This window comes from Notolepis coatsorum (assembly GCF_963971535.1).
Source record: "Notolepis coatsorum genome assembly, chromosome: 11".
Taxonomy (NCBI): Eukaryota; Metazoa; Chordata; class Actinopteri; order Aulopiformes; family Paralepididae; genus Notolepis; species Notolepis coatsorum.
In genome coordinates this window covers 111736794-111808882 of record NC_140175.1, presented here as the reverse complement: position 1 = coordinate 111808882, position 72089 = coordinate 111736794, and the positions used below count along the sequence as shown (strand labels likewise).

The window sequence follows — 72089 nt, the reverse complement described above, 5'->3', positions numbered from 1 at the left end:
GTCCTTGTTGGACTGATAAGTGGTTGCCTAGTGGAGATTTAGGATTCACTATGTACCCTTGCCTATTATTGATTGATTGAAAACTTTATTAACAGATTGTAGGATGGGTACAATACAGTACGGCTCAATACACACAATTGTTAAGGGGATGCAGACCCAGAGAAAGACTTTCGACTTGTTTACATCAGGGTCCCCCATTTTCAATTTATGACAGATACAAGATATATATCATGATATACAGTACTGTTACATTTGTGACATACATGATATGCAAATATACAGTACTGTTAAACAGAGATCCTAACAGAAAATATATACATACGAGGGGGAGGAGACTACATTGGGAGGGAGGGCGGGGGGCGTGGGGGGAGGCGGGGTGGGGGGGCGAAATAAAAAGACATTCAAATCGCAATGTTGACAGCTATGCCATAAGAAGACACTGCTTTTCAATATGTGGAGTGAAACTGTGGAACAGTCTGAATGTGGTGCTAAAGCAATGTCCAAATATGAGACAATTCAAACTGAATTATAAGGAAATTATGTTCACGAGGTACGAGGAAGGGATTTGACATTCACGGGTGTTTACATTTTATTTGATTTCTTTCATGTTTTACATATATAGTTTTTGTTTTTTGTTTTGCATATATATATATTTGTTTTGTAAGGTTTTAAATTAGTACAATCATTTGAGTAGTGGAAAAGTTGTAGGATTAAATAAGTGTATACTTCTTCCTACTCCTTTTCGAACATGTAAATTGAGTTATGTTTTGCTTATTTTTTTTCATTTAATTTCTTGAGATCAATGATTTGTTTTGATTTTATATTGTTTGTATTTATTTACATGTTCGAAATAAAGATTTCAAATCAGATCAAATCAAACAACATTCATATCTGTAGATAATATACTGTATCTATATTTGTACATATTCCTTACCTACTCTTACTAGTTACTATACTGCTGGCCAGTATTACCTACTACCATAGTGTCTTTATACTTGTATCACTGTACACAATAATGCTATAATGTGTACATACATCTGATTAGCACTATTACTCAGTCAGTAGTACTAATTTATATATTTTATATCCAGTAGTTTAATCACCTGTAGTACATTGTTTACTTTACTGTTACATTTGCACTCTGGTTAGATGCCAAATGTATTTTCGTTGTGTGTTGTGCCGTATAATGACAAATACAGTTGAATCTAATCTAATCTAATTAGTGCGGTGGCTTAGCAAAAAAAATTGGACGCGCCGGACAAAAGCACCAAATTTTTCCCACGTGTTCCTCATCATCATAGCAAGGTTCTGCCCATATAAATATCTTGGTCCATAGCGCGCTCAATATTTGAGCGAACACAAAGGTATTGGTATCCCTGTAAACTAGAGAAGCTAAGCTTTCCATTGGTATCATTTTCATTAAGCCCAACTGTTGGGAAGGGGTTTTTAATAGGCAATGTGTGAGGATTGGTCCATTACCACACGCTTCCAGGTACCAATTACCTCCACACACCTGAAGGGAGTTTCGAATCAGCTCGAAGGGAGCCCTTATAGACTCGGGGTTTCTGAAGGTTCATTGTCGGGTCGTTTTGCTTACCTCCGCCTGCAGCTTGTTCCTCCCGTGTTGTTCTCCATCTGTTTCTCCAGTACGCCTTGGAATTCGCCGCTGTCGCCCCTCTCTGCTCCCGTGGACCCGCGCCCCGTATCTCACCTTGCCCCTTGGTGAGTTTTTGGAAGTGTATTTTTTGATGCTCTGTTTTTCCTCGTTTTTCCTGGACTCAAGATCTATCTGTTTTTTGTGTGTTTCGTTAACACTGAAGAGGTATCGCCTTTGTTATTTCTGGACTCAGCTTTATTACTGGACTGCCTCGTAATCCCTGCGTTCGGTTGTTGACATTCCTCTTTTTCTCTGTTCCTCTCCGAGTGGATAGACGGTAAGCTGCAGAGCCAGAGGCCGCAGCGCCACAGAGCCAACTCTGCTCTGGGCTAAGCTGCAGAGCCGCAGAGCCAGAGGCCGCAGCGCCACAGAGCCAACTCTGCTCTGGGCCGAGCTGCAGAGCCGCAGAGCCTACTCTGCTCCAGGACATTCCCCCTGAATGCTTCATGTTTTTTTTTTGCTCTTTCTGTTTGAAAATAAATACGCCCTACCTGTCTGTGTCGTGCTGTTGGGGTTGTTTACAAACCATAACATTACGACCCGACCATGTCGACCCCAGCCGACACAGACAGTGTTAGAGCAGCTTTGGCGGTCCAGATCCAGCTGACCAACGACCACACCCAACCGTTAGGTGCGGCTGCGGCTGCTGTGCAGGACCTCCGGGCCCAGGTCCAGCCTATTTAACCACCCAGCAGTCTACCCAGGGTAATCAGCAGGCTGATATTCTGCACCAGATATGCTTTTAACCCCACCTGTGGCAGGAGTTCCAGCCAGATCACCACCCGCCGCCGCGACAGACCCTGCAACTCCCGACCTCGCACCTCGGGAGCCCCATCTCTCCAACCCACGATTGTTCGACGGTAACTTTGAGGACTGTGCCACGTTCATCATGCAATGTGAGTTGGTTTTCATTCATCAACCCAGCCGATTTACAACAGAGGGAGCCCGAGTAGCTTACATGACTAACCTGCTCACAGGCCGAGCAGCACTGTGGGTTACTGCTTCCTGGTCAATGAGGGCTGATTTTTGTTTTTCATACCCAGACTTCGTGGCAGAGCTCCGAAGGGTTTTCCACCACCCAGCTCGTGGCCAGGACCCGGGAGCTCGGTTGGGCACCTTCCGGCAGGGCTGTGTCACCGACTACGCGCTGGAGTTCAGACTGGCCGCAACCGAGAGTGGTTGGAATGATCGGGCGCTTCATCTCACCTTTCTGAAGGGGCTCAACGACGCTGTAAGGGACCAGCTCGCGACCCGGGAGGAGCCCGATTCACTCGAGGCCCTAATCAGCCTCGCCATTCGCATCGACGGAAGCCTCCGGGAGAGAAGGCGTGAGAGAGCCCGACTGGGACCCCCAGGACGTCGTCTCGGACCGGGGTCCCCAGTTCATTTCCCAGGTATGGCGGGCCTTCTGCAAGGGATTGGGGGCTACTGTTAGTCTTTCGTCTGGTTACCATCCACAGACTAACGGACAAACGGAGAGAATGAACCAGAGCGTGGAGTCTGCTCTCTGTTGTGTTGCCGCCAAGAGACCTGCTTCCTGGAGCCGGTTCCTCCCCTGGGTCGAGTACGCCATCAACTCCCTGGTCAGTTCCGCCACCGGCCTCTCGCCGTTCGAGGTATCCCTGGGCTACTAACCCCCTCTTTTCTCTGCACAGGAGTCGGAAGTGGCAGTTCCCTCCGTGCAGGATCATCTCGACCGGTGTCGTCAAGTCTGGGAGATCACCAGGACTGCGCTGCTCCGGGCATCGGAGCGCGCCAGTCGGGGAGCTAACCGACGCCGGATCCCTGCGCCGACGTACCAACCTGGGCAGAGGGTATGGTTGTCCTCCAAGGATCTCCCGCTTCGATCCTCCGCCAAGAAGCTTAACCCCCGGTTCGTCGGCCCTTTTGAGATCCAGAAGGTGCTAAGTCCCACGGCGGTGAGTCTTAAGCTTCCTGCGTCCATGCGCAGTCATCCTGTTTTTCATGTGTCCCGAGTGAAGCCTGTCTCTCTCAGTCCCCTGATGCCTCCTGCTCCAGATCCGCCTCCTCCCGAGATGGTGGACGGACACCCCCAGTGGAAGGTCCGCCAGCTCATGGACGTCCGACGGCGAGGACGGGGGTTCCAGTATCTGGTGGACTGGGAGGGATACGGTCCGGAGGAACGGAGCTGGGTCTCCTGCCAGCTCATCATGGATCCCGCCCTGATCACCGACTTCCATCGGTCCCATCCGGGGAAGCCGAGGCCGGGCAGGTTGCCGGGTGGCTCCCGTGGAGGGGGGGGGTACTGTGAGGATTGGTCCATTACCACACGCTTCCAGGTACCAATTACCTCCACACACCTGAAGGGAGTTTCGAATCAGCTCGAAGGGAGCCCTTATAGACTCTGGGTTTCTGAAGGTTCATTGTCGGGTCGTTTTGCGTACCGCCGCCTGCAGCTTGTTCCTCCCGTGTTGTTCTCCATCTGTTTCTCCAGTACGCCTTGGAATTCGCCGCTGTCGCCCCTCTCTGCTCCCGTGGACCCGCGCCCCGTATCTCACCTTGCCCCCTGGTGAGTTTTTGGAAGTGTATTTTTTGATGCTCTGTTTTTCCTCGTTTTTCCTGGACTCAAGATCTATCTGTTTTTTGTGTGTTTCGTTAACACTGAAGAGGTATCGCCTTTGTTATTTCTGGACTCAGCTTTATTACTGGACTGCCTCGTAATCCCTGCGTTCGGTTGTTGACATTCCTCTTTTTCTTTGTTCCTCTCCGAGTGGATAGACAGTAAGCTGCAGAGCCAGAGGCCGCAGCGCCACAGAGCCAACTCTGCTCTGGGCTAAGCTGCAGAGCCGCAGAGCCAGAGGCCGCAGCGCCACAGAGCCAACTCTGCTCTGGGCCGAGCTGCAGAGCCGCAGAGCCTACTCTGCTCCAGGACATTCCCCCTGAATGCTTCATGTTGTTTTTTTGCTCTTTCTGTTTGAAAATAAATACGCCCTTAGTTTTTGGCTAACTCTGAACTACCTGTCGTGCTGTTGGGGTTGTTTACAAACCATAACACAATGATTAAAAATTATGTAATATTTTCGCCTAGAAAAAACTGCCATGCTCATCTTCCAAAAGGTCCCTTGGCCGTTCACATGAATATATCAGAGTGAACATTGGTTTTATAGGTACCCAAAAGCCTCTTCTTTCCAGACATACCCACTTTGTCCAACTTGCATGCTATTTGGTGAGATAATCAAGCAGGTTTGTGCATGTGTTACAAATGTGTCAAACATTCTAACAACTGCCAAAAATGTGAATGTTGGGTTTGTTGTTAGAATGTTGAACATAGAAGATCAATTTTGGTGTCAAACTACACATTTTCTGGGTCAATAAATGTGTTAATGCTATGAATGACACCAGATGTATATTTGTACCATTCTAACAACATATTTACATCATTTATTACTTGTTTAACAGTCAGACATGCACGAATCGAATAGACATTTTATTAGGATCACTCGTTACTATAAGAACAAATTATCTCGTAAAGTTATGGCGGAGGGAGGTGGCACAGAGACATAGGAACTTCAATAAATTACATGTATTATTATTATCATAACTCTTTAGCCCGTATAGGCGTATTTAACTGTTATGGAGTGTGGAACTAAGTATATGGTGCAAAGACTATGTGGGAATGATATTGCGTATGACCAATATGCATAGGTGTGCAAGAGTCACACACACAAGAGTGTGTGCAAGAGTCCAGCATGTGTGCATGTGTGTGAGCAAGAGTCCAGAGGTAGGAAGGCTGGGGTCTGTGAAGCACAAGGGAGTGGTCCAGGGAAAGTTGGTTGGAGGCGTCACTGGGGAGCGAGAGGAAACATGAGTAAGTACGAGCTTGTAGCGAATGCGAGGCACCACAAAATACAAAAAAGCGTAATAGAATCAAGACTGTACCGTATATATGTGTCTAGGTTCTGGCACTAGACCCATGGCATGCTGGCCTTGATCCTGGTCAGCATCCTCATCAGCGGGCAGGCGGTAGGAAGGCTGGAGTCCAGGAAGCATGAGGGAGAGGTCCAGGGAACGTCTGGGGGAACGTGAGGCTTGAGAGGGGTCACAAGGTGTCTTGACAGGTCCAGGGGAATCACTGAGGAGCAAAAGCAAACACTGGTAAGCGCGGGTTGTAGGTTGTAAGGCAGCACAAAATACAAAACAATAAAAGAAGCTTAATAGAATAGACTAGAGAACTAGACTGTAGCCTACCATATGTGGCCACGGTCTGGCACTGGGAACCATGGCACGCTGGCTTTGATCCTGGTCGGAATCTTCCTCAGCAGGCAGGCGGTAGGAAGGCTGGAGTCCAGGAAGCGTGAATACTTTCGGCAACCAACATGCCCTTCCGCCTGGCTCTGATTGGCCAGCGATAATGCGTATGCGCGCGTTACCGGCGTAGGGGGAAAACGAGCGTAGAGGGCTGGCCGATCGCTGGCCAATCAGAGCAACGCGAAAGGCATGTTGTGGTACCAGAAAAGTCACGTGAAACACTGCAAACCACTGATTGGTCAGAAGAGAGACGCGTCACTCGTTGGAGGCTCTCCACAAAAACAGAAAGCCGCCATCTTTAATGTCTCGCATAGGATTTCATTTGCAGCAGGAACAAGTGCAATAAACAAAAAAGGATACAGTCACTGTGTATTCTGCCTCATTTATTGATGAAACAAAACCGACATCAACACAATTTGTCACCGAGCGGAGAGTTTTGTCTCACAAAAAGATCGCTGACTTGTTAAGCTTGTTGTTAGGTTAGGTGCTAATATTTTAGCATGGCTATCGTACATAGCGTGATCAATATAACTCGCTATTGATTGTTTGTACTAATAACTAATGGTTAATGCTAGTAGAATAGACACAACGTGAGGTAATCACCATCCATTTTAAACCGGTTATTACCTAATGCTAACGTTAGCAGATAGACACGAGAGCCTAGGTAACGTTAAAGCAATGAGAGGTAGCGTTAGCAGAATAGACACAACGAGAGTCTCGATAATGTTATTATTGATTGATTGATTGAAAACTGTGTTTTACTCTGGCTTGCGCCTAGCTCGCGGACATAGCTATGCTGGAGCTCTCAGCTGTACACCAGCGGCCCCCGCCTCCCCACAGGCAGACAAGTACGAAATGCGCATGCGCGCGTTACCGGCGTATGGGGAAAACGAGCGTAGAAGGCTGGCCGATCGCTGGCCAATCAGAGCAACGCAGAAGGGCATGTTGGTTGCCGAAAGTATTCACGCGTCCAGGAAGCACGAGAGAGAGGTCCAGGGAAGCTGTGACATATCTGTCACAATGGCAGCTGCAAAGATCTGTGCATTTCCAATGTGCCTTCTTGCATGAGCACCTTGCACCACAACCACTTCAATTGCACTTCACAAGTTCATTGCAGGCTTTTGATGCCATGGGTAGATTGCTCCACACAGGAAGCCAGACCTCTCCATCCAAGGTCCATCCCCATCCTTCAGGACTGGGTGCTGGCTGTTGGGCCAGGTCAGACATCGCCCAGATCCCAGACTGGTAAGCAATTCACTTTACATGTTGCAGAAGTGCATCTTGGGTAGGTGGAATGTGTTCCATGGATCTCTTTCTTTGACAGAACAACACTCGCCGTGCTTCATCGACAGGTTTCAATTCACTAGTCTTGTCATAGAGGATGATGGTAAAGCGCTCCAGGAGGTGAAAGTGCTGGGCTTCTATGGTCACAGGAGTAAATGGATTTTCTGCCATGAAGTTGAAGGCTTCTGTGACTTGAGGGTAGGCATTCCAAGCCACCCATGCAGACTTCTTCCCCTTCCCACAAAATGTTGAAGTTGTGTCACAGCCCGTGTGTGTGTATGAATGGAAGATGGGAAGTGCTGTGGACTTGTCTTTCCCAAGAGCATGGCAGATGGTGGAGGAGCCAAAGCTATATTTAGGTTATTGTATTATATGAATGTTTATATGTTTATTTTTATAACCTTACATTGAAACGGCATTAGGAATATTGATTGGATTTAGATAAAGTCATTGAACCGTCTTATTTGTCATAATAGAACATTCTAGAACATTTGTGATGTCACAGTATGATGTCATGCCTGAACGTTCTAGAACATTTGTGTATCTATATATAGTCCACAATTTTCTACAGGGTGCCGTGTTTGGGTCTGCTTCGGAGCCTGAGGGCGTGATTTTTTTTTTTTTGGTGGGTGTTGACAATATTGTATGACAAGAGCAGAGAAGAAGGAGACAGACAAGAGGAGCAGAGAAGAAGGAGACAGAGACGATAGTAATGTGTTTTGAAGATGAGAAGAAGAAGAAGAGTGTAAACAATCAAAAGTTGATTTACCAGAGACCATACAATGGAAACCATACTACTAGCGTAGTATAAGAACTGAGGAGGGCAGTAATACGCCATGTTGCATCTACACTGCGGGAAATTCAAAAGAAGAAAGAAGAAGAAGAAGAGCTCAATCAAAAGAACTGCGGAGGGCAGTAATACGTGTACAAGATTGGTAGAATTCAACAATCTATTTGGAGAGTTCGGTGAGCTTAATACTTCAGTCCAGGTGGTACTAAGCAAGACATCAGAAGAGGAGAAGAAGAAAGATCAGGATGAATGGTTCACGCCGAAGGCTGACACATTTTACAACTTCACAGTAAAGGCTGACACATGGATGGAAGAGGTGCATCAGCGTATAGCGGAGTCTAGGAAGCACCAAGATGAGGTCAGGCCTGAAGACAGGGCATCCGGCGTCGTAAAAAGGAAAGGGTCTAGAGCACCATCCACTACATTTTCCAGAACATCATCTGCAAGCGTGCGTCTGAAAGCTGAATTAGAGAGGGCTGAGTTGCTAGCCCAGGCTTCCGCTCTAAAGCAAAAACGACAACTCGATGAACAGGAGGCTCTGCTCTTAGCTTAGCAGAGAGAGAGAGGATTTACAGGTCCATGCTGCTTTAGCTGCCGCAGCGGCTAAGTTCAAAGTACTGGAAGAGTACGAGGGCCAGCGAGCCTCATCCAGAGTGTTCCGTAGGGATGGAATGAACTCTTGTATAGAGAAAAAGAAGCCCTTTGAATCACAAGCTCACGAGCAGGCTACACCTACTCCTCAGGCTGTAGCGATAAAAGGAGAACCTGCTTACAGTAGCAGCTCCAGAGCACCTGGCGGTGCTACACAGAAGGAACAAGAGTCTCCGCAACAAGAGTCCATACGAGCCATGGTGGATTTCCTAGTGAAGCAACAAAACCATGCTACTCTGCCCCCTCAACAGATTTCTATATTCAAGGGAGACCCTATGGGGTACAGGCTATTCATCAGGGCCTTTGAACACGGAGTGGAGGACAAGACAGATAGTAACAGAGACCGGCTGTACTTCATGGAGCAGTACACGGATGGACAGCCAAGAGAGCTGATAAGAAGTTGTCTTCACATGGAAACAGAGCAAGGTTATCGCGAGGCAAGGAGGCTCTTGAAAGAACATTTTGGAAATGGATACAAGATCTCAATGGCGTATATACAATGCACTGAACTGGCCTACTATCAAGTCCGATGACGGAGAGGCGCTCCACTCCTTTGGCCTCTATCTCACTGGATGCCTCAACACTATGGCTGACGTGGAGTACATGCAGGAGCTTGACAGCATATCAAATGCATTCATGCATGTCTGACTGTTAAACAAGTAAAAAATGATGTAAATATGTTGTTAGAACTTAGAATGGTACAAATATTCATCTGGTGACATTCTTCATAGCATTAGCACATTTATTGACCCAGAAAATGTGTAGTTTGACACCAAAATTGATCTTCTATGTTCAACATTCTAACAACAAACCCTAACCCAACATTCACATTTTTGGCAGTTGTTAGAATGTTCGACACATTTGTACCACATGCACAAACCTGCTTGATTATTGCCCCAAATAGCATGCAAGTTGGACAAAGTGGGTATGTCTGGAAAGAAGAGGCTTGTGGGTACCTATAAAACCAATGTTCACTCTGATATATTCATGTGAACGGCCAAGGGATCTTTTGGAAGATGAGCATGGCAGTTTTTTCTAGGCGAAAATTGAACATAATTTTGAATCATTGCCTATTAAAACCTCCTTCCCAACAGTTGGGCTTAATGAAAATGATACCAATGGAAAGCTTAGCTTCTCTAGTTTACAGGGATACCAATACCTTTGTGTTCGCAAATATTGAGCACGCTATGGACCAAGATATTTATTAATGGGCAGAACCTTGATTTTACATGGCGGCCATCTTGAAATCAATCATGATGACGTGGCCCCTACGCGTGTTGCTTTTTAACAGCGGAGCAGTGCAAGAATGTGACAATTTGACCATGTGACCGCGGCAACGCGGGAGAGCGGCAGTGCGGAAATAGGCTGTCTCTAAGACAAACTCTAACCTTAACCAGCTCCTTAACAGCGCCTAAACTTAACCGTTCTAACCTTAACCAACTCCGAAACAATGCCTAACCTTAACCTTAACCTTAACCATGCCTAACCTTAACCTTAACCATAGAAAGAATATTGCCATTCTCTAAGACAAACTCTAACCTTAACCAGCTCCTTAACAGCGCCTAAACTTAACCGTTCTAACCTTAACCAACTCCGAAACTATGCCTAACCTTAACCTTAAGTCCATACGAGCCATGGTGGATTTCCTAGTGAAGCAACAAAACCATGCTACTCTGCCCCCTCAACAGATTTCTATATTCAAGGGAGACCCTATGGGGTACAGGCTATTCATCAGGGCCTTTGAACACGGAGTGGAGGACAAGACAGATAGTAACAGAGACCGGCTGTACTTCATGGAGCAGTACACGGATGGACAGCCAAGAGAGCTGATAAGAAGTTGTCTTCACATGGAAACAGAGCAAGGTTATCGCGAGGCAAGGAGGCTCTTGAAAGAACATTTTGGAAATGGATACAAGATCTCAATGGCGTATATACAATGCACTGAACTGGCCTACTATCAAGTCCGATGACGGAGAGGCGCTCCACTCCTTTGGCCTCTATCTCACTGGATGCCTCAACGCTATGGCTGACGTGGAGTACATGCAGGAGCTTGACAGCATATCAAATGCATTCATGCATGTCTGACTGTTAAACAAGTAAAAAATGATGTAAATATGTTGTTAGAACTTAGAATGGTACAAATATTCATCTGGTGACATTCTTCATAGCATTAGCACATTTATTGACCCAGAAAATGTGTAGTTTGACACCAAAATTGATCTTCTATGTTCAACATTCTAACAACAAACCCTAACCCAACATTCACATTTTTGGCAGTTGTTAGAATGTTCGACACATTTGTACCACATGCACAAACTTGCTTGATTATTGCCCCAAATAGCATGCAAGTTGGACAAAGTGGGTATGTCTGGAAAGAAGAGGCTTGTGGGTACCTATAAAACCAATGTTCACTCTGATATATTCATGTGAACGGCCAAGGGATCTTTTGGAAGATGAGCATGACAGTTTTTTCTAGGCGAAAATTGAACATAATTTTGAATCATTGCCTATTAAAACCTCCTTCCCAACAGTTGGGCTTAATGAAAATGATACCAATGGAAAGCTTAGCTTCTCTAGTTTACAGGGATACCAATACCTTTGTGTTCGCAAATATTGAGCACGCTATGGACCAAGATATTTATTAATGGGCAGAACCTTGATTTTACATGGCGGCCATCTTGAAATCAATCATGATGACGTGGCCCCTACGCGTGTTGCTTTTTAACAGCGGAGCAGTGCAAGAATGTGACAATTTGACCATGTGACCGCGGCAACGCGGGAGAGCGGCAGTGCGGAAATAGGCTGTCTCTAAGACAAACTCTAACCTTAACCAGCTCCTTAACAGCGCCTAAACTTAACCGTTCTAACCTTAACCAACTCCGAAACAATGCCTAACCTTAACCTTAACCTTAACCATGCCTAACCTTAACCTTAACCATAGAAAGAATATTGCCATTCTCTAAGACAAACTCTAACCTTAACCAGCTCCTTAACAGCGCCTAAACTTAACCGTTCTAACCTTAACCAACTCCGAAACTATGCCTAACCTTAACCTTAACCTTAACCATGCCTAACCTTAACCGGCGAAAGAATACATGTTAAAAAAAAAATCATGTTAAAAAAAAAAAATTCATGGTATTCGAACTCGTCAACAACGGACCGCAGGACCGCAGGACCGCTGCGCTGCCAGGTGAGCTGAGCGCCGAATGAAAATCATGGCGGATTAGGGCGGTTACATAATTCCGCAAGCTCTGCCGCTCCGCGGTTGCCGCGCCTGCCGCGGGGCGTGTCGCAGCCAATCAGGGAAAACGCGGAAGCAACGGCAGCACTGCTCCGCTGTTATTAAGCAATAGGCGGCCCCTACCCCAAAATGAAAGCTATGATGATGAGGAACACGGAGTGGACAGTCATTCATAGACAGTGAAGTGGATCTGAAGCGTGATTTTTTTCCGTAGCCTATGTGTGCGAAGACGCTCTCTGATTGGTTTAGCGCCGAAGGGTCTCTTCCGCCTAACCCTAACCCAGTGGCGGCTGGTCAATAGGGGCGCTAGAGCGCCGCCCTCCCTGGTTAAAAGAGAGAAGAAGAAGATTTTTTTTGTTAAGAGCCCTATAAATAAAATAAATATGTTTAAAATTAATAATATTTACTCATTTTAAGTATGTTTGTGTTTCCAATGCACAATATAACGTTAATATATCAAATATAAATAATTGTTTTCATTAACAGGAAGTGACTGTCTGATAGAGAATACTTTCCGTAGCCGCATTTCTCTCGGGCTAGCCGTAGCCGCATTTCTCTCGGGCTAGACGCAATAGCGCTTACAGTGGGCGTGCACTGGTTTCATCGCTGTATCCATCGCAGCCAATCAGTGCGTAACGCGCTGTGCGTTGAAATATGATGTATTATGATGGAAGCCGGGCGCGTTTTAAAGCGATCTATTATCATCTAAGCAAGCAGCGTCTATACTTTCCTAGCCGCATTTCTCGGAGACGCTCTCTGATTGGCCGACGCCAGTATTTTCCGTAGCCGCATTTCTCGGAGACGCTCTCTGATTGGCCGACGCGGCGACGCCAGTACTTTTCCGTAGCCGCATTTCTCGGTTTGGCTTAGAGCAGGGCGATAGAACGCCAGGTAGTTTGCACTTTGCAGCTGTATAGTTACTCTTCGAAGTTGGTTAAGGTTAGAGTTTGTTGGCAAGTTCTTTTGACGGTTAAGCTTAGGCACTCTTTCAAAGTTGGTTAAGGTTAGAGTTTGTCTTAGAGCAGGGCGATAGAACGACAGGTAGTTTGCAGGCTGTTCGACACGGAAATGGGCAAAGACACAGCTCATCATCACAGTACTGTTGTACTGTCTGGGACTGTGGGACAGTGGACAAGCCCGCCTGGACGCGTGTATCACTTCCGCAACGGATTTAGTCGGATTTTGGTTTACGGGTTCGCCTGATTGGCCGCGACGGCCACGTGACACGCTGTGGCACGCCCCCGCGGCAGCGGCAGACTCGGCAGGCTTGCCGCTGCGCCCTGCTGTGGCGAGACGCTGGAGTTCACTTCCCCTTTCACATCGCGCCACGCTTATGCTGTCTAGCACAGTCTCTAACAGTAACAGTAAGAAGCATTTTGGATAAAAGTATTCTGTACTTCTGTATGACAACAATGTATGCCTTTCAAATGTTAAATGATTAAATGATACACACTGAAATCTACGCTCTCTCATCCTGCTTTCCACAACGCGACAATATTATTAAACAGCAGCTCTGTGCTGTTCAGTATAGACATATGTACAATGTTCGATGCAGAATAGAAGTAACTGAGTTACCATACAATATACTATGCAATGTACTAATATACAATGAATGAATGAATGAATGAAAACTTTATTTAACAGATTGCAGAATGGGTACAATACAGTACGGCTCAATACATACAATTGTTAAGGGGATGCAGACCTGAGAAAGATGTTTGTCTTGTTTCCATCAGGGTCTCCCATTTTCAATTCATATAGACATTTATGACATACACAACATACATGACATTTATGGCATAGGGACATATAGGTATTTAGTACTGATACATTTGTGACATAAGCGGTATTCAAATATACAGTACTGTTACCCCTAGATCCTGACAGAGTATATACATATGATGGGGAGGGGGGACTGTACATTAGGAGGGGGTGGGTGGGTGGGTGGGAGGGAAATATACATACGGCGCGGAGGGAATATATACATGCGGTGGGGAGGAGACTGTCTATTAGGAGGTGGTGGGGGTTTTGGGCATTTACGGTGGCCAGTTTCGAATTGCAGCCTCCCGTAGGTGCTCTTTAAGAGCGGTTTTGAATGTGGGCAGGGATTCACATTCCTTTACAGCTTTGGGTAGGGCGTTCCACATTGTTGTGGCATAATTGCGAAACGTGTTTAGTCCCTTGTTTGAGCCGAATCTGGGTTTAACATGATTTGTTGAGCTTCCTCTGGTGTAGTGGTTGTGGTATTCACTGACCTTTGGGAAGTATTTTGACATGTACATGGGCACCCCGGTCGACGGTCGTATAGTGTATCTTGTAGACCAGGCCCATTGCAAGTTGCTGTACTCTGTCGTCTACTCTAAGCCATCCTAGGTTGTCAAAGTGGGCAGGGGTGAGGTGGGTTCTGGGGTTCAGGTCAAGCAGTAGTCTGACCAGTTTGTTTTGTGATGTTTGTAATTTTGTTTTAAGCGCCTTTGAGGTGCTTTGGTACCATGAGGTGCACGCATAGTCATAGTACCCTTGAATGAGTGCTCCTGCTAGAGTCTTCAGGGTATTCTTGTTTACCAGAGAGGAGATCCGGTACAAGAATCTAGTTCGTTGGTTGACTTTTTTTATTACATTGGATGCCATTTTGTCACAGGAAAGATTTGCCTCTAGGATGGAACCCAGGTAGGTAATTTCGTCTTTCCTTGTGACAATATTGTCACCCACTGTAACTGAGAATCCGTCGGTCTTGCTGAGTTTGTTATTTGAACCGAAGAGAATGGACTCTGTTTTGCCCATGTGTAATGATAGTTTGTTATCAGCGAGCCATATGCAGATTTTGCCTAGTTCCGTGCTGAGGGTTTTTTCAACCTGCAACTTGTTCTTGTCAGAGACCAGCAGGGCTGAGTCGTCCGCAAACAGGAACAAGTTGCAGTCACAGGCTGACGACATGTCATTTGCATAAATTAGGAAGAGTAGCGGTCCTAGTATGCTTCCTTGTGGAACACCACAGCTCACTGCGAGGGGGGGGGGATAGAGTACCGTTTACCTCTACCATCTGTTCTCTCCCCTCCAGGTAAGATTGCATCCAGCTCACTGATAAGCTATCAAAACCAATTGCTTTTAGCTTGTCCATTAGAATGGAGTGATTGACAGTGTCGAAGGCCTTTTGTAGGTCCAGCATGACCATGCCGCAGTATTTGCCCGCATCCACCTCTTGTTGTCAGTGGAGTGGGACGTTCTGAAGCCAGATTGGAATTCGTAGATTAGATTTTTTTCCGCCAGGTACTTTTCGACCTATTCGTAGACTATTTTCTCCATGACTTTCGAGGTGGAGGTAAGAATAGAAACAGGGCGGTAGTTGCCTGGGTCTAATTTGCTGCCCTTTTTGTGCAGAGGGGTCACTCTCGCAATTTTGAAGTCCTTGTGGACGTGCCCCTGTTTTATAGAGAGGTTTATTATGTGTGTGATGACTGGGGTGATGGCGGCTGCTGCGTCTCTGAGGAATTTGGAGGGGATGTTGTCATGGCCAGTGGCCTTGTTAGTCAATACGGCTCACTTTTCCCACTTCAATGACAGAGCTGCTGTTTAATAATATTGTCGCGTTGTGGAAAGCAGGATGAAAGAGCGTAGAATTCAGTGTGTATCATTTAATCATTTATCATTTAACATTTTAAAGGCATACATTGTTGTCATACAGAAGTACAGAATACTTTTATCCAAAATGCTTCTTACTGTTACTGTTAGAGACTGTGCTAGACAGCATAAGCGTGGCGCCATGTGAGAGGGGAAGTGAACTCCAGCGTCTCGCCACAGCAGGGCGCAGTGGCAAGCCTGCCGAGTCTGCCGCTGCCGTGGGGGCGTGCCACAGCGTGTCACGTGGCCGTCGCGGCCAATCAGGCGAACCCGGAAACCGAAATCCGACTAAATCCGTTGCGGAAGTGATACACGCCTCCTGGACCACGTTTCAACTAAACAGTAGTTAATAAATGCGGTCTCTCTCTCTCTCTCTCGCTCTCTCTCTCTCGCTCTCTCTCGCTCTCTCTCTGTCGTTGTTAATTTGACGCATAATGGATGAATGAATGAATGGTAACTTGTTTAAAATGACAAGATATATATATATATGTGTTCATTATTGCATTGATCATACGTGTACTAACTAGTGTAGTAACTCGACTTAACGTTGGTAACGTTATGTCGTCAGCTGTCCACTTGGTCAGCTGTGAGCTGTCCGCTTGCCCCCCTTCACCCCCTCCCACCCACGCCCACCCAAATGTAGTTCACACCGGCCGCTACTGCCCTAACCCTAACCTTAACCCTAACCCTAACTCTAAGCATAACCCTGAGTCTAAGCATAACCCACTTCGAAAGAGGGCCAAAGCATAACCACTTTGAAGCAGAGAATATATATGTACAAGGCGGAAGAGACCCTTCGGCGCTAAACCAATCAGAGCGGGTCTTTGCTGTACGCGGCTAGCCAATCAGAGAGCGTCTTCGCACACATAGGCTACGGGAAAAAATCACGCGGATCTTAGAACTGTCCTTGTCGACGCCACGCCCACTCGCTGTGACAGACGGCGGGCGTCATCGCGGTGGGCGGGACCATATATATATCTATACGCGGGAGGGCGGGACCCTCCGGGTAGCAGAAAAGAGCGTCACGAGTTGTGCCAGTAAAACAGAACCGCGCTCGCGCTCCCGAGGAACCCCAGCTCGCGCTCCGTCCACCCGGCACTTCCACGCATGCGGTCGCTCCACGGGCTCGTGACTCCTCGTTCAAACTAGATCTTTCTGGATTTCCTCCGTCGTGTTCCAGGCAGACTTCGAGAGGAGCAGGCTGACCTCCGTTCAATTTACTTATCGATCATCCCAAGCAGATTGAAATTGCTTTATTATCTTTAATAGTATTTCCTGTATTGATCCCGCGCGCGCTACTATCGTACTGTTGTTGTGTTAAACGCGGGCTAAACTAGCTCGGTGGCTAACTAACCAACTAACTAACTGACTGACGTCAGAGCGGCTTCTCGTCACAGTGTGGTAAGTTTATTTTATTAATATTTCTGTAACGTAGCTTCATAGTTAGTTATTATCACTAACGTTCTGTTGGTTCTAGCTACACGTTGAATAACAAGACTATCAATGTTGCTAAGTTAGCTAATGTTGACATAGCCACCATGGTGAAATATATATTCATTAAATAACAGTTATGGTTTAATATGAACTGTGATGGTTTAATATGAACTAATGGTTTAATATGAACTGTGATGGTTTAATATTAGCTGTGAATGGTTTAATGTGAACTGTGATGGTTTAATATGAACTGTGAATGGTTTAATATGAACTGTGAATGGTTTAATATTGGCTGTGAATGGTTTAATTAATATGAACTGTGAATGATTTAATTAATATGAACTGAATGGTTTAATATGAGCTGTGAATGGTTTAATTAATATGAACTGAATGGTTTAATATGAGCTGTGAATGGTTTAATTAATATGAACTGAATGGTTTAATATTGGCTGTGAATGGTTTAATATGAGCTGTGAATGGTTTAATATTGGCTGTGAATGGTTTAATATTGGCTGTGAATGGTTTAAATATTGGCTGTGAATGGTTTAATATGAACTGTAAATGGTTCAATTAATATGAACTGTGAATGGTTTAATTAATATGAACTGAATGGTTTAATATTAGCTGTGGATGGTTTAATATGAGCTGGTGTGAATATATTGTCTCTTCAGTTCAAACCAACCTAAACTAACTATAGTAACATTATTAGTTCCAGCTGGTGTTGTGGTGAATATCAGTGAGTTTTAGTTAGGATGTCGTCCAGGCCAGGAGCTAAGTTATTAAGGTTAATGTTAAGTTAACCTATTTAAAAACCATCTGTCTGATCTTCGCCTGACAGCCTGACTGTCTTAACATGACGTAACACCTCTTAACATAGTGGCCCACTCACTGTTATTTGTTCACATTTAGAGACGTTTAGTAGACCGGAAATGAAGTTGGGTTACGTTATCTATTGACCCTGTCGGTACTCTGTCTTCTAGATTAAAGCCAGTTGCACCCGCTTCCCGGAATATGACACGTTATTCTACCCTTTTCATACACCGCAATACCGTATTATCGCCATGACGCCGGTATTCGATATGAAGCGTCACGGCGCTGATCAAAGACTAATGCTGGCTAGTTTTCCTGTTGACCCTTTCACTGCCACACGACAGCTGGTTAACCCTTTCACTGTCACTGACGGAAGGTTAACCCTTTACTATCACACAACCGACATTGGTCGCCGGCGGTTGTGTGATTAGTAAAGGGTTAACCGGCTGTCGTGTGGCAGTGAAAGGGTTAACCGGCTGTCGTGTGGCAGTGAAAGGGTTAATGGTTTTGTGTAGCCGCTCACGGCTCTGGCCAGGAATCTATGAATGAGTGACGCTGCGACACGTGTTTGAGTTGTTACTGCTCCTGTGATAATAATGGTCATCGTCTCAGCCTGGTGGGGACACTTGTTTGTCAACGACTAGCAGCGGCCGGCGCTGAAATATAGAGAAGTAAACCAGTGTTTTGACTTACAGTAAACTAGTAAAGCATTGCGTCTGCCGACTTCGTCCTGCAACATTTCCCTAAAATGGCTTCCCGTCAATGTTCGAGGCAGCGCAGCTAGGGGTCTCCATTCTGAGACTAGATCATTTGTTAGTGTAGTAATGTTCTTACTTAATGTCTTTATTAGCCTAAAGAACCCTGCCTTATATCCCATGGGCTGAGTGTTATCTCTACTGCTGTCTTGTTTGTTGATTGAACACGCTGCCTGCTGCTGGTGTCTCTGTTGATCTAACGGCGGAGAGAGAGAAGGTTGACTGGTCTGAATGTGTAACATAGTTTATTTTCTTGTTTTTTTTCCCTTCTCTCGTTTTCTAGGATGTACCCACCTGCCTTTCGTGTTGCACAATGGGTGTCCAGTCAGTCTGTCTGATCGCTCAGAGCCTGAGAATCTGCGACAGAAGCAGTAGAGTTCTAGGATAGCGATACGCCTGGACAACCTCTTCCTTGCCTTAACTCATCACAGCGCTGTTCCTATAGACACACTAGCTTCATAAACAGTTACTCAGTTCAGTTACTGATAACTCCGCTGCTTTTGTTAATCTAGAACAGTGAAGTATTAAGTGACCATATATATATATATATAATATCACATAATCGCACACAATGGTTTCTACGACGACTCTGGCCACGCTGACCGTGGCGGTCACGGTGGGGCTGATCACCAAGCAGGGGCCGCTGACCGACTACATGTGGCTCCTCATCGTTGGCTTCATCGTCGCCTTCATACTGGCCTTCTCCGTGGGCGCCAACGACGTGGCCAACTCCTTCGGCACGGCGGTGGGCTCCGGCGTGGTCACCCTGCGCCAGGCCTGCATCCTGGCCACCGTGTTCGAGACGGTGGGCTCCGTGCTGCTGGGCGCCAAGGTGAGCGAGACCATCCGGACGGGCATCATAGACGTGGGCATGTACAATGGATCTGAGCACATCCTGATGGCCGGGTCCGTCAGCGCCATGGTCGGTCAGTACCCACGCCTCACTTCTATCATCGTGTGTGTGTGTATGTGTATATATATATATAAAGAAATTGTACAGTGACATGGGACTGTGTGCCACAGTAAAGCATTCATAACACGTTTATAGTGTCATAGAGCATTCATAACAAGTTTATAGTGTCATAGAGCATTCATAACATGTTTATAGTGTCATAGAGCATTCATAACATGTTTATAGTGTCAGCATTCATAACATGTTTATAGTGTCAGCATTCATAACAAGTTTATAGTGTCAGCATTCATAACACGTTTATAGTGTCATAGAGCATTCATAACAAGTTTATAGTGTCATAGAGCATTCATAACAAGTTTATAGTGTCATAGAGCATTCATAACATGTTTATAGTGTCGGCATTCATAACAAGTTTATAGTGTCAGCATTCATAACAAGTTTATAGTGTCATAGAGCATTCTTAACAAGTTTATAGTGTCATAGAGCATTCTTAACAAGTTTATGGTGTCAGCATTCATAACATGTTTATAGTGTCAGCATTCATAACAAGTTTATAGTGTCAGCATTCATAACACGTTTATAGTGTCATAGAGCATTCATAACATGTTTATAGTGTCGGCATTCATAACACGTTTATAGTGTCAGCATTCATAACAAGTTTATAGTGTCATAGAGCATTCTTAACAAGTTTATAGTGTCGGCATTCATAACATGTTTATAGTGTCAGCATTCATAACAAGTTTATAGTGTCAGCATTCATAACACGTTTAGTGTCATAGAGCATTCATAACAAGTTTATAGTGTCATAGAGCATTCATAACAAGTTTATAGTGTCATAGAGCATTCATAACAAGTTTATAGTGTCATAGAGCATTCATAACAAGTTTATAGTGTCGTAGAGCATTCATAACAAGTTTAGTGTCAGAGCATTCATAACAAGTTTATAGTGTCATAGAGCATTCATAACAAGTTTAGTGTCAGAGCATTCATAACAAGTTTATAGTGTCATAGAGCATTCATAACAAGTTTAGTGTCAGAGCATTCATAACAAGTTTATAGTGTCATAGAGCATTCATAACACGTTTATAGTGTCATGGAGCATTCATAACACGTTTATAGTGTCATAGAGAATTCATAACAAGTTTATAGTGTCATAGAGCATTCATAACAAGTTTATAGTGTCAGCATTCATAACAAGTTTATAGTGTCATAGAGCATTCATAACAAGTTTATAGTGTCATAGAGCATTCATAACACGTTTATAGTGTCATAGAGCATTCATAACACGTTTATAGTGTCAGCATTCATAACAAGTTTACTGTCGGAGCATTCATAACAAGTTTAGAATGTCATAGAGCATTCATAACACATTTACAATGTCAGAGCATTCATAACCAGTTTATAATGTCATGGAACATTCATAACAAGTTTATAATGTCATAGAACATTCATAACAAGTTTATAATGTCGGAGGTTAAAGTTGGTAACATTCATTACACCACAGAAATAGTCATGTAAACATTGTGAGTTGAATGTGAGGCTAAGTGTGAGCACCCGGTCTCTCAGGCTCGGCTGTGTGGCAGCTGGTGGCCTCCTTCCTCAAACTCCCCATCTCTGGAACGCACTGCATTGTGGGAGCGACCATCGGCTTCTCTCTGGTGGCCCGAGGACATCAGGGGGTCCATTGGGTTAAACTGCTGTATATCGGTGAGTCACCAACGACCTCTTGACCTCAGCCTATCTGGAATGGCTTAAGGGTTCTGGTTAGCAGCAGTACTGGTTACGAGTAAAGAATATTTCAGTGGTAAATGTCGAGCTGCTAGTCTGGGTGAAGTTTTGTCTTGCCAAATACCTTATTTTAACACATTGGACGCCTAAAACCAGTATACTCGTTATTGCCCGCCATGCGTTGTGCGCCTGAAACGAGTTAACTCGTTTTTGGGATCAATATAATTTTTTTTTGCCATGGCATTCATAATTCATCCAGCCTCCCTCCGCTGCTGCAGCTGGACCCTGTCTGATATTGCAACGCCTCAATACCGCCGCCTGGTGGATGTCGGGCGAGTTACACTCCAAGCCAAACCGGAAGTGGCACTCGGTGCATCGAGGAAATTCCTCCGGCAGTAATATCTTGTGCATTGGGATCGCTTTCTAAACGCAATAATCAATATGATTTCGGCGTTTATTGCGTCATACAAACGGGAAATGGATCTAGCAGATCGACGTCAAATAATTGGAATATTTTTCCTCCAGTCTCATCGGCGAACGGTAAGAGGAAACGAATGTTATTTTCAGCCCGATTGTTTATTCATTTCACGGCAATCTATCTGATCAACGTATCAACCCATAGTAAAAAAAAGACGCTACTGACTATCAAGGAATTATAAACGACCCCCCCCCCCCCCTTTCCTTCACGCATGATGAAGCATAATGTATACCGATCATATACATTTGAATTTTTTAATTTAGAGTATAGGAAAGAAACGGCAATCGATAATCTCTCATATGCGTCGGGCCTATAACTCGCGTTTTAGGAATTACTGCAGAAAACCTTAAACATACTTATATTCACGACGGTATTAACGCAACAATGTATGAATGAAAAAATATAACGTTCCCACATCCGGAACGATAGATACCAGATGTTGAATGGGCCGTAGTAATGTCGATATAGCTATAATATTTAAAAAGTTATAGCCCTGGGGCGGTCAGGTGGCGTAGCGGAGATTGTGCTTGTCACCAATGCAAGAGGCTGCGGTCTCGACTCCCGGAGAGTCAGCATTGCCTTGGCTCGGGCTGATCGCTATACTAACTCGTTTGGCTGAGTTAGGGGGAGGGGAGCCGTGGGTGGGTCCTGGGCGTTGTGGGTCGCCTGCTCAGCAAGGGTAGGATCTGGAGAGAGGTAGTGTGACCTCCCACACGTTACACTCTCCCGGTGAGAATCTGCGCGGCCAGGCTGGCTGCCGGCTGGCTGCACATGCGTCGGAGGAAAGCATGTGACAGTCTCCGGCCTCTCGGACCAACAGTAGGGGAAAGTGCGCAACAACCAGGAAGGGGGTTGGGAATTGGCCTAACGACTAACAGTGGGATGGGAGAAAAATCGGAAAAAGGAGGGGGAAAAAGATAATAATAAAAAAAAGTTATAGCCCTGCAAAGAAGGTAAACATCTCCATAGGGTTACAGCACTGGCAGACTGGGCCCAAGGATGGGTACAATGCATGGTGGACAATGTGTTAACAACACAACATAACACAGTGATAACAATAATACACAGGACAGTTCTCAAACAACAATAATAATTATAATAATGACAAGACTATTAGAAATAATAAATACAGAATATCAAAACATAACTAATAAATACCAAATGCACAGTAAAAATAAAAGACAACACATTCCGCCCCTTCCGGGAAGTGACCACTTCCGTGCCGTCCATTAACCCTATGTAAACCTAGGCCTGGGCGATATTGCCTCTATATGACATCACGATATTTTTTGGCTATGCCTATGTCACGATTCACGATATTTTGACATTTCTTCTAAAGCACTTAAAAATGCTTGATTTGACCCTTTGAAGCATACAGTCACGCCAACATGATTATTAAAATAGTCCCTGCAACATATGTCTGCATTAAACCATGAAGATGCTTTCAAAAATGATTGTATTAAAAGTTTCTAAAAATCTAAAAGAGTAGTCTACTGATACACTAATACAGGAACAAATTTAACATCCAAGACAATTTATATAAAAACTCTTGGGTGCCTAAGACTTTTGCACAGTAGGCCTACTGTGTTTTCTATCCACTTTAGCCAAAAATACACGCACTACTGTGAGAAGATAATTTATTATTATCTGCAATGTTATAACATCCTACTGGTAAACAAAACACTGTAAAGGTGTGTGTGCATCATCATCATATATATAAAAAAAATGAATTGCCATAACATTTATAAACTACTGATAAAGAACACAACAAACCATGAATATGAAATGTATTTATTTAATTATAAAAGTACATCACAGCAATAATAAGAGTGTAATGTTAAGTTGCTCACCACCTCATAACATGTACATACAATTTTGTAACACTTTTAAATGAACAAACATGTTCTACTATCCTTTCTATTTCTCACCCCTTTTTCAACTATTTCTTACCCCCTCCCTCCGTCCCTCAACCTTAAACCTCAACATTGAGCAACATTCTGATTCATTTGTACTGACTTATTTAAAAATTCTACCGACCTGACATCATGTTAGAAGGGGTATAATATTTCATCTATGGCACAATGAAATCTAATGAGAGGTATGTGGCTGGTTGAAGTTTTCAACTAGCAGATCTATTCTGGGCTTGGTTTTTGAAAGTGCTATTCTGAGGTCATGCTGAGCATTTAGTCTGTTTCTGTATTTGTTTTTCAGGTATGCTAGAGTAGAACACCCAGATTCACATAAGTATGTGGTGCCCAACTGAATCAACGCATATACAGCTTTTTTATAAATAAACCCATCTTAATGTTTGTTTCCTGTGTAGTGGCTTCTTGGTTCCTGTCTCCTCTCCTGTCTGGGATAATGTCGGGAGTTGTCTTCTACATTGTTCGCACGTTCATCTTGCACAAGGTAAGGAGCATGGAGCTGTGGAGTGGAGACGGTCTATATAACTATGGGCTGTGGTAGTTTAACCAGACGGTCTATATAACTAAGGGCTGTGGTAGTTTAACCAGACGGTCTATATAACTAAGGGCTGTGGTAGTTTAACCAGACGGTCTATATAACTAAGGGCTGTGGTAGTTTAACCAGACGGTCTATATAACTAAGGGCTGTGGTAGTTTAACCAGACGGTCTATATAACTAAGGGCTGTGGTAGTTTAACCAGACGGTCTATATAACTAAGGGCTGTGGTAGTTTAACCAGACGGTCTATATAACTAAGGGTTGTGGTAGTTTAACCAGACAGTCTATATAACTAAGGGCTGTGGTAGTTTAACCAGACGGTCTATATAACTAAGGGCTGTGGTAGTTTAACCAGACGGTCTATATAACTAAGGGCTGTGGTAGTTTAACCAGACGGTCTATATAACTAAGGGCTGTGGTAGTTTAACCAGACGGTCTATATAACTAAGGGCTGTGGTAGTTTAACCAGACGGTCTATATAACTAAGGGCTGTGGTAGTTTAACCAGACGGTCTATATAACTAAGGGCTGTGGTAGTTTAACCAGACGGTCTATATAACTAAGGGCTGTGGTAGTTTAACCAGAGACGGTCTGTATAACTAAGGGCTGTGGTAGTTTAACCAGACGGTCTATATAACTAAGGGATGTGGTAGTTTAACCAGACGGTCTATATAACTAAGGGCTGTGGTAGTTTAACCAGACGGTCTGTATAACTAAGGGTTGTGGTAGTTTAACCAGACGGTCTGTATAACTAAGGGCTGTGGTAGTTTAACCAGACGGTCTATATAACTAAGGGCTGTGGTAGTTTAACCAGACGGTCTATATAACTAAGGGCTGTGGTAGTTTAACCAGACGGTCTATATAACTAAGGGCTGTGGTAGTTTAACCAGACGGTCTATATAACTAAGGGCTGTGGTAGTTTAACCAGAGATGGTCTATATAACTAAGGGCTGTGGTAGTTTAACCAGAGATGGTCTATATAACTAAGGGCTGTGGTAGTTTAACCAGACGGTCTATATAACTAAGGGCTGTGGTAGTTTAACCAGACGGTCTATATAAATAAGGGCTGTGGTAGTTTAACCAGACGGTCTATATAACTAAGGGCTGTGGTAGTTTAACCAGACGGTCTATATAACTAAGGGCTGTGGTAGTTTAACCAGAGACGGTCTATATAACTAAGGGTTGTGGTAGTTTAACCAGACGGTCTGTATAACTAAGGGCTGTGGTAGTTTAACCAGACGGTCTATATAACTAAGGGTTGTGGTAGTTTAACCAGACGGTCTGTATAACTAAGGGCTGTGGTAGTTTAACCAGACGGTCTATATAACTAAGGGCTGTGGTAGTTTAACCAGACGGTCTATATAACTAAGGGCTGTGGTAGTTTAACCAGACGGTCTATATAACTAAGGGCTGTGGTAGTTTAACCAGACGGTCTATATAACTAAGGGCTGTGGTAGTTTAACCAGACGGTCTATATAACTAACTAAGGGCTGTGGTAGTTTAACCAGACGGTCTATATAACTAAGGGCTGTGGTAGTTTAACCAGACGGTCTATATAACTGAGGGCTGTGGTAGTTTAACCAGACGGTCTATATAACTGAGGGCTGTGGTAGTTTAACCAGACGGTCTATATAACTAAGGGCTGTGGTAGTTTAACCAGACGGTCTATATAACTAAGGGCTGTGGTAGTTTAACCAGACGGTCTATATAACTAAGGGCTGTGGTAGTTTAACCAGACGGTCTATATAACTAAGGGCTGTGGTAGTTTAACCAGACGGTCTATATAACTAAGGGCTGTGGTAGTTTAACCAGACGGTCTATATAACTAAGGGCTGTGGTAGTTTAACCAGACGGTCTATATAACTGAGGGCTGTGGTAGTTTAACCAGACGGTCTATATAACTGAGGGCTGTGGTAGTTTAACCAGAGACGGTCTGTATAACTGAGGGCTGTGGTAGTTTAACCAGACGGTCTATATAACTAAGGGCTGTGGTAGTTTAACCAGACGGTCTATATAACTAAGGGCTGTGGTAGTTTAACCAGACGGTCTGTATAACTAAGGGCTGTGGTAGTTTAACCAGACGGTCTATATAACTAAGGGCTGTGGTTAGTGATGCACGATATATCGGCCGCCGATATAATATCGGCCGATATGGCCGTTTTTTTACACATCGGTATCGGTCCGATATCAAGATAGGGCCGATATTTATAAAAAATAAATACATTTTTTTTTTTTTTTTTTTTTTTTTTACATGTTTTGGCCTTAAATAGTTTCAAAATATCAGTCATTTCTGAAAATAAGTTACAAAAGTAAAAAAAAATATGCGTTTTGGAAAATAGCTCTTTATTTGATTATCATAAAAAAGTGTTTTCTATACAGAGATATCGACATCGGTAAATATCGGTATCGGCCAGAACAGCAATATTAATATCGGTTATCGGTATCGGCCACAATTTTCACATCGGTGCATCACTAGCTGTGGTAGTTTAACCAGACGGTCTATATAACTGAGGGCTGTGGTAGTTTAACCAGACGGTCTATATAACTAAGGGCTGTGGTAGTTTAACCAGACTGTCTATATAACTGAGGGCTGTGGTAGTTACCTCTAGCGGAACTTTGTGAAAAAGGTGCTAGCGGGTGTGGATATCCTCAAAGGGAATACATAATGCGTCTATAAGCAGAACACTGTATAGCTAGCCCATTAATCTCGTGTCAAAGATGTTTTTCAGACTTCAAGGGCTAATATATGCCTCTAGATACAGAGTCTTGAGCTGCCTGTTTGCTCATCTACACTTTCCCCTCACTCACTGTTGTCTGTTTACTGAGCCGTCTGGTGGTTTTGGTTTTGGTGACTCATGCCCGGCATCAAAAACAGACCCGTACGCACTCGGCCCAATGCAGTTGCGGGTAGTTTTGTTATTTCGGTGCATAGCGTCGAGCCACAACGTTAATATTTCCTCTCGTAGAAGGGGTGAGAGCTGGTTGTGTTAGTTAGTATCATGTCTCGTTCTTCTTGTAGAAAGGGTGAGAGCTGGTTGTGTTAGTTAGTATCATGTCTCCTGTTCTTGTAGAAAGGGTGAGAGCTGGTTGTGTTAGTTGGTATCATGGCTTGTTCTTCTTGTAGAAAGGGTGAGAGCTGGTTGTGTTAGTTAGTATCATGTCTCCTGTTCTTGTAGAAAGGGTGAGAGCTGGTTGTGTTAGTTGGTATCATGGCTTGTTCTTCTTGTAGAAAGGGTGAGAGCTGGTTGTGTTAGTTAGTATCATGTCTCCTGTTCTTGTAGAAAGGGTGAGAGCTGGTTGTGTTAGTTGGTATCATGGCTTGTTCTTCTTGTAGAAAGGGTGAGAGCTGGTTGTGTTAGTTAGTATCATGTCTCCTGTTCTTGTAGAAAGGGTGAGAGCTGGTTGTGTTAGTTGGTATCATGGCTTGTTCTTCTTGTAGAAAGGGTGAGAGCTGGTTGTGTTAGTTAGTATCATGTCTCCTGTTCTTGTAGAAAGGGTGAGAGCTGGTTGTGTTAGTTGGTGTATCATGGCTTGTTCTTCTTGTAGAAAGGGTGAGAGCTGGTTGTGTTAGTTGGTATCATGGCTTGTTCTTCTTGTAGAAAGGGTGAGAGCTGGTTGTAGTGATGCACGATATATCGGCCGCCGATATAATATCGGCCGATATGGCCGTTTTTTTACACATCGGTATCGGTCCGATATCAAGATGGGGCCGATATTTATTATTAAAAAAAAATCTTTTTTTTTCTTGCATGTTTTGGCCTTAAATAGTTTCAAAATATCAGTCATTTCTGAAAATAAGTTACAAAAGTAAAAAAAATATGCGTTTTGGAAAATAGCTCTTTATTTGATTATCATAAAAAAGTGTTTTCTATACAGAGATATCGACATCGGTAAATATCGGTATCGGCCAGAACAGCAATATTAATATCGGACTTATCGGTTATCGGTATCGGCCACAATTTTCACATCGGTGCATCACTAGCTGGTTGTGTTAGTTAGTATCATGTCTCCTGGTCTTGTAGAAAGGGTGAGAGCTGGTTGTGTTAGTTAGTATCATGTCTCCTGTTCTTGTAGAAAGGGAGAGAGCTGGTTGTGTTAGTTAGTATCATGTCTCCTGGTCTTGTAGAAAGGGTGAGAGCTGGTTGTGTTAGTTAGTAACCATGTCTCCTGGTCTTGTAGAAAGGGTGAGAGCTGGTTGTGTTAGTTAGTATCATGTCTCCTGTTCTTGTAGAAAGGGAGAGAGCTGGTTGTGTTAGTTAGTATCATGTCTCCTGTTCTGGTAGAAAGGGTGAGAGCTGGTTGTGTTAGTTAGTATCATGTCTCCTGGTCTTGTAGAAAGGGAGAGAGCTGGTTGTGTTAGTTAGTATCATGTCTCCTGGTCTTGTAGAAAGGGTGAGAGCTGGTTGTGTTAGTTAGTAACCATGTCTCCTGGTCTTGTAGAAAGGGTGAGATCTGGTTGTGTTAGTTAGTAACCATGTCTCGTTCTTCTTGCAGAAAGATCCGGTGCCCAACGGTCTGCGGGCCCTACCGGTCTTCTATGCCATCACCATGGGCATCAACCTGTTCTCCATCATGTACACTGGCGCTCCGAGTGAGTATCCCTGTCCTCCCGGCCACAGACTGAAATAACCCTCCTCCCAGACGGGCCGGATGCTGCCCACCCTTATTCCAGCCTCAGCCAGACTGGGCCCGTTTGTGTTGAGCACGTGTTCTGGGCTGTGGGTTTGTGTGGGTCGGGAGCCGGAGTGAGTGAATGTTCACAACAGGCGCGGCCGGCAGCGGCACAAATGAGACTTTATTCTTGACGTCAGTGTCTGCCTTTTTCCCCACATGGAGGAGGCACACAGGAGGAAGGAGGGGGTTTAAAATGGCCTAGATGTTTTATTGCCTCACTGCTTTGTACTTAGCTGTGTTTTTGTTGATGTTTTTATACCATTCCTGGTGGAGAAACTCTTATTAAATGAGCAACTTCTGCTCCTTGTGTTCTTATACCTACAGGGCTGATGGAGTCAGCTGGCCTGGGTCTTTAACCAAGGCTTCAGGCCAGAGGACCGCCACATCTCACTGATGTGTGTGTATAGGAGAACACACACACACACACACACACACACACACATAGGAGAACACACACACATAGGAGATGACTTGCAGTAGCAGAGCCCACAGTCCTGAGTAGCAACACCTCCCTCCCTCCCTCGTGGCAAATTGATGGCTCAGCCTTTCAAATGTCTTTAATCCATATCACATTAACACTTACCTGACCCCTCTCCCCAACCCTTCAATCAACGATTTAACTCTTGGTGACTCTTTTTGTGCTTCGAAGAATGTAGACTCGGGACAGACTGGGATCAGATATTTCATATTGGTGTACAGTGTGGACATACTGGGAACCATAGACTCCCCAACAAACACCCGTACCAACTAACCCTACGTCTAAGACCAACTCATTAAACCCAAGACGAGCTAAACTAAACCCAAGACCAACTCATTAAACCCAATTCGAGCTAAACTAAACCCAAGACAAACTAACTAAACCCAAGAACATCTACCTACGTCCAAGACCAACTCATTAAACCCAAGACGAGCTAAACTAAACCCAAGACCAACTCATTAAACCCAATTCGAGCTAAACTAAACCCAAGACAAACTAACTAAACCCAAGAACATCTACCTACGTCCAAGACCAACTCATTAAACCCAAGACGAGCTAAACTAAACCCAAGAACATCTACCTCTATACCCAAGACCAACTAACTCTACACCCAAGACCAGCTAACGCTTAACTAAACCCAAGACGGACTTAGACTCGTAGTCTAACTGATTCCTGACAGGCCCCTAGTCTATAACTTTACTCCTAGTCTATAACTGATTCCTAGTTTATAACTGATTCCTAACAAGTCCCTAGTCTGTAGGCTCAATTAGCCTGGGATTATCCCCTGGGATTATCCCGGATATGTGGCCACACTTGGCCTCTCACCGCCCCGTGTCATAGAAGGATTATACAATTAACCCAAGGTAGAGTATGCTTGCATCTTCACACTGTCCATTAAGAGCCACTGTATCCAGGGGCTGATGGTATTTTAAAAACAATCCATTGGACGTAGACAGGCCCTCCATGGCTGGGTGGGGGTGGTTAGACAGGCCCTCCATGGCTGCGTGGGGGTGGTTAGACAGGCCCTCCATGGCTGCGTGGGGGTGGTTAGACGGGCCCTCCATGGCTGGGTGGGGGTGGTTAGACAGGCCCTCCATGGCTGGGTGGGGGTGGTTAGACAGGCCCTCCATGGCTGGGTGGGGGTGGTTAGACGGGCCCTCCATGGCTGGGTGGGGGTGGTTAGACGGGCCCTCCATGGCTGGGTGGGGGTGGTTAGACCAGGGCTGTACGTAAACTTTTTTTGCACATAGCACTGGTGCTACAGAGGTTGATCGTTTTGTAGCACAGGCCAAAATCTTGTTATATTTGTAACAGTCACAAATGTGCCTATTGTATTTGTGTTATTTAGTTGCAGTGCCATGTTTGGCTGTCATTTTCATGCTGACAAGTTGACGTCACACAGCCAGACACGTTACATGTAAGGAATTATGGGATTTGGTGTTGGGTGTATGGACTCTACTAGGGGTGGGAATCACCAGTTTCATCACGATACGATATTGATTCTTTGGACAACGATACGATACAATGCAGGTGCCTGCAATCGATATGAGATGATATCATAAGCCCATTTAACACAATCGGTAACATTTAGATCAACTCAAAAAAGCTCTTCCAGACATTTAAATAAACTATTTATTGTTTTTAATACAAATAGACCTCCTGTTCACTATAAAGTGCCACGTTTTGATATATTGAGCTTTAAACTTTAAGTAAATTTGTTTTGGAACACGCAACCTAAAACCCCTTCCTCTCCCAAACCGTTCCTGCAATTGTTTTATGTTTCATGATGATCATGAATACATTTATTATGTATTGTATTTTTTATGTTTAAATATCAACATTATCTGTCCACCCTCGGTACATTTAGTATCAATATAATATACTCGTCTGACTTCATCTGATCTTTTCAAACGCGCACACACACAGAGGGAGAATGCCCCCCCTCCCCACTCTGCTGTTCTCTGTCGCTCTGAACAGGGTTTTAGCTTGTTGTTAGCTTATGCTAACGTAACGTTAATTCTGGTCTTAAACACGACGTGGTCATAAAGGAATGGAGAGGATTGCAAAGTATGTTCTATGCATTTGACCCGTTGCGGAATAAAACGGCAGGGATTTGTTTTGAGTGGCGAAATAGGCACACTAGCCTTGCTATGTTGCAATGTGCGTGTTCCAGACGCTACTGCTGCTACTGAGACGAGTCCTGCTGTGTTGTGAGCCGAGTGTATATTAGTTACGACACACAGGATTTTCAAAATAAGAGTATCGAAATGAACTGAGCGTTGCTAGCTGCCGGAGCCATAGTTATTATGGCTGGAGCTGCGCTTGGGCAGAAATGAGACCCGCCACATGATTTTCAAAATAAGAGTATCGATTGAACCGAATGCCTATCACACCAGTGCTACTGAAGTAAATCCATTCATCGCACAGACCGATGTTGCTGTAGCACGTGCGACATATATCTCGCACTGTACAGCCCTGGGTTAGACGGTTAGACCCTCCATGGCTGCGTGGGGGTGGTTAGACAGGACCTCCATGGCTGGGTGGGGGTGGTTAGACAGGCCCTCCAGAGCTGCGTGGGGGTGGTTAGACAGGCCCTCCAGAGCTGGGTGGGGGTGGTTAGAGGGGCCCTCCAGAGCTGCGTGGGGGTGGTTAGAGGGGCCCTCCAGAGCTGCGTGGGGGTGGTTAGACAGGCCCTCCATGGCTGCGTGGGGGTGGTTAGACAGGCCCTCCAGAGCTGCGTGGGGGTGGTTAGACAGGCCCTCCATGGCTGGTTGGTGGTTAGACGGGCCCTCCAGAGCTGCGTGGGGGTGGTTAGACAGGCCCTCCATGGCTGGTTGGTGGTTAGACGGGCCCTCCAGAGCTGCGTGGGGGTGGTTAGAGGGGCCCTCCAGAGCTGGGTGGGGGTGGTTAGAGGGGCCTTCCAGAGCTGGGTGGGGGTGGTTAGACAGGCCCTCCAGAGCTGGGTGGGGGTGGTTAGAGGGGCCCTCCAGAGCTGGGTGGGGGTGGTTAGACAGGCCCTCCAGAGCTGGGTGGGGGTGGTTAGAGGGGCCCTCCATGGCTGGTTGGGGGTGTTTAGACAGGCCCTCCATGGCTGGTTGGGGGTGGTTAGACAGGCCCTCCATGGCTGGTTGGGGGTGGTTAGACAGGCCCTCCATGGCTGGTTGGGGGTGGTTAGACGGGCCCTTCATGGCTGCGTGGGGGTCAGGGTTTCCGTTAGATTTTTTTTTGCAGGTCTGAGTAGGGCTGGGCGATATAACGATAACGATAAATATTGCGATATATTTTAATAATCGATATCGAAATAAAATATATATATATATATTTTTTTTTTTAATATATATATATTTTTTTGTTTGACCTGCAACAGGGCAGTTTTAAAACCAGAGACAGTGGACAGACTTGTCTTTCTTGCCTGCAACTTAAAGTAATGGCTTTGCTTGTCCAAATGACAATGACAATACTGACCAAATTGAGATTTATTTTTCTCTTGTCCATTTATTTTGTTTGCTTTCTAATTTAAAATACAGTTTGAAACCGTCTGTACACAGTAGGCTATGTGTGCTAGCAGAGCTAGTCTCCAGTCATGAGTCACGGTGCACATGTGCTGTGGTTTGTCCACCAAAAAAGCGCCAAAAGATCGAAAAGAAACTAGCAGAGCCAGAACTGTTCAACTCCCCTGGAGCCACAGCCAGCAGAGAAGCTGGTTTACTTTAGCTTTTAAACCAGCTGCAGCCTGAGAACTGGAGTGTGAGGGGATGTAACACTAAAGATGGCGGCAATGACAAAGAATTGCTGCAAAATAAACATACATCTGTTTATTTTTTTTTTAATAAATATACTTATAACAATTTCGATAATTATCAATATCGAGAAATATGATAACATTATCATATCGTTATCGCGATATGATTTTTTTCCATATCGCCCAGCCCTAAATCTACCGGACAAATGGGATCAATTCCGGTCAGAGTTTATTGAGCTTAAAAACAATTGATAGGCCTATATAAAGAATGACATCCTCAAGGCATTTATAATATTTTAACTTAAAACTAGGCTACTTTTGCATATATACAGTCATTAATATATTCCAAATAAAATGAGTCCCTCGAGACTTCGTGCTGCTGCCGACTTGAGGTGTCGGTGGGCAGTCTGCCCGACATTAATAAACAGCAGTCTGTTATAATCACATTTTTATGAGCTAACGAATTCCGTTATATTGGACATTTGTATTAATTATATCACATTTACATTTACATTTAGTCATTTAGCTGACGCTTTTATCCAAAGCGACTTACAAGTTCTGTACGACAAGCCATCAGGAAGAGCACAACTCTATCAGCTGAGTAACAATGTTCATCAAGCGAAGAACTGAGAAATTTGGCAGAGAGAGACGGCAACATTATCATGGGTTTGCGTGATGTATATCTCCACCTCCCAACGACTTGGTGCTGGTCATAATGTCCGGTGAAAATAATTCCCTCTAAGCACAATTTGATTATTTGAATTGTATTAAAATAGGCTAAAATTAAATAGCCTATGCGATGAACGAAACAATCATTACATTTGTTTCATCGTTGCTTCACCAAGCAGCCGGTCTAATAATGACATCGCTGTTGTCAGCGCGAGCTTGCTGCTGCTAGATTTGCGAGAAGCATCCAGCTGCAGACCCACAGAGCAGCAGTGTTTTCAGGTCCGGTCGGGGGACCGCTCAGCAGCGCCCCCCACCCAACAGTTGAATTGCCAATGGCTGAATTGGAGTACTGCACTGTGCCGGCAAAGCTGGGGGATTCTGTGGGTCTGCAGCTGCATGCTTTTCGCAAATCTAGCAGCAGCAAGCTCGCGCTGACACAGCGTTGTCTGAGATGTTCCGATACCATTTTTCCCTTTCCGATCCGATTTGGGTATCGGCCGATACCGATATTTATCCGATACCAGTGCATACAAAAAAAAATATATATATATATATAAATTATACTTTATTTAATTTTTTTTACAGATACTGTTATACTGTTTTTTAGTAATAACTAGAACGTATGGTATTTATTCAACAACAGGTGATTGTATAGATTTGTATTAGTATCATTAATCAATGAGTATGGGCTGCAGCACTGCAGATATACCCTACTCCAATGATCCACACGGACATTAAACGGTGTTGCACTCGCTACTCAGTGGCTCTGCAGATATACCCTATTCAGTCTGTAAGCTAGTGGCAGATAGAACGTTCATGTTGTGATTTTTGATGCAAAATAAATATTCAACATTCTCTTTTGAAACTCCGCCTCAGACTCTTATCCTTTGGCACTTGCTGTACTTTGCTTGCAGGTCTGCAGCCATTATTGCTGGATAATGAATAGCACCAACTTTAGACACGGTAACGTTATCAAGCTAAGCTAACTGACCTAGCTCGTCTTCCCGCATTGACATTTGATAACGTTAGTAATAGTCAGCTAACGCTAGTCCGTAGCTACTTAACTTAAATACAATTCACCGTGGGTGCATTATTGTTGATAGACGGTCACGGACAGTGTTAGGTCCTGGAGAAAGGACAGGCGATCATCTGATTTGATGTAACGTTAAAGCGGATGTTGTTCCAACTAGCTATCTTACCAGCTAATGCTATCATAACACCAGCCAAACACATCCCGATTCCCGTCCGAGCTCCCCGTCACACCGCACTGTCGGGGACAATGGAATTTAAGAAAGTGTATCTGCTGTTAAAATGACACAGCATCACACTTTAAAACATGTTCATTTTATAATCCTCACTCTCCGCAGGACTCGGCAGGAGATAAATTACATCATGGGATCGGAGGCTAGAATTTACGTGTACTCGCCGATACCGATACCAGCATTTTAGGCAGTATCGGCGGCATTTCCGATACTGGTATCGGTATCGGAACAACTCTAATTATTAGACAGACCTGCTTGGTGAAGCAACGATGAAACAAATGTAATGATTGTTTCGTTCATCGCATAGGCTATTTAATTTTAGCCTATTTTAATATTCAAATAATCAAATTGTGCTTAGAGGGAATTATTTTCACCGGACATTATGACCGGAGAGATTCTTGGTTGGGTGGGGCATAACAAAAAATATTGTTTGTTTCCGGTTGCCGACCGACTGCCAATTTAGGTGCAACCCAATATATTTTATGAGTTTAAAAAAAAAAGCCTTTTTTTTAATAAAGTTTCATAGAAATCTTAGTCAAACCTTTAGTATTATGGATATTAAACATGCTGGCAGAGTACATGCATCCATGTTGTTGTGAACATTTTAATTAAATAAAGAAATTCCCTATCCATAGTTGCCGTGGGAAAGAATAAAATAAAAAAATAAAATAAATTCCCTAATAAATTCCCTAATTACCATGCCTTAACGGACAACCAACAGGAAACAAACTATTTTTTTTATGCCTGGGGGTGGTTAGACGAGCCCTTCTTGGCTGGGTGCGAGTGGTGTGGGGGTGCAGAAGAGTGTTATTGGCAGTCCTGGCCACATTGGAATGCCAGCATTTCATTGGCTGTGGACTACTGCTAGTGTAACTGCATCAGCAGCGAGACTGTTTTGAGTCACGGCAGCAGACTGCACACTGGCTCTCCGGACAAACTGTTCTCTGGGCGGCTGCTCCAGTAATCATCACACGGCACATTCCTCTGGTCCACCTCCACGCTGACGCCAGAGACCTCAGGGCCGCTGTGAGAATGTACAGGTCGCCACCAGATGCTTTACAGATGAGACTTCTCGGGCAGCTTGTAAATCTCCTTTTTTAAAACCAGAATGCTGCAGAGTAACACTAGTAGTGAGATATGAGTGGAGTTAGGAATGTATTTCTTGGTATGAGGCTAATACATGTAGACATTCCAGAGGGCTTGAGCACAGTGTCCCCAGAGCAGACTGGTATTCAGTCAGTGCCTTGCTCAAGGACACTTTGACAGGGATTGACACGTTGCCTGGTGCAGTGTTTCAACCTGTGACCTTTTTTTAGGTAACCACCAGACCATGAGAATAATTCTGACCGATCAGCAGGACCTGATCCCAGACCTGTTGCTAGGGCTGCTGCGCTATTGATTTTTTCCTTACCGCACAAATTAGTGAAGCCTTTCAAACCGCCGCGGTAACCGCAATACCAAAAATGTAATGTTCAAATAATTGGTCCCTAAATAAACTTTTCGAATGAATTTTTTTCTGTAGTAGTCTATTCTTTATAGCCTCTAGTCTAATGTTAAATGTCTATCTTTATTCCAGTGTCATTAAAGAGGATGACTTTGCAGCAGGAATATTTGTTGAAAACAGCTGGCTGTTCTTGAAACTGCTGGTCGCGACTCGCGGTAGCTAACGTTAACCAAACGCTTGGTTCAATAACCAACTAGGAATTAATTGACTGTCCTATCCATCTGCATAACAGATAATAACGTCATGGAATCATTTGTTCAACCCAGTGGCCAGCGAATTAACACCAGCTAAAGCTAGTGATGGATCCGGTTATTACATGGGGCTTAATCAAGAGTTAAACTGCTCACTCAGCCCTATCGTTACATTAGATGGCCAACAGTTTAATCCCCAACGTTATGTGTAGATGGCGAGTGGAAACTTTCGAACACATGGCGTGAAGAAAATAGGCTATACACAACTATAATTATTATTATAAATTGTGATGGCGACACCGCGGTAACCGCGGCAGCCCTACCTGTTGCTGTTCTAAAAGCAGGCCTGGTCCTCAGAACATTATCCAGAGCTTCAATGTTTATAGTTTTGGGGTGCTTTCAGGTGTCTTATCACAGGAGAAGTGTTCTGGTTGAGGGGGAATTTGAGTAGGTCAGCTATGGTGATAATGAGTGCGGCAGTCATTTGTAAAATGCCAGACAACATGTAAATGTGTCCATGTTGACACATTAATTATTTAGCTTGGCCACAGTGACATGCTTATTTACGTCGCCCTATGCCTCCTAGTCAAACTATGTTTATGTTACTTGGGAATGTCACCCATCTTAAGAATTCACATATGATCTTCCTGTGCCCCAGGACAGTTAGGTCAGTATTTGTGAACACGTACTACCACTCCTAATGGGAGAGAGCAGCCTCCAATCTGATTTTAACTGGGATAGAAGAACTGTCCTGGGGCAACACTGAACTGTCCTGGGGCACAGGAAGAACATACTGACTGAACTGTCCTGGGGCACAGGAAGAACATGAACTGTCCTGGGGCACAGGAAGAACATACTGACTGAACTGTCCTGGGACACAGGGAGAACATACTGACTGAACTGTCCTGGGGCAACACTGAACTGTCCTGGGACACAGGAAGAACATACTGACTGAACTGTCCTGGGACACAGGGAGAACATACTGACTGAACTGTCCTGGGGCAACACTGAACTGTCCTGGGACACAGGAAGAACATACTGACTGAACTGTCCTGGGGCACAGGAAGAACATACTGACTGAACTGTCCTGGGACACAGGGAGAACATACTGACTGAACTGTCCTGGGGCAACACTGAACTGTCCTGGGACACAGGAAGAACATACTGACTGAACTGTCCTGGGACACAGGGAGAACATACTGACTGAACTGTCCTGGGGCAACACTGAACTGTCCTGGGACACAGGAAGAACATACTGACTGAACTGTCCTGGGGCACAGGAAGAACATACTGACTGAACTGTCCTGGGACACAGGGAGAACATACTGACTGAACTGTCCTGGGGCACAAGAAGAACATACTGACTGAACTGTCCTGGGACACAGGAAGAACATACTGACTGAACTGTCCTGGGACACAGGGAGAACATAATGACTGAACTGTCCTGGGGCAACACTGAACTGTCCTGGGGCACAGGGAGAACATACTGACTGAACTGTCCTGGGGCACAGGAAGAACATACTGAACTGTCCTGGGGCTAGGGATGGGTATCGTTAGTATTTTATCGATACTACTACTCTTATTGATACTGCTTAACGGTTCGGTACTTTGTCGCTACTCTTATCGGTTCTTTTTGCTTTAGCAAAAAAATGATTAGGAACAGAATCGACATTGCTTTATTATTCTTTTATATAACTATATTACTGCACATGGCTACTTTTTTATCAATTAATACAAGCAGTCAGATAAATTAACTATTTTGGGACTTTTTATTTTATTTAGTAGTAGTGGTCCTGAGTTAAGCTGGTCCACCCATCCGATGTAAAGGCTAACTTTGGCACATCTTTAAGCTCTGTGATAACATCAGTGTGTTACTGAGGACATTCCTGCAGGGAGGGATATATTTGCAGTTGAGAGCATTGGTCATCTCCCTACAGTAAAGATTAGAAATGATTGAATTATTGTAAATTTGTGTAGAGTGGTGGGAATAGCTGCTTCAATAATAACTTATAACAACAACAGACAAGTTAGACAAAAAAATATATACAAAAAAAAACGGTATACACTGAATGATTAGTTGTTGTTACCTAAATTCCTTGGACTCCACTGTAGAGAACGGGTGCAGGCCTTTGACAACAAACTTTGTCACAGCCCTGTGACACTCGTTCACCCTATCCTGTCATCCTTCCTCTAGCTGCTAGGGAGAAAGGACTTTGGGTGGTGGAGGTAGAGGGAGGATGTGTGGTGGTGCCGGGCTCACTGGGCTGGGACATGGTGGCTGACGCCTCAGCTTGACGATCTATAAAACGTTTTTAGATTGTAGTATTTGTAGCTAAACAATTATTTTGTTTATTAGCCTATTTGTAATAATTCGTTATTAGCCTAGGCAACTCCGTATCTTGGCTTACCGGCTGCAGTGGACGTGGATGCAGATGGAACACTGCGCGCAAGGCAGTCGAATACGGCACATTTCTGCACTAATATCATGTTTTGCCAACATGTTTTGATAAATTGCTCGTATTGCCACCCTTACTGGCAAATGTTTTGTTGCACTTGTGGCAACTTGCGTTGTCGGCATTGACTCTTGTAAAGTATATCCATACTTTCGAACGCTTCGCTCTATCCGCCATCACGACTCACGAGTGCATGCAGAGGCAGAGCTGTCTGTGTCAGCACGGAGACAGCAGTTAAGAAGTACCCGCGTATGTGTAGGACTATCGCGACTCGCGAGGAGTGTGTGTAATAATGGCTTGTTGCGGCTCGCTTCTCGTGCAGAGACAAAGAGGAGAGATCGTTTGCAACTTTTAAATAATAATAATAATTTCTCTAGAGTATCGATAGCAGTACCGATGACGTCGGAGCTTATAAATACTCCGGTCTTTTCTAATATAGTACCGGTTCCCGTTTAGAACCGGGGTCCGGGGGTCATCCCTACCTGGGGCACAGGAAGAACATACTGAACTGTCCTGGGACACAGGAAGAACATACTGACTGAACTGTCCTGGGACACAGGAAGAACATACTGACTGAACTGTCCTGGGACACAGGAAGAACATACTGACTGAACTGTCCTGGGACACAGGAAGAACATACTGACTGAACCAGCGTTTCCGTTAGCCGGTAATTACCGGTATTTGACCGGCAAAATCTGTTGAAGTCCGACATATTTAATCTCTCCGGTCATAATGTCCGGTGAAAATAATTCCCTCTAAACACAATTAGATAATTTGAATTGTATTAAAATAGGCTAAAATTAAATAGCCTATGCGATGAACGAAACAAACAATCATTACATTTGTTTCATCGTTGCTTCACCAAGCAGCCGGTCTAATAATGACATCCTGTTGTCAGCGCGAGCTGGCTGCTGATATATTTGCGAGAAGCATCCATCTGCCGGCCGGAAGGGTGCAGTACTCCAATTCAGCCATTGGCAATTCAGCTGTTGGGTGGGGGCGCTGCTGAGCGGTTTCCAGACCGGACCTAAAAACACTGCTGCTCCATGCTTCACGTAAATCTAGCAGCAGCAAGCTCGCGCTGACAACATAATGTCATTATTAGACCGGCTGCTTGGTGAAGCAACGATGAAACAAATGATTGTTTCGTTCATCGCATAGGCTATTTAATTTTAGCCTATTTTAATACAATTCAAATAATCAAATTGTTTTTAGAGGGAATTATTTTCACAGGACATTATGACCAGCACCAAGTCGTTGGGAGGTGGAGTCATCACGCAAACCCACGATAATGTTGCCGTCTCTCTCTGCCAAATTTCTCATTTCTTCGCTTGATATAATTAATACAAATGTCCAATATAACGGAATTCGTTAGCTCATAAAAATGTGATTATAACGGACTGCTGTTTATTAAGGTCGGGCAGACTGCCCACCGACACCTCAAGTCGGCAGCAGCACGAAGTCTCGGGACTTATTTTATTTGGAATATATTAATGACTGTATATACGCAAAAGTAGCCTAGTTTTAAGTTAAAATATTATAAATGCCTTGATCATGTCATTCTTTATATAGGCCTATCAATTGTTTTTAAGCTCAATAAACTCTGACCGGAATTTATCCCATTTGTCCGGTAGATTGAAATCTACTGGACACTCAGACCTGCAAAAAAAAATTATAACGGAAACCCTGGACTGAACTGTCCTGGGACACAGGAAGAACATACTGACTGAACTGTCCTGGCATTCTCCTAGCGGCATTCTCACATGCTGACTTGACTTGTATTGTGAGGATTCATCCGACACCCTCTTAACTGATGACCATATACGCTTTCCGCCTGGCTTCCCCTCTGAGAAACAAGCAGCCTCTAACTTGGGTTGCCTAGGCGACGCTAAGCAACCAAGCAACCAGCTATTCAGCCCACAGCCCTGTGAAGCGGCAGTCATTGTGGACCTGTTCAACACGTGTTAAATATCAAGTGGCACATGGAGACTCTGACCCGACAGACTTGTCACTAGACATCTCGGAGACCACTGCACTCGTGGAGCACAATTTTTTTTTTTTTTACAGTCTAGAATTCCACCCAACAACACACTTCCCCTTAAAGCTGATAAGAGGCCAGGAAAAGAAAAACGTGTCAATGGTTGCCTGGCTACGTTCTGTTGAATGACGTGCATTAGAGATACAGTGGTTATTTCAGAATCCCTAATGCTGTCCAATGTCCAGAACTGTTGGTTGGTTAGAGAATTTTGAAATGCTTGACTTTTCCCTTGTCCTCTAGGGTAGTTGATACGTCTTCAGGATAGTTTATATGTCCTCAGGATAGTTTGTCATCTAGGATGGTAGATATGTCCTAGGGTAGAGTCTATATATCATCCAGGTTAGTCGACATGTCCTCTTGGATGGTCCTAATCCAGGTATTAAAGTTATACAGAGTGAGGGCCTGATGGTTTAGTTACAGGTGACTAATGGTTCTACTAGGCCAGGGCCTGATGGTTTAGTTACAGGTGACTAATGGTTCTACTAGGCCAGGGCCTGATGGTTTAGTTACAGGTGACTAATGGTTCTACTAGGCCAGGGCCTGATGGTTTAGTTACAGGTGACTAATGGTTCTACTAGGCCAGGGCCTGATGGTTTAGTTACAGGTGACTAATGGTTCTACTAGGCCAGGGCCTGATGGTTTAGTTACAGGTGACTAATGGTTCTACTAGGCCAGGGCCTGATGGTTTAGTTACAGGTGACTAATGGTTCTACTAGGCCAGGGCCTGATGGTTTAGTTACAGGTGACTAATGGTTCTACTAGGCCAGGGCCTGATGGTTTAGTTACAGGTGACTAATGGTTCTACTAGGCCAGGGCCTGATGGTTTAGTTACAGGTGACTAATGGTTCTACTAGGCCAGGGCCTGATGGTTTAGTTACAGGTGACTAATGGTTCTACTAGGCCAGGGCCTGATGGTTTTAGTTATAATTAGGGCTGACCTCGACTAGTCGACTGCCAATCTCTCAGTCGAATGCAGTCGATTTTTGGATCATTCCATTTAGGGGGGGGGGGGGGGGGGGGGGGGGGTGCTTAACGTCTGATTTTTAAGTTAAACTGCCAGTCGACTATTGGCTAATTTTGGCCAATCAAAGTCTACTATACAAATCCTCAGTCGGGGACGGGCCCAGTTACAATAGACTGATGTAAGGCCAGACGCTGTAAAGGACAACGTGTCGAGTGAGTCATTTTAACTGTCATGTTATTGTGTAATGAATATAGGCCACGGGACGCAGGGAGGGGTTTGGAGCCCAGCCGTGGTAAAATTCCACTTCCTCACTGTCCCATTCATCCCTGCGTGCTGCGGTTTACACTCCCTCTATTGTGCGAGTGTGTTTATCACCGGGCCAAACCCAACGCGAGCGTGGCTATTGTTTATGGAGACGTGACCTACTAAAGGTCATTGACACGGGGGGGGTCTATCTCCACACTAATCTGGCTCCTCGTGTCCCGTTCCCTGCTCCCTAACTCTTTTAACCCATACACCCTAGGAGTGTTGGTCTGACTGACTGGTGTCCAGCTGTCTCGGAACGTGTCTCGCATTCCACTGAGAGACGGGAGGCTCAGCTGTTGTGGTTGCAGCGCCCCGCCTGCCTGCCCCCCTCCTGGCTTCTGGTTACGTAACTGAACGCACGCGGAGCTCTGCGGTCCGACTGCAGCATGTGAGCGAGCCAGCCAGGCAACAGACTAGTGTTGACTCTGCAGCGTGTGAGAGAGCCAGGCAACAGAGTAGTGTTGACTCTGCAGCGTGTGAGGGAGCCAGGCAACAGAGTAGTGTTGACTCTGCAGCGTGTGAGGGAGCCAGGCGACACAGACAGCAGTATGGACTCTGCAGCGTGTGAGGGAGCCAGGCGACACAGACAGCAGTATGGACTCTGCAGCGTGTGAGGGAGCCAGGCGACACAGACAGCAGTATGGACTCTGCAGCGTGTGAGGGAGCCAGGCGACACAGACAGCAGTATGGACTCTGCAGCGTGTGAGGGAGCCAGGCGACACAGACAGCAGTATGGACTCTGCAGCGTGTGAGGGAGCCAGGCGACACAGACAGCAGTATGGACTCTGCAGCGTGTGAGGGAGCCAGGCGACACAGACAGCAGTATGGACTCTGCAGCGTGTGAGGGAGCCAGGCGACACAGACAGCAGTATGGACTCTGCAGCGTGTGAGGGAGCCAGGCGACACAGACAGCAGTATGGACTCTGCAGCGTGTGAGGGAGCCAGGCGACACAGACAGCAGTATGGACTCTGCAGCGTGTGAGGGAGCCAGGCGACACAGACAGCAGTATGGACTCTGCAGCGTGTGAGGGAGCCAGGCGACACAGACAGCAGTATGGACTCTGCAGCGTGTGAGGGAGCCAGGCGACACAGACAGCAGTATGGACTCTGCAGCGTGTGAGGGAGCCAGGCGACACAGACAGCAGTATGGACTCTGCAGCGTGTGAGGGAGCCAGGCGACACAGACAGCAGTATGGACTCTGCAGCGTGTGAGGGAGCCAGGCGACACAGACAGCAGTATGGACTCTGCAGCGTGTGAGGGAGCCAGGCGACACAGACAGCAGTATGGACTCTGCAGCGTGTCAGGGAGCCAGGCGACACAGCGTGGACTCTGGCCTAGTAAGGAACGCAGCAGCGATCGAGGCCAAGTCTTATCTGTTTGTTTTTCATCTTTTTTTTTTAACGAGGCGCCGATCAAGGTCACCTCTCACCAGACTCTGGGAGCAGCAGCTGACCACACTGCTGACTCGCCTCTCTATCGCAGGACGGCGGCTCCATCCCCAGGGAGAGAGGGAGCTCTGCTCAGCCTGTCGGCACCACGCAGCACTGTGTCTCTCCCTCTCTCTCTCTCTCCGTACCGCAGTCTTGGCAGAAGGATACCTTTATGCTACAGCACTCTACTAAATTAACTCACTAAATCACCCCCCCTTTCTCCTTGTTTTTTAAATGTATCCTGCCAACTGATATCTTGAGGTGTGTGTGTGTTGCCACATCTCTCTACCTTCACCCCTTACCTAGCTCTCCTCTGAGGGTCAGCATGACATGCTCCCCATATCGGAGCGGCACACGATGGCCTGGAGTGTTGTGACCAGTCTGTCTTTAAGAGCTACTGTCCATAATCTAATCGATAACATAACCGGCAGATTGATGAGGACAATTATAGTTTGTTGCAGCCCTAGTTTCCTATGTGACGATGCTAGTTGCTACATCCTGTTGTTAAACCCCGTGTTCCATAGGGTAGATGCTAGATCCCACAGCCCTCAAGGACATTTTTACATGGTGGGAGTGGTGAGGGTACGTTACATAGGGGTTATGTTGGATAAGCGATGGGTGTATATGGGTAGGGTAAGATGAGTGATGGGTGTATATGGGTAGGGTAAGATGAGTGATGGGTGTATATGGGTAGGGTAAGATGAGTGATGGGTTTATATGGGTAGGGTAAGATGAGTGATGGGTGTATATGGGTAGGGTAAGATCGATGAGTGATAAGTGTGTGGTTGGGGTATGATGAGGGATAGGTGTATAATGGGAATTATGAGTTGCAACTTGGCCATAAAAGTGACGACCCCCAATAAAACCCACATGAAGCTGTGTGATCCAGCATGTTTATTTACTTCCTGTTGAACCCTGCATTTTAATGTGGTGTCTCCTCTCTGGGGGAAATGCATTCTAATCCTACTTCCAGGTTGAAACTAGGATGATAAACTAACAATAATATATGAAGGTAATATTTGAAGGGCGGCTAGGTGGTGCAGTGGGCAAGGTGCTCACCACCAATGCAGGAGACGCTGGGTTCGAGCCCAGCTCTCCGCATTGCTATCAGCTTGGCTGGTCGTTCATACTAATACAATTGGCAGTATTAGGGGGTGGGAAGCTGGTGGGTGGGGATCGGACGTTGTGGACAGCGACTCCTACAGGTCGGTTGGTGCGCCTGCGCAGCAGAATCAGGAAGCGACGGGGGCGGCGTGTCCCTCCCACGCAGACCCCTGACGCTGAGAGATCGCGCTGTGCAGGTGAAAAGATGCGACGGCTGCTTCCTCGAGTACCGGAGGGGACACGTGATGCAAGGCTTCGTCCACATTGCAGCTAGGGGTGGGAATCACCAGTTTCATCATGATACGATACGATATCGATTCTTTGGACAACGATACGATATTTGCCGATATCACAAAGTCTCTCACGATACAATACGATACGATTAGATTCAGGTGCCTGCAATCGATATGAGATGATATCATATGCCCATTTAACACAATCGGTAACATTTAGATCAACCAAAAAAAGGTAATGAAAATATCATTTGACATTTGTATTTTTGAGCTCTTCCAGACATTTAAAAGAAAATCAATATTGTTTTTAATACAAATAGACCTCCCGTTCACTGTAAAGTGCCACGTTTTGATATATTGAGCTTTAAACTTTAAGCAAAATTTTTTGGAACTCAAAACTCACAACCTAAAACCCCTCCCTACCTCCCTCTCCCAAACCGTTCCTACAACAATTTGTTGATGTTGCATGATCATGTATAGGCCTACATTTATTATGTATTATATTGTTTATGTTTAAATAACATTTAAACATCAAACTCCTCTGACCTCATCTGGTCTTTCCAAAGACGCACGCACACACACACACAGAAAGGGAGAATGCTATGCTGTAACATCTACACACACGGAGCTACTGCTGTTGTTCTTGGGCGGATATGAGACTCGCCACAGGATTTTCAAAATAAGAGTATCGATATGAATCGATCTTATTACATCGCATCGATCCGATTCGATCATTGATAATTACATCGATGTATCGATCTGGATCGATGTATCGTCCCACCCCTAATTGCAGCCGGCTTGTGGGAGGCATGGCCTAACAGGGGAGGGTAGAATTGGATGAAATTGGGATGGGAGAAAAATAGAAAATGGGAGAAAAAGTAGATAGAAAAAATTATAATAATATTTGCCAAACGATAACGTTGCCGTATGTACAATCCGTTTCATTCAAAGGTCGACTCTAATGTTGTCAAATGACGACCTCTTTCGCTGTTTGACTTCATTACAGATTCTACCTTTAAAAAAATGCAAAAGGGACCGTCTTGATAACATTGGCTAACTAGCGAACCGTTGACTAGCCATGTACAATGCTGAGCTAACGTATCAAGTTGACGACCTGAAACGATATGCAGTGAACTGATATGTCCGCAGATTTTAGGTTAACGTGTTGAAATGCAAATATGAACTTTATATAATATATAGTTTAAGTTTCAATGGTCCGAACTGATTTTGCCCCATAACGATATTGGCATCACACCAGAGACTTTTATTTATTATAATTTTGTTATTTATTTTTCTCCTTTTCTATTTTTCTCCCATCCCAATTTCGCCTCGCCAATTCTTCCCTGTCTCGAACGTTGCTAGACTATGCCTCCCACTGGTCGGCTGCAGTGAGGACCAAGCCTTACATCACGAGTCCCCTCCGGTACACGAGGAGGCAGCCGTCGCATCTTTTCACCTGAACAGCGCGATCTCTCAGCGTCGGGGGGGTCTGCATGGGAGGCTCACGCTGCCCCGATACTTCCTGATTCTGCTGTACAGGCGCACCAACCGACCTGTAGGAGTCGCTGTCCACAACGTCTAATCCCCACCCACCGGCTTTCCCACCCTCTAATACTGCCAATTGTATTAGTATGAACGACCGGCCAAGCTGGTAGCAACGTCGAGAGCTGGGCTCGATACCAGCATATTCCTTGCCCACTGCGCCACTCGGCCGCCCTTTATTTTAACTTTCTGTTGCTAAACCCTGCATTCAGAGTTTTATAAAACAGTCAGAAGGGATGCGAGGTGGATGGAGGGTTAGATGTTATGGTTAGGGTTGTGGTTTAGAGGTCAGGGGTCAATGACTTGAAAATGAATAGTAGATGCTCCTTTTTTCAAACTGGCGCTCTCTCTCTCTCCGTGTGTCTGCAGTGCTGGGCGTGATCGTGCCCTGGTGGGTCGTGGTGCTCACCTCGCTGGCCTGCGCGCTGCTCACGGCGCTGGTCGTCTGGTTCATCGTCTGTCCTCGACTCAAGAAGAAGATCCAACGTAAGTAACATTAACTCTCTGTTCTTATATGCAACAATATTAAGTATTAAATACTATAACCTGGATGTATTATAAATACTATAACCTGGATGTATTGGGTATTATAAATACTATAACTGAAAGTATAAAAAAAATACTATAACTTGGACCCAGCCTTAACTGAAGGTATTTTAAATACTGTAACCTAGACTCGATCATAACTGAAGTAGCTGGGAGTAGTTTTCTGGTTTTAGGAGAGTTGTCCACATTCACTGTTGTAGACCAGAGGAACAACACATTATTATTATTATTATTATTATTATTATTAACGATGATAAATTGGATACATGTTGTGACGGCGACGTCTTGATGGAGCTCCAAGCAGATGCAGATGGGCTACTATAAATGTTTTAGTTAAATGTTTATGACTAGTCATATACTATAATATTAGTGTAGCCTAATCTTTATCTGCAACTGTGAATAAAAACCCCATTGGTTTAACAGAATGAATAGACACGCATAAAATTTAACAATTTCTTTCCCCCGAATGTCACCGTTATGAATGAAGCTTTGAACTATTCGGTACAGCCCTACCCCACTCCTTACAAAAGGCTACAGAAACCAAAAAAAACATGTCAGGAGGGCAAAGATATATCTATAAGATATACCTTTATTGATCCCCTTGGGGAAATGCAGGCATCATAGCAGCAGGGCGGAGGCGGAAGTACAGGTAAATGTGATGTGATGGCAATAATTAAAATTAACTCTGAGTATGGGCAAGTAGGCAGTGTAGATGAGTCGAGGTGCAGAAGAGGGTATGTTTGTCCTCAGTTATATTTGCCTTACAATATAGTTACAAGATGTATATATCTAAATATATGCTATGATTGAGTAAGTATACAGTATACACAGGTGTGGTATGCATAAGGTATGTATGCCGCGATATACTTATATATATATATATATATATATATATATATATATTAGTGCTGTCAGGCGATTAAAAAAATGTATCTAATTAATTACAGGATTTGTAATTAATTAATCTAATTAATCGCATAACCATTTTATGCCTGATATTCTATATTCTATAATCATATTTCAAATTGCATGTGTCCAGATGGCAGAATTCAGTACTGTATCTACAAAACCTTCTGTTTAATCATCTTCCATCTATTAATTTGCTTAGATTTTTCAGGTCTGGTCAATTTTATGGAATGAATGAGATACAAAAAAAAAGTATTATAAAAAAAATAAAAAATAAATTTAATTCATTTTGAGTTAATTTTCATAACGCGATAATTTGCTGTGTAATTAATTAATCTAATTAACGCGATAAACTGACAGCCCTAATATATATATATATATATATATATATATATATATATAAAACCAAAGGTGCGTGAGACATTTTTCACGCACAACAAGGTGGTACTCCAAGCCTTTCCTGAAGCTTGGCCGGTCTCTGAACCCGAGAAATGATATGTGCTGTGAGTGTGATGCAACGAGGCAGGTCAATGACTGAGTTCCTGGAATGATCAGAACTGTTGACATTCAGTATCCGATTCTCACTGAAACTACAAACGAATGTCACACTTCCCTGTTGGAACCTTTCTGCACTAGTGTCGACACGATCCTCTAAGATCATCCAGTTAGCTGATAAGCAGGTTTTCTTCAGTCAGGTTATGTAAAAAAAATTAAATAGGGATGCACCGAATATTCGGCCACCGAAAATTATCGGCCGAAAATTGTTAAAAAAGGCACTTTCGGCTTTCGGCCTAAAGGGTTTTAGCACAAAAAATATATCACGAATGTCAAAGAACAGGGTTCGTAACCTACCTAACGTGTTGTTGTGATGACGTAATCAAAACTCTGCTTCAGTCATTACATGCTCTTGAGCTCTTCAGTCCTGCGTTCTGCAGCCTGTGATGACTCCTCTTGGGACTCGGGAGTCTGTTTCTATGTAAACTCCGCGAGCAAAGCGTCCAATAAATGCGTCTTTAACATGCTTTATATCCTCGCCATTAATATATGCCCGTCGCGGTTAAAAACCTTTTTAATTGATGTTAGCTGCTAACTAAGTTAAGCTATACGCTTCCGTTCCTCTTTCTCTCATAAGCTACGTCATCCCCCGCTAAGATTCATGGGAGATGTAGTAAGTACAACAGTCCTTCCATGTAGGCTAGAACGCTGTGAATTATGACAGTAGTTCAAGTTTCTTTATTAGTTGTCATACAAAAATACAGAGTACTTTTATATAAAAATGCTTACTGTAGCCACTACAGTAACATAATTAAGTCTGCTATAAGCTATTCTCCCTCTCGTGTGTGCAGATCTTTATGCAGTTTTAAAGCACCTTGGCTTTGTTCTGAATGCACTTTGTTGTAGTTATCCTACAGAGAAAAGAAAATGCACTTTACTTTAATGCACATTTTGTTGTATGCAAAGAGAAAATGTTTAAATTGTACAATCTTTCAGCAGTCAGTCTGGAATTAATGTATGCATTCAAAAGTGCTGAATAAATGTTTTATGGGCCCATAATAGTGATTATTAATATTATTTAAGTTAAGTTTTGCCATAATCATGTCTTTTGTCATAATCAGCTAGCTGAAAGAAAAAAACTTTATATATATATTAATCATTTTCGGCATTCGGTTTTCGGCCAACGGTTTCCTATTTTCGGTATCTGTTTCGGCCAAGAATTTCCCATTCGGTGCATCCCTAAAAATAAACGCATGTTCCAAATTGTACATGTTGGACCTCCATCCAGTCCCCCCTCCTGTTCCCTTCAATCGTGTCTACTTACTTTCTTTTTTTTATTATACATATTACTACTACTACACTATTTACTTATTTAAATGTTTCTTGCTATATTATGGACATCTATTCTGTTAGTATAGATGCCAATTCAATGATGTGCTCATTGAACAGTGTTGGGCTCAAAGTACAGCCTTGTTTGACTCCTCTTGGCTGACGGTACTCTGTTCTTTCATGACCAATGCTAACATTTGTTTTCTGAATACATTAATAACATCATAGAGAAATAATCCTTTGTGCCAAATTTAATCAAATTCTTTTTTAAAGTCCATAAAGCGGGCAAATATTTAGCCTCTACTTTTGTCCTGGACATGCTTTTTTAATTGGTGTCCTGTTTGTATGTATTGCTGAGTTATTTCCAGAGATCCCAGAATCTGTTTTAATTCACAGCATTTTTTTGTGACATGTGGACTTTTTAGTCTAAGCATTGATTTGTATTTCTTCAGAGCCAGGAGGTCTTGAAGACGAGCCTCCTGGTCTGCTGGGTCTCTATGCTTTTTATTAGACCATTTCCTCAGGTGTTTCCTGGCTGTTGAACGTTTATTTTTCAAACCATATTTTCTCTAGATTTATTAATACTTTGGCTGCTGGTCTTTTTTAGGATTAACTCATTGACTGCCACACTGTTTTTCCATCTTTACTCCCTGGCGCCAGCGTTATTGACCATTCTCACGATGTTTGCGGACCCATTGTATATTCTATAATATTATAGCTATGGAGACAATAGTATGGCTCATTTGACAGGCACTATTTATACTCCAACAGGGACAAAACTGTTTATTTCTACATATCTTCGTTTGTGCGCTATACCATGCAAAAAATCGTCCCATTTCACAATAATCCAGGCTGGTTTTCTAGATCGTGAGATATAGTGTTTTGTGCGCAAATCTGACGCTCCGATCATTACAAAAGCATGTTTTATGATATAGACGTTACCTTTGTCAGAAGGTAGTCTACCTTCGCTCCAAGTGTCTTGGATCAGAACAGGATCAATTATCAATTATATTATTATAGTATTATTGTTATTTATGATTTACCAGAAGTGCTGAGTCCAACATAGTCTGGTGGAAACGCACCTTATCATCCATATAATCCGCTTAGTTTTTTTATTCATAATATCCAATAGTTCGCTCTAGGCGATCGCCATTGTTGAGCGTTAGACGGCTGTAGTTTGCTCGCTGCTCGCTCCCTGGTGCTTTGGTTGCTCTCACTGAACTGGCCCATAAGGTAAGCGATACTGCCACCTGTCGGGATTCAATCTGCATTGCAGGTCCCAGGCACACTCTCAAAAGCGAGTGTTTAGAATAAGAAAAAAGGAACAAAAAACGAGATGTCGTTATTGGCATTCAATAACTTAATATATTTGCAATTTTTGGCACCTTGCATGGTTCGCTGTCGTGTGAGTGAATGTGAGGAACAAATTGTAAAGCGCTTTGGATAAAAGCGCTATATGAATGCACCATTTACCATTTTTAACACTGCTACCCAGCACAGAGCAATAAACTAAATAATAATGACTAAATAAAACTCTCTCTCCTCTAGGAAACGCCAAGTCATCCAGTCCAAGCGAGAGTCCTCTGATGGATAAGAGGGAGCTGAGGGAGGCTCACTGCCCGGTGCTGAAGCCGGTTCCAGAGGAGGGCTCCCCCCCGGCCCCCCCGGCGGAGCAGCCCCAGCCCCCGGAGGAGCGCCGCGTGGCGTTCGACATCGGGGACTCTGAGGAAGCTGACGACAACAACGGGGAATGCAGGGCAGCCTTCGCCCTGGGAGACTCCGAGGACGGCGAGAGCAAGGAGCGCAGGGTGGCCTTCGCCCTGGGAGACACCGAGGACGCAGACGCTGCTAACGGAGGTTAGCCTGGCCAGGAATATAAGATATTATATAAACTCACAAAATTGCTATTCAATAGTCCCTGGAAACTATTGGACTACTATTCGAAGATCGCCCACCCCACGCTAACATTTAGTTTTTACTTAGCCGTTGATGGCGAACGTGACGAGCGAGCGAGCTAGCTGGCTGTTGTCATTGCTAACCACTAGCGTTGGATATTTGGGAGTCGGACCAGACGGTGCTTGTGTGAGCTTTAGTGAAACGACGTGTAACATCGCCGGTCTTTCTTTTCTTGAATGTACTGTAGCGATGGAACCTCTGTTATTTGTTATGCTACCATGCTAGCTAGCGAGCTGTACCCAGCATGCCGTTCAGTGGTGTAACGGCTAATGGGGTCCCTCTAAATACACCACACAAGATAAATATATATATATTTTTTTTCTATTTAGAATTTTTTTTGTCGACTATTTGAAAATCAATGCCCATCCCTAATATTCTATTATCACCATATTCTACTATATTATCACCATATAACCTTGTATTCCTTCCCCCTGAAGTCTCTAAACAGGTCCAGGCTAACAACCAGACGAACGCCCAGAACGGCCACCAGCAGCACCAGTTCTCCAGCCGGCAGGCCCACGTCCCCTCCAACGGCTACAGCCAGTACCACACGGTGCACAAGGACTCGGGCCTCTACAAGGACCTGCTGCACAAGCTGCACCTGGCCAAGGTGGGCGACTGCATGGGCGAGGGCGGCACGCGGCCCATCCGCCGCAACAACAGCTACACCTCCTACACCATGGCCATCATCGGCATGCACGGCGAGTTCCGGCACCGCGAGGGCGAGTTCCGCTCCGGGGACGACTCGGGGGACAGGGTCGGGGCCGGGGGGGCCGGCGGCGGCCAGGACAAGGACAAGAAGCGCGTCCGCATGGACAGCTACACCAGCTACTGCAACGCCGTGGCGGAGCACGGGGCGCCCGAGGGCCCCGGCGAGGCGCTGGGCGAGGGCCAGGTGGCCCTGGAGGTGGGCGAGGAGAACTCCTCCCTGGAGGACGAGCGCCTGGAGGCGGACCGGCCCGAGGTGTCGCAGCTCTTCCGCTTCCTCCAGATCCTCACCGCTTGCTTTGGCTCCTTCGCTCACGGGGGAAACGACGTCAGGTGAAGACCCGTCGCAGCCGAGCGGCTTCACCGTCTGTCGTGTGGCAGTGAAAGGGTTAACCCTTTGTCGTGTGGCAGTGAAAGGGTTAACCTTCTGTATTGTCTCAGTGAAAGGGTTAACCTTCTGTATTGTCTCAGTGAAAGGGTTAACCTTCTGTATTGTCGCAGTGAAAGGGTTAACCATTTGGTAGTGAAAGGGTTAACCTTCTGTATTGTTGCAGTGAAAGGGTTAACCTTCTGTTTTGTCGCATTGAAAGTGTTAACCTTCTGTATTGTCGCAGTGAAAGGGTTAACCATTTGGTAGTGTGGTAGTGAAAGGGTTAACCTTCTGTATTGTCTCAGTGAAAGGGTTAACCTTCTGTATTGTCGCAGTGAAAGGGTTAACCATTTGGTAGTGTGGTAGTGAAAGGGTTAACCTTCTGTATTGTCGCAGTGAAAGGGTTAACCTTCTGTTTTGTCGCATTGAAAGGGTTAACCATTTGGTAGTGTGGTAGTGAAAGGGTTAACCTTCTGTATTGTCACAATGAAAGGCTTAACCTTCTGTATGTCGTAGTGAAAGGGTTAACCATGTGGTAGTGAAAGGGTTAACCTTCTGTATTGTCACAATGAAAGGCTTAACCTTCTGTATGTCGCAGTGAAAGGGTTAACCTTCTGTATTGTCGCAGTGAAAGGGTTAACCATGTGGTAGTGAAAGGGTTGACGGTAGAACGACTACAGACGCTAAAACCCGGAGTTCAGTCCTGTTGAAATAAACCACACCCTCTTTGTCTCTGCAGTAACGCCATCGGCCCCCTGGTGGCGCTGTGGTTGGTCTACAACAGCGGCTCTGTGAATTCCACCGAGCCCACGCCCGTCTGGCTGCTGCTGTATGGAGGTGTTGGCATCTGTGCCGGGCTGTGGGTCTGGGGCCGCCGGGTCATCCAGACCATGGGCAAAGATCTGACGCCCATCACCCCCTCCAGGTAACCCTGCCCCAGTCTGAAGAAACCCTTTACCCCCCCCCCCCATCACCCCCTCCAGGTAACCCTGCCCCAGTCTGAAGAAACCCTTTACCCCCCCCCCATCACCCCCTCCAGGTAACCCTGCCCCAGTCTGAAGAAACCCTTTACCCCCCCCCCATCACCCCCTCCAGGTAACCCTGCCCCAGTCTGAAGAAACCCTTTACCCCCCCCCCCCCATCACCCCCTCCAGGTAACCCTGCCCCAGTCTGAAGAAACCCTTTACCCCCCCCCCATCACCCCCTCCAGGTAACCCTGCCCCAGTCTGAAGAAACCCTTTACCCCCCCCCCATCACCCCCTCCAGGTAACCCTGCCCCAGTCTGAAGAAACCCTTTACCCCCCCCCCCATCACCCCCTCCAGGTAACCCTGCCCCAGTCTGAAGAAACCCTTTACCCCCCCCCCCCATCACCCCCTCCAGGTAACCCTGCCCCAGTCTGAAGAAACCCTTTACCCCCCCCCCATCACCCCCTCCAGGTAACCCTGCCCCAGTCTGAAGAAACCCTTTACCCCCCCCCCCCATCACCCCCTCCAGGTAACCCTGCCCCAGTCTGAAGAAACCCTTTACCCCCCCCCCATCACCCCCTCCAGGTAACCCTGCCCCAGTCTGAAGAAACCCTTTACCCCCCCCCCCCAACAATTTGTATGGAATTACTCCTTTCTTTTTTTTATCCACTTTTTTCTCCTGTTCTGTTTTTTTTCTCCCATCCCAATTTAGTCGTTATGCCAATTCCCCCCTCCCCTTCCTGGTCGTTGCTTGCATGTGCCCCCCACTGGTCGGTCTAGGGAGGGTTGATGGATAGATCACATAGGCTGCCGCCATAATCAACCCTGTTAAATAAACCCTTCTAAGAAGCTTCCTTTTGGAAAACCTCCTGTCTGACCCCGCCCAGTTTAACCTCCTGTCTGACCCCGCCCACCTCCTGTCTGACCCCGCCCAGTTTAACCTCCTGTCTGACCCCGCCCAGTTTAACCTCCTGTCTGACCCCGCCCACCTCCTGTCTGACCCCGCCCAGTTTAACCTCCTGTCTGACCCCGCCCAGTTTAACCTCCTGTCTGACCCCGCCCAGTTTAACCTCCTGTCTGACCCCGCCCACCTCCTGTCTGGCCCCGCCCAGTTTAACCTCCTGTCTGACCCCGCCCAGTTTAACCTCCTGTCTGACCCCGCCCAGTTTAACCTCCTGTCTGACCCCGCCCACCTCCTGTCTGGCCCCGCCCAGTCTAACCTCCTGTCTGCGTCTATTTTTTTACCAACGGATTTCCAGTTCTGCGATCTGATTGGCCACTGATGTTTCTGGTGCGATCTGATTGGCCACTGATGTTTCTGGTCATGTGACATGTGCGCCCAATCGCGTGACGCCTGTGTCTTTGCCCATTTCCGCCTCGAACAGCCTGCAACCTACCTAACGCCTAGTTTATCACTGGTTAAGCTTAAGCACTCTTTCAAAGTTGTTTAAAGTGGAAATGAAGCAGTGCGATAAATACATATTCATAGCATCACATTAGTATTTAGATAAGCCACAGAAGAAGTCACGTTATAAAAATAAGCAGTTTCTAAGAAAAAACGATTTGTTGTGTACATTTCTGAAGCATTTAGCATTATGGGCGCGGCCATTTTGTTGCTGACGTCATACCGTGGCTTGGGTGTATACACTCTGGTTAGCTGCCTATATTGAATGGGTCAGTCAGCAAATAAAATGTTGCCTACAAAACAACGGGACCGCGGTGGTTCTGTTTGTATTGCTCCTGGCTGTTCAAACTAATTTTACCATGTGAGAGAGAGGAAAGTTGGTTAATTTCCACAAACTACCAGTGAAAAAAACAGTGTTGTTGACATGTTGGCTCGGGCTGCCTGCACTCAGGCGGCGCGACCAGCCTGTTGGACAGGGAAGGAGGATCTGCAGAGAACACTTCATTGCCTCGGATTATGTTGTTGGGGTGGGATGTTTGTCCAGAAGACCACTAATCAGCTGAAGCCGGACGCGGTTCCCTCGGTCTTCGACAGACAGACCGGCGTTAGCTCTCGGGGCCCGGCGTTAGCTCTCGCTAGCTAGCGTTAGCAACCGGAGCGTCGCGGAGCATTGTGTAGCCAGCAGGCCAGCAGGCTGAATGCTCCGCGACGCTGGTTGAAGTGGGTCTAGGTAGCCAGCAGGCTGAATGCTCCGCGACGCTGGTTGAAGTGGGTCTAGGTAGCCAGCAGGCTGAATGCTCCGCGACGCTGGTTGAAGTGGGTCTAGGTAGCCAGCAGGCTGAATGCTCCGCGACGCTCCGGTTGCTAACGCTAGCTAGCGAGAGCTAACGCCGGGCCCCGGCTGGTGCCAACTAGCTAGCGATCGCTCCCGAGAGCTAACGCCGGTCTGTCTGTCGAAGACCGAGGGAACCGCGTCCGGCTTCAGCTGATTAGTGGTCTTCTGGACAAACATCCCACCCCAACAACATAATCCGAGGCAATGAAGTGTTCGCTGCAGATCCTCCTTCCCTGTCCAACAGGCTGGTCGCGCCGTCTGGGTGCAGGCAGCCCGAGCCAACATGTCAACAACACTGTTTTTTTCACTGGTAGTTTGTGGAAATTAACCAACTTTCCTCTCTCTCACATGGTAAAATTAGTTTGAACAGCCAGGAGCAATACAAACGGAACCACCGCGGTCCCGTTGTTTTGTAGGCAACATTTTATTTGCTGACCGACCCATTCAATATAGGCAGCTAACCAGAGTGTATACACCCAAGCCACGGTATGACGTCAGCCATGACGTCAGCAACAAAATGGCGGCGCCCATGTTGAAAACAGGGATATTATATTATATTTTTCAGACAAATAAGATAGATTTCACATTTGATTATAGAACCCTGTCTTACACAAGGTACACAACAAACAAACTAGGATCACATTGCTCACTGCTTCATCTCCACTTTAAGGTTAGAGTTTGTCTTAGAGCAGGGCGATAGAACACCAGCCCTGATTCCAAACTCTAACCTTAAACAACTTTGAAAGAGTCGCCTAAGCTTAACCAGTGATAAACTAGGCGTTAGGTAGGTTGCAGGCTGTTCGAGGCGAAATGGGCAAAGACACAGGCGTCACGCGATTGGGCGCACATGTCACATGACCAGAAACATCAGTGGCCAATCAGATCGCAGAACTGGAAATCCGTTGGTAAAAGTATTGACACCTCATGTCTGGCCCCGCCCACCTCATGTCTGGCCCCGCCCGCGTGTACCACTTCCGCAACGGATTTGATTTCCGGGGTTGCCCTGATTGGCCGCGTGACACGCCGCGGCCCCGCCCCGCGGCAGCCCCAGACGCGGCAACGCCAGGGCTGCTGTGTTTCACTGCCGCTTTCGCACTTCAACGCCGCAGCAAGTGCAGAGCTTAATCACTTTTCCCACTGCGTTACCAGTGGTGCGACGCTGGAGTTCACTTCGCCTTGCTGAATTAAAGAATGAATAAGTTAAACGTGTCAATTCAGCAGTCAAAGTGTACTGTATAAATCTAACTTCATTAGACAGCCGACGTACGGCTCTCTTGTCCATTAATGGATATATAATGAATATTTTATTTATCTGCCACCGTGGTGTAATGGTTAGTCCTGATACCTCTCATGCGGATGACCCGCGTTCGAATCCCCACTTTTTCTAAAAAAAATTGCCATGTAAATGCTTCAATCTGGTGCACTTTGAGAGCTATATAAAGAATGACGCCTGAGGGCCTTTATATAGCTCTCAAAGTGCACCAGATTGAAGCATTTACATGGCAAAAAAAATAAAAAATTCGAAAAAGTGGGGATTCGAACGCGGGTCGTCCGCGTGAGAGGTATCAGGACTAACCATTACACCACGGTGGCAGATAAATAAAATATTCATTATATATCCATTAATGGACAAGAGAGCCGTACGTCGGCTGTCTAATGAAGTTAGATTTATACAGTACACTTTGACTGCTGAATTGACACGTTTAACTTATTCATTCTTTAATTCAGCAAGGCGAAGTGAACTCCAGCGTCGCACCACTGGTAACGCAGTGGGAAAAGTGATTAAGCTCTGCACTTGCTGCGGCGTTGAAGTGCGAAAGCGGCAGTGAAACACAGCAGCCCTGGCGTTGCCGCGTCTGGGGCTGCCGCGGGGCGGGGCCGACACGCCTCAGGGCAACCCCGGAAATCAAATACGTTGCGGAAGTGGTACACGCGGCCCACCCAGACTAACCTCCTGTCTGGCCCCGCCCACCTCCTGTCTGGCCCCGCCCAGACTAACCTCCTGTCTGTCTGTTCTCTTCAGTGGCTTCTGTATTGAACTGGCGTCAGCCGTCACTGTGGTGGTCGCCTCCAACATCGGTCTGCCTGTCTCCACCACACACTGCAAGGTATGTGTCGACACGACCTCTAACTGTCTCCACCACACACTGCAAGGTATGTGTCGACACGACCTTTAACTGTCTCCACCACACACTGCAAGGTATGTGTCGACACGACCTCTAACTGTCTCCACCACACACTGCAAGGTATGTGTCGACACGACCTCTAACTGTCTCCACCACACTGCAAGGTATGTGTCGACACGACCTCTAACTGTCTCCACCACACACTGCAAGGTATGTGTCGACACGACCTCTAACTGTCTCCACCACACTGCAAGGTATGTGTCGACACGACCTCTAACTGTCTCCACCACACACTGCAAGGTATGTGTCGACACGACCTCTAACTGTCTCCACCACACACTGCAAGGTATGTGTCGACACGACCTCTAACTGTCTCCACCACACACTGCAAGGTATGTGTCGACACGACCTCTAACTGTCTCCACCACACACTGCAAGGTATGTGTCGACACGACCTCTAACTGTCTCCACCACACACTGCAAGGTATGTGTCGACACGACCTCTAACTGTCTCCACCACACACTGCAAGGTATGTGTCGACACGACCTCTAAACGTGTTCGTTGATTGCTGCAATGGTAGGACAAAGGTAGAAGATGACACACAGGTGGATCTGATTGAGACTGAGTCAGAATATGACAAAGGGTGAGTTTATTCTAAAGGCCTCTGCATGCTACAGCAACTGCAACACAACATCAGCACGACTTCAACGCAACATGTTGCAGAGGGGGTTGTAGAGTGTGTTGTGAGGATGTTGCGTACCTCTCCCCAAAATCGAATCTGAACAACCTTGCGTTGATGTTGCGTAGCAGTGATTGGTTGGTTAGCGAATGGGGGCGGGGCTGTCATAGAATAATATTGGTCCCGCAGGGCGGAATACCATCCTCGAGTTAATGTAATTTATACAAATGGAAGTATTTATTTCGCCGTAACGAATCATTAAAAATATATACCGTTAACTGGAATATGTTAGTTTCTTACACATATGTTGGATTATGTAATTAGTTTGTCATGACAAACTAATAAAAATCGCTAATTAACCGGTGGGTATCCTATAGCCCTAGTTATGTACATTTCAACAAAGTGGAGCCGCAGGGGACTTCCATAGCATACGCCTTCAAATCCTCTTACCTTGACGATTAAAAGCCTCCACAATTTAGTAAACAGTGTTCCCATGGCTGGTGTTGATATTTTACGATGCTAGCTTGTAATAATTTGTTGTAGCCAGCCAGCTAGCGTTAATGCTATTCAATGCTATCATACCCAACTAACGTTAATGCCATTCAGAATTTATTAACATAGCTACAACAACACACAGTAACGTTAATATAATTACATGCATCATTGTTTACAATGAACGGTGGGGCTAATCGAAAGGACTGGACACGGACAAGTTAAACGGCAATCAATTAATTTAATATAACAGGTAGTTCAAGCTGCATTTTCGTGCCTACAACCACACCACAGCCACAGGGATATATCCGGCTTTGACGAGCTCTCTCTCCTGCCGATTAAATTCAGCAGCTCTTCCTCGACCTCGAGTGCCTGTAGTTGCCTGCATTTGCACAAAGGCGTCCATCCCTGCTGCTAGCTAACGTTAAAACTAACCTAAAGTTAGTTGTTCACCAACGATCTACAGACTCCAACAAACACAGAAGTTACACAAGCAGAATACATCACAAATACTTCCGGTCGGGGGATTTCAAAATAAAAGCGACGTCTAAAAGCACCGTAAATACGTTTATTTTGTACATTATCTAACGTTAACACGAACCTAAACTAATCTAAAGTTAGTTTAGGTTCGTGTTAACGTTAGATAATGTACGGTGCTTTTAGACGTCGCTCTTTTATTTTGAAACCCCCCGACCGGAAGTAAAAATTATGCTTCTTTTTCTGCTTATCAATGGGTTGGTTGAGAAGGGAAGTTTCATCTATCTAGGGAACCTAGCTACATCCCGGGTACAATGTTGCAGAAGCATAAAGGCAGAGTGTCTGCAACACTGTTGCGTTGTCGATGTTGTGTTGCAGTAGCATGCAGAGGCCTTAAGTCACGCGAGTAAAGGATTCCCCCGCGAGTGGTGTCTCACGCAGGAGGTCCACAGATGGAGCGCAGTGCAGATGGAATAATGAGCAGTGACAGACGGCATATTTTATACAGGTAAACTCCTCCCATGAAGTAGTTTCACTTTTCATACGTACTGACCTCCGATTGATTAATATAATGGTGATGTTGGTTCACGCCCATGGGTTGCGTCCGATGAGTTCAACCTCACCCAGTCAAAACGTCCCTGAGATCCAGTCCCATCTGGTTTTAATAATGAGATACATTTTAAGAATGTTCTCATGCGTTTGAGAGCCTTGAGGAACAATGGTTCACTATGCGGCTTGAGATGGGAGCGCAGGTGTTCTGAACAATCTCAGATAAGGCGTTTCCCAGTAAATTTCCAATGGGTGAGATTCATCCATAGACGCTCTTAAGGAACAATGAATCTTTATAAGGCCGAATTAAATTCATTAATTTACTGTCGAATACCTTCAGTGTACAATAGTTAAAATTCAACTTCCCAGTGAAGTCCAGCCAGCCCCCCCCCCCCCCCCCCCCCAGACAATTGGATCTTCACAAAAGTAACTGTAAAAGAAATCGGCCCAGACTTTTTGAAAGCATTTTGTCACATTTATCGTATAGAGTTGCTATAACATAACTGACTAACATAATTTTCACGAGTTTCACAAATATTTACATGGAAATAACCAGGTGCACATATATACCCTACACTCATATATTATATTCCCTACACTCTCATATATTCCCTACACATATATTCCCTACACTCTCATATATTCCCTACACATATTCCCTACTCTCATATATTCCCTACACATATTCCCTACACTCATATATTCCCTACACACATATTCCCTACACACATATTCCATACCTGAATCATATATTCCCTACACACATATTACCTACCTGAATCATATATTCCCTACACACATATTCCCTACACACATATTCCCTACCTGAATCATATATTCCCTACACACATATTACCTACCTGAATCACATATTCCCTACACTCTCATATATTCCCTACACATATATTCCCTACCTGAATCACATATTCCCTACACTCTCATATATTCCCTACACATATATTCCCTACCTGAATCATATATTCCCTACACTCTCATATATTCCCTACACACATATTACCTACCTGAATCATATATTCCCTACCTGAATCACATATTCCCTACACTCTCATATATTCCCTACACAGATATTCCCTACCTGAATCATATATTCCCTACACTCTCATATATTCCCTACACATATCTACCTGAATCATATATTCCCTACCTGAATCATATATTCCCTACCTGAATCACATATTCCCTACACATATATTCCCTACCTGAATCATATATTCCCTACCTCAATCATATATTCCCTACACTCTCATATATTCCCTACACTCTCATATATTCCCTACACTCTCATATATTCCCTACACTCTCATATATTCCCTACACTCTCATATATTCCCTACACTCTCATATATTCCCTACACTCTCATATATTCCCTACACTCTCACATATTCCCTACACACATATTCCATACCTGAATCATATATTCCCTACACACACATATTCCATACCTGAATCATATATTCCCTACACTCTCATATATTCCCTACACATATATTCCCTACACTCTCATATATTCCCTACACACATATTCCCACCTGAATCATATATTCCCTACCTGAATCATATATTCCCTACCTGAATCATATATTCCCTACCTGAATCATATATTCCCTACCTGAATCATATATTCCCCACCTGAATCATATATTCCCACCTGAATTATATATTCCCCACCTGAATCAGAATGCCTGTGATTGACAGCCCCTGGTTTGATAACCACTTCCTGTGGTGGTGTAAGAGGCTGAGGTTATTCAGGTTACTGGGTCATGAGAGTCATTACCTCTAACAGGATAAAGCCATCGGCTGCTTGTCAGCTGCTGGATAACTCCCCTGTGTGTGTGTGTGTTCAGGTTGGCTCGGTCGTGGCGGTGGGCTGGCTGCACTCCCGGAAGGCGGTGGACTGGCGTCTGTTCCGGAACATCTTCATGGCCTGGTTCGTCACCGTGCCCATCTCTGGCCTGATCAGTGCCGCCATCATGGCCCTCTTCAAGTACGTCATCCTTGAGGATTGAGCACCAAGCCACACCCCCACGGGGGGTAGGGGAGAGAATGCGCTTCAGCGCCACAAGAGGAGGCGAGAGAGAGGAGGCGAGACGAGAGGAGACGAGAGGCGGACATATCTGGCTTCACTCCCACGACTTTGGAAGAAGAAACGTTTAAGAGGAATTTGACTGAAATCCAACTTTTAGGTCGTAAATCTGTCAAAAGTATTTTACAGGATTTGTTTTTGTCTGTTTCATAAGTTGTGAGCTCTCACAGGATTGATTGATTTGTATTCAGTACTTAAAATATACATACAATGTGAATATGTACTGCATAGGTACAAGGAAGGAGAATGTACTACAATGACATCATCAAACAGACCGAACCCTGAAAGGGTCATTACATAAAACAGATAAAAACATCCACTTTTGCAGAATTACCTTCTAAAAGTTACATTTGGTGGAATTTTCCTTTTTAAAGAAAAATGGACTTGGATCTGGGCCATGTGGTTGGCGGCTGCATCATCCTCAAGCCAGTATCCTATTGGTTGTTCAAACGTGACCCTATTGGTGGTTTCGTTTGGCCAGATCACCTCCCATGGGAACATTATTTTTGTTGACTTTTTTTCTTCAATGCTCATGATCGTGTAAATAGCCAATCAAACATCATCAACCAAATGAGTTTTGTTTTTCTTCTAATACTCGCTACTTCCATTTTGTACTCTGTAATTATGTAAATATTAACATGTTTTTCATCTTCTTTTACAAGTTAGAAAGTGAACAAGTGCAGTATTAGTCTCCTGAGACACAGCAGGCTCCAGGTGGAGGGTGTTACCTGAGACACAGCAGGCTCCAGGTGGAGGGTGTTACCTGAGACACAGCAGGCTCCAGGTGGAGGGTGTTACCTGAGACACAGCAGGCTCCAGGTGGAGGGTGTTACCTGAGACACAGCAGGCTCCAGGTGGAGGGTGTTACCTGAGACACAGCAGGCTCCAGGTGGAGGGTGTTACCTGAGACACAGCAGGCTCCAGGTGGAGGGTGTTACCTGAGACACAGCAGGTGGAGGGTGGAGGGTGTTACCTGAGACACAGCAGGTGGAGGGTGTGTGAGTGGTTCTTCAACTTTAAATGCCAGTCGGAATGTGTTTGTTGGTTTTTTCTGTTCCTTTTCAGCTGAGAATATTTTGGACCTGGTCCCCTTGACGACCACTAAGTGCAGCTTCAGTTTCCAGACTCTGGGCTCAGCTGGTTGGAACCGGTCATCTCCGGTCTGAACCTCCAACCCACTGGTCTGGTCTGCCCACTAGGTCACGGCTTCGGGCTCAAACTAAAAGCTCCCATTTTAATGTAATGAGTCATCTGTTTAATTACGGCTTCCTTATTCATGAGTTGGGTATTTTTTATATTTCCCGATTTAGTTGCCAAACCCATACTTTAAAAAACGATGCCAAAAGCAATACTTTTCTTCTAGTAAACGCCACGCAAACACACAATCATCAATACAAAATTGTGTTTATTGTACATCTAGTAATTACTTACCAAAAGATGTTCATTTTACACCTAACCAACCAAATGACTCCGGCTGCTCCATAAGAAAGTAGGCAGAGAGCTGACCTCCATCAGATGGTCATGTCTGGTTGGAATATGGACCTTTTTTAAAGGGCCACTTCAACAAAAACGATGCTGATTTATTTTGCACATAATTTCAAACTCATCCAAAAACTAAACGGCTTGTCACATATTTTTGACAATTATTGATTTATAAATGAGACTTTGAATATGGTGTTGTTAATAAATCAGTGTTTTGTGAAGTGACCCTTTAACTCAAATCAGTAGCGGGTGGTTGGAAGAGGCTGAGTGGACCAGTTCTGAATCTGTCGGGTTAATTTACCTGAAGACTTCACTACTTGAACATGAACTGAAACGGAGAATGTGTCTTCTAGCTGAGACCAGACCTTTAGGTTTCCTGTTGTGTCTTCTAGCTGAGACCAGACCTTTAGGTTTCCTGTTGTGTCTTCTAGCTGAGACCAGACCTTTAGGTTTCCTGTTGTGTCTTCTAGCTGAGACCAGACCTTTAGGTTTCCTGTTGTGTCTTCTAGCTGAGACCAGACCTTTAGGTTTCCTGTTGTGTCTTCTAGCTGAGACCAGACCTTTAGGTTTCCTGTTGTGTCTTCTAGCTGAGACCAGACCTTTAGGTTTCCTGTTGTGTCTTCTAGCTGAGACCAGACCTTTAGGTTTCCTGTTGTGTCTTCTAGCTGAGACCAGACCTTTAGCTTTCCTGTTGTGTCTTCTAGCTGAGACCAGACCTTTAGGTTTCCTGTTGTGTCTTCTAGCTGAGACCAGACCTTTAGGTTTCCTGTTGTGTCTTCTAGCTGAGACCAGACCTTTAGCTTTCCTGTTGTGTCTTCTAGCTGAGACCAGACCTTTAGGTTTCCTGTTGTGTCTTCTAGCTGAGACCAGACCTTTAGGTTTCCTGTTGTGTCTTCTAGCTGAGACCAGACCTTTAGGTTTCCTGTTGTGTCTTCTAGCTGAGACCAGACCTTTAGCTTTCCTGTTGTGTCTTCTAGCTGAGACCAGACCTTTAGGTTTCCTGTTGTGTCTTCTAGCTGAGACCAGACCTTTAGGTTTCCTGTTGTGTCTTCTAGCTGAGACCAGACCTTTAGGTTTCCTGTTGTGTCTTCTAGCTGAGACCAGACCTTTAGGTTTCCTGTTGTGTCTTCTAGCTGAGACCAGACCTTTAGGTTTCCTGTTGTGTCTTCTAGCTGAGACCAGACCTTTAGGTTTCCTGTTGTGTCTTCTAGCTGAGACCAGACCTTTAGCTTTCCTGTTGTGTCTTCTAGCTGAGACCAGACCTTTAGGTTTCCTGTTGTGTCTTCTAGCTGAGACCAGACCTTTAGGTTTCCTGTTGTGTCTTCTAGCTGAGACCAGACCTTTAGCTTTCCTGTTGTGTCTTCTAGCTGAGACCAGACCTTTAGGTTTCCTGTTGTGTCTTCTAGCTGAGACCAGACCTTTAGGTTTCCTGTTGTGTCTTCTAGCTGAGACCAGACCTTTAGCTTTCCTGTTGTGTCTTCTAGCTGAGACCAGACCTTTAGGTTTCCTGTTGTGTCTTCTAGCTGAGACCAGACCTTTAGGTTTCCTGTTGTGTCTTCTAGCTGAGACCAGACCTTTAGCTTTCCTGTTGTGTCTTCTAGCTGAGACCAGACCTTTAGCTTTCCTGTTGTGTCTTCTAGCTGAGACCAGACCTTTAGGTTTCCTGTTGTGTCTTCTAGCTGAGACCAGACCTTTAGGTTTCCTGTTGTGTCTTCTAGCTGAGACCAGACCTTTAGGTTTCCTGTTGTCTTCTAGCTGAGACCAGACCTTTAGCTTTCCTGTTGTGTCTTCTAGCTGAGACCAGACCTTTAGGTTTCCTGTTGAGCCTGATGGTGTCTTCTAGCTGAGGTTTCCTGTTGTGTCTTCTAGCTAAGACCTTTAGGTTTCCTGTTGAGCCTGATGGTGTCTTCTAGCTAAGACCTTTAGGTTTCCTGTTGAGCCTGATGGTGTCTTCTAGCTAAGACCTTTAGGTTTCCTGTTGAGCCTGATGGTGCAACGCCGTAGAGCTGCTGTCGTCTCCAAACCAACCGTTGAACCGGTTAACCGCTACTTCCACTACTATTACTCTGTGGAAGCAACCCCCGCTGCCCCTCCCCTCGCTGTAGCAATGTGATGTTTGGGTGCTGAGGTGAGAGCGTGTGGTGAATTGCGGGAGGAGGGGGGGGGGGGGTTCCCATCACCATGGTAACGCAGTCTGCTGCAGCCGTGACTCATTTAGAATCCATAGAGATGCTGTAGTTGCCTTAACTGTTCTTTCTTAGGTACCAAAGATAAGACTGACGTGGTGGAAAGTATCAGTCTCTGAACAGACTGACAGGATAAAAATGGAAAACTAAATTAAAAAAAATCTGAAAAGTACCGGTTTCTTGTTTTACTTGTACCTGCTTGTATGTAGTAGCTTACACACGCATGAGACATTAAAACACATGAGACATTAACATACATATTATCTAGGGGTCCATTTCAAAAGTTCATAAGTGCTCAGTCATCTTCATCCTCCTTTTATACGTCACACCTACCTCATACTATAGTCTACCCATATAACTGATGGCATGTACAATGGTGCTGTATATATTTATATATACTGCATATATATTGTATAAGATTGGTTACACAAACGACTTTAAATTATATACATTTAGCTGAGTTTTATCCAAAGTGACTTACAAGTTCTGTACGACAATCGGCAGGAAGGGTATAACTCTTGCATTGCAGCTGAGTAATGATGATCATCAAACGGTGCTGAAACTTGGGTGCTGCAGTATTGAGTGCATATAAATAAGACATTAATATAGTAGGAGTGCATGGTAGTATAGGACAGAAGGAAGGTTGATGGGGTTTTCTTTTTTTCATTTCAGATATTGATTGAAGTGTGTTTTTAGTCGACAGCAAAATATTGGTCGGGATTCGGCTGTCCTAACTGGTGGGAAGTTCATTCCACCATTCTGGAGCAAGGTCCGAGAATAGGCGGCTTCTCTTTGATGACTCCCGGAGCTCGGACAGGAGTGGGTCTGAGGTGGCCAGAGGATGTAGAGCGTAGGGGTCTTGAGGGTGGGTAGTTGGAGACCATTGACCAGAGGTAGGCGGGAGCCGTTCCCTTTGCTGTGCGATATGCCAGGTCCGAGGGCCTTGAAGCGGATTCGTGTGGCGATGGGGAGCCAGTGCAGGTCCCTGAGAAGTTTGGTTACATGGGCTGATTTTTGTAGGTTGGAGATCAAACGGGCGGCTGCGTTCTGGATGAGTTGAAGAGGCTTGGTGGTCTGTAGACCAGCGAGCAGTGCATTGCAGTAGTCGAGGCGAGACATGACAGTTGATTGGACAAGGAGTTGAGTGACTTCTTTTGTCAGGAAGGGGCGGATCCTTCTGACATTGCTCAGGAGGAATCTGCAGGTCTTGGTCGTTGCGGCGATGTGAGCAGAGAAGTTCAGCCGATCATCAAGGACTACACCGACCAAGGTTCTTGGCAGTCGGGGGACGAGGCCACGGCTACATTTTCCACTGATGGAAAGGTCGTCAGCGGGGAGGATTTGGCCGGCAGTTTTGCTTAGGTTCAGTTTGAGGTGGTTGGTACTGTAGTCATCCAGGCGGAGACGTCGGACAGACGGGCCGAGATCCGCTCAGAGACATGGATATCTGAGGGAGGAGATGAAGAGTTGAGTATCATCGGCATAGCAATGATACGAGAAGGCATGAGACGTGATAATGTTACCCAGAGATTTGGTGTAGAGGGAGAAGAGGAGCGGTCCAAGGACCGAGCCCTGGGGGACACTCGTCCGACCTAGTGTTAATGTGCAGCGCAGTGCAACAACTATGTTCACTCATGCTGTGGCTGCCTGCTATCAATCATACTAGCTGTCTGAATGTTAGCATAGCTGTGGAAGGAAAAGCTCAAAAGAGAGGCTGAGCTCCCTCATGATGGACGGACCAGAGAAATAGACAGCGTGGAGCTTGTGAAGAGTGAAATTCAAGTCAAGGCGAATTTCTCTCTGACATGTCAAGATTTCTATAAATTATGCTCTTGGTCAGAAGGCTCTACTTGAAGCTGCACGGTCCAGTAATAAATATAATTTTCTCAAGCACTAAAGGGCCATTGACAACAGACAGATCAACTCATAACAGAGTGGTGTTCCTCCTATTCTAGTCAATAGTATCCAGCTGCAGACTCGGAAAGGACCGCACTGTGTGAGGACCGCTCAGCGCCACCCAGTGGCTGAATTGGAGTATTGCGACTGGAGAACGGTGTGGTGGGTGGAGACGGATGGACAGGGCCCTGGAGGAACATCTGAATAATATACCTGCCACAGACATCACAGAAGGGTTCGTTTTGATTCATTTCTCAAATGGAATTGGTATTTTCAACTCGTCTAATGTGTACTTTTGTACTTTACTTATACTTATGTTACTGGACATGCATACCACAGACAGTTTATTGTATATAAATGCCTGTTTTTTTTATTCATTCATGTTGTGGAGCAAACAAAGTGCCCGAATCCCATTGCACTCATTGTATATGAAATCTAAAAACAGGCATTATCATCTATCAAAGCCCTTTGAATGGCCATATCTAGGGGCATGTTAATGTCCCTCATATCTGAATCTGCATTCTCATTAAGACACCAACCAATCCAGTCAAACTGGAACAACTATTTATTTGACATCTCTGACCGGTGCAGTTGGTGTCGATGTGCTCTGCATTACGTTGTTTACCGATCGTCTGTGACCTTGGATCCAGTCACTGGCTCAGCAACAGCTCCAGACATGGTTTCAGGGACCTGCTCTTCAGACACAGACTGCATGAGCATGTTGGAGGAGGCAGACATATGATCAGTATCGTCTGACAAGTTTGTGACACGTTTTCAGCTGTTTTTGTACAGGTAGGGAGGGGGTGCCGTTTTGGCAGTGTCCGTTGGCACCATTGGACTCGGACTCCCACTCCATGCCCACACACACACAAGCTACTGCAAAATCCACCTTGAGCACCCAGAGATCTCTAAGAGCACAAAGTAAGCTGGGCGTTGCACGTACGCTCTTAGTAAGATGGAACTTTTGCAGAAGGACACAAACTTTATTCTTATTTGTGACTTGTTCCGTCTAAATGTTTACGTAATGTGAGCGATTTGCAGTGTCAAATTTCCCTCGGGATAATAAAGGTATTTCTATTCTATTCTCCAAGTTGATCACTGTCGGAAGGATGATATGTAGAATGCAATGCGTAACAGTGCCATGCCTGTCTCCTGATTGATTTGTGTAATAAATTGTTTTTCCATTCCGTTTCGTCTGCTTTAATATTTGGGGGCATGGTACGCAATGATTACATTCTTTGGATGTGGGACATTATTTCAGGGTTTGATTTCTTGTTGTCATGATGTTTCCAGCTTCTGCTCGCTCCATTATAGAAACCCATTTTAGGTTGACACAGCATTTAGTGTGTATGTTTCTTTTTATATGGTTGGTTAAGGTTTGTGTGATGTTTTTATGATATTGTTGTTGCTTTTGTAGTATGGTTGCATTCTTTATTGTTTTGTTCAACATATCAATAGGGGGGGGGGGGATTTTATGGACAATATCATATGTTTCATCCTATTACAATGCTTTGTACAGTTTACTGGGCCTATTAGCACTCTAGTGTACAGACACTTGTTTTAGTCTGGAACCATATTAACGTCCAATTCTCTCTGATATCTGTTCTAGGGCCAGGTGCAGCTGATCACTGTTCATCCCTCAGGTCCTGCTGGCCAGGTGCAGCTGATCACTGTTCATCCCTCAGGTCCTGCTGGCCAGGTGCAGCTGATCACTGTTCATCCCTCAGGTCCTGCTGGCCAGGTGCAGCTGATCATCACTGTTCATCCCTCAGGTCCTGCTGGCCAGGTGCAGCTGATCACTGTTCATCCCTCAGGTCCTGCTGGCCAGGTGCAGCTGATCACTGTTCATCCCTCAGGTCCTGCTGGCCAGGTGCAGCTGATCACTGTTCATCCCTCAGGTCCTGCTGGCCAGGTGCAGCTGATCATCACTGTTCATCCCTCAGGTCCTGCTGGCCAGGTGCAGCTGATCATCACTGTTCATCCCTCAGGTCCTGCTGGCCAGGTGCAGCTGATCACTGTTCATCCCTCAGGTCCTGCTGGCCAGGTGCAGCTTATCACTGTCTCAAAACCCTGCCCTCTTTTCTTGATCCTCCAATCACAGCTGTCGCTTACCTCTGACTTAGCCTCCACTCTCCCAGATGATCTGATTGATTGATTGATTGAAATCATTGATTGATTGATTGATTGAAAAGTTTATTAACAGATTGCAGAATGGGTATACAGTACAGTACAGCTCAATACATACAATTGTTAAGAGGATGCAGACCTGAGAAAGACTTTCGTCTTGTTTCCATCAGGGTCCCCCATTTTCAATTCATCATATGACTGTGGGGGGTAAGTGCGCAGCGACCAGGAAGGGGATTGGGAATTGGCATACGACTAACATTGGGATGGGAGAAAATCGGAGGAAAATGGAGGAGGGAAAAGATCAATAAAAAAAAAAAAAAAAAGTGTCGTTTTATTTTTAATCCAGTAAAGGGCGCTAAACGCAACATTTTGGATTGCAACCGCCTCACAAAACCAAAGAAGAAGGCGAAAATCGGACAGATGATCCTGCTGCAGAAGAAGAGAGACGGGGGGGGAACAACGAGAGGAGAAACGTTAGTAAGTGAGTTGTTTAGTAAACTCAGTTAGTTAACCCAGAGGTAAGCCTCTCTACAACTTCACTAACGACGAGGACCGTTGGCGTTAGCTTGCACGCTAATCTAGTTAGCCACGCTGTGGTTCGGTTACAAACTTACATTCATCTTCACTAGTTGGTTGTTAATGTTGGTTTGTCTTTGGCGTAATGTTGTGATGGAGACTGGTGTTGATATGAACTGGTCTTGATTGATTGAACACTATTAACAGATTGCAGAATGGGTACAATACAGTACAGCTCAAAACATACAATTGTTAAGGGGATGCAGACCAGAGAAAGACTTTCGTCTTGTTTACATCAGGGTCCCCCATTTTCAATTCATCATAACATATGACATACAGATAGACAGTACTGCTACATCTATACATTTATGACATACCAGATTTACAAATACAGTACTGTTTGTGATACAAGAAGAGTCTAAAAAAGAGAGTATATACATTTGACGAAGAAACTGTAACGGTTACATTGGAGGAGTTTGGGTGGGGGGGGGGGAACTGTACATTGGAGGTGGTTGGGTGGGGGGGGGCTGTACATTGGAGGTGGGTGGGGGGGGGGGGAACTGTACATTGGAGGGGGGGGTTGGGTAGGTGGGGTGGGGGAAACTACATTGGAATATCGACGAAATCTTACTTGGTCCCAAGAAGAGGGTCTTGTGTATTATTGGGTTAGGACATTTACTGTACATTGGGGGGGGGGGGTTGTGTTAGGACATTTACAGGGGCCAGTTTCGAATTGCAGCCTCCCGTAGGTGCTCTTTGAGAGTGGTTTTGAAAGTGGGTAGCGATTCACATTCCTTTACAGCTGTGGGTAGGGCATTTCCACATCGATGTGGCATTATTGTGAAATGTGTTTAGTCCCTTGTTTGAGCAGAATCTGGGTTTAACATGATTTGTTGAGCTCCCTCTGGTGTTGTGGTCGTGGTATTCACTGACCTTTGGGAAGTATCTTTACTATAGTAGGGATGCACCGAATATTCGGCCACCAAAAATTATCGGCAGAAAATGGTTCAAAAAGGCACTTTCGGCTTTCGGACGAAAAGGGTTTTAGCACTGAAAAAATATCACAGAATGTCAAAGAACAGGGTTACGTTCGTAACCTAACGTGTTGTTGTGATGACATTCAAAACGCGGCTTCAGTCATTACATGCGCAACGTGTAACGTGAGCTCTTCAGTCCTGCGTTCTACAGCCTGTGATAACTCTTGCAAGTCGCACTGTTTCTATGTAAACTCTGCGAGCAACACGTCCAATAAAT

General features: G+C 45.1%; 2 protein-coding genes across 4 annotated transcripts in view; both read left to right on the top strand.

The window, feature by feature from the left end:
• The first annotated feature begins 16594 nt into the window (after positions 1–16594).
• slc20a1b (solute carrier family 20 member 1b) lies at positions 16595–64506 on the top strand. The gene is made up of 11 exons (XM_084325245.1): positions 16595–16914; positions 18796–19438; positions 20992–21132; positions 23955–24040; positions 28587–28683; positions 47053–47169; positions 51508–51816; positions 52353–52956; positions 53733–53918; positions 58223–58307; positions 62390–64506. Exons 2-11 carry the CDS (start codon positions 19084–19086, stop codon positions 62549–62551), a joined length of 2142 nt encoding a protein of 713 aa, XP_084181371.1. The 5' UTR covers positions 16595–16914; positions 18796–19083; the 3' UTR covers positions 62552–64506.
• A 6219-nt stretch (positions 64507–70725) lies between these two features.
• Positions 70726–72089, top strand: part of terf2ip (telomeric repeat binding factor 2, interacting protein) — a 43738-nt gene continuing 42374 nt past the window's right edge. For 2 of the 3 annotated variants that reach the window (XM_084324758.1, XM_084324756.1), the window contains exon 1: positions 70754–70796. The gene's annotated coding sequence lies outside the window, so the exon portion shown is untranslated. Of the gene's footprint in view, positions 70801–72089 lie in introns of all 3 variants that reach the window. The other variant, XM_084324757.1, reaches the window with a different exon arrangement.

Excerpts from the sequence above, each read along its gene's own strand:
- slc20a1b (XM_084325245.1), top strand. The coding sequence starts at position 19,084 with ATGGTTTCTACGACGACTCTGGCCACGCTGACCGTGGCGGTCACGGTG. Across the intron at positions 47,170-51,507 it reads ACTCAAGAAGAAGATCCAAC|GAAACGCCAAGTCATCCAGT; the intron begins GTAAGTAACATT and ends TCTCTCCTCTAG. Across the intron at positions 52,957-53,732 it reads CACGGGGGAAACGACGTCAG|TAACGCCATCGGCCCCCTGG; the intron begins GTGAAGACCCGT and ends TTGTCTCTGCAG.